The sequence below is a fragment of the Haliotis rubra genome, unplaced genomic scaffold, assembly GCF_003918875.1.
Source record: "Haliotis rubra isolate DU_JTF1 unplaced genomic scaffold, ASM391887v1 Scf1579, whole genome shotgun sequence".
Lineage (NCBI taxonomy): Eukaryota > Metazoa > Mollusca > Gastropoda > Lepetellida > Haliotidae > Haliotis > Haliotis rubra.
This window is the reverse complement of record NW_025765535.1, coordinates 49,787-121,875: the sequence shown is the minus strand read 5'-3', so window position 1 is coordinate 121,875 and position 72,089 is coordinate 49,787. Positions and strand designations below refer to the sequence as shown.

The following is a 72,089-nucleotide window of genomic DNA, read 5'->3' as shown; positions in this document are numbered from 1 at the left end:
CCGAACACGGACATTTGGCGTGAGAGGCCAGCATGCTAACCACTACACCACTGGGTTATAGGTTGCCAACAACTGAAGCTAGATCACCATGCTAGAGACCATTGGGACTTACAGAACTTTTACTACCTGCATGGCCCCTAGCTGGACTTACATCATCCCCTCAGCTGTTGACAATTTAGACATATTCAGCCATTGATTTAAACGAACATATATATACTTTGCTTAAACGTGTGGTGAGATTAAATATACTTTGAAAGTGTGGCCATCATCAGCTGTTTGAGTGAGTGAGTGAGTTAATATTTAACGTCACATCGGCAATATTTCAGCCATATCGTGACGAGAACATTTGATATTGTCAGATGTTTGAGTGTGTCCAAGGAAGTCGAAGAGTCATTATCTGATGCACATACGGACGTGTCCATGAATGACGAAGAGCCATACTCAGGTGCAAGTAGGGTATGTGACCTATGAACTCAAAGTCTCAATATCTGATGCAGATAAGCATGTCTTCGTGGTCGTTAAAGTACCAGCGAAATCACCATGTCAAAGTCCCATCATACGATGCATATAGGTGCGTGTCCATGCATGTCAAAGTGCCATCATCAGATATTTACCTATAAACTTGATATGAATCTACTCATGGCCACATTATGACGGATGGCATCAAAGGTGTTCCATAAAAATAAATCTATAATGTAATTCTGCCGGACACCTGGTGTTTCAATGATTTTCGAAAGTAAGTTCAACACAGTAATGTATTTGAAACTAATTTCAAGTTACCTTGAATAAACACAACATACTGTCAGAAGTAGTGCACATACCATACACAAGTCAGGGTGTGACTGTCCTTAGAGGACCTTCATTCTACACGAAACACACCATCGGCTTCATCTACATGGTCCTCGAGCCTGTGTTTCGGTAGATGACTGTCGTCAATCACAAGAATAGCATGCACCTTTTTCATTATCACCTTTTTGGGGGCATCTTCAACACAGTCTGAATATCTCCGTCAGGATCACACTACTACAAGCTTCCTCTATCCACATCTTCCTCCACACAGATGGTCTATGGCTGAATATCCTGACTGTTTGGGTAGAGGACCATGTCTCCAATAGGAACACATCCCCCACACCAGCCTCCACACACCAGATCAATGATGGCGCCATCCTGTGTCCGGGTAATACTGCGCAAATCGCCCGCGTGTCCATAGCCAGTCCACATGAGCTGTATGTGAAAAGATCTATTAAAATGTATTTTTCATATCAAGTCTTTGTTTTGCTATCATCAAGGAAGCAAGGTGATGATATGGATATAATCATGTGATATTGATACACTATTCATGGTTTTCACTTTGATTTTAAAAATTATACTTTAGTATTGATAATACTAACGAAAATGTATCACTTACTTCAGTGGCGAACTTCATTCCAGTGCCCAGGGTGTCAATGTGAAAGGTTCCTATTCCCTTGCATGCTTTTGTAGATGAGTAACAATCCACTGCCATACCGTACTTGTGTGGCTTCGTTTTGTTTCCGCTGGTGAAGGTAGTGTCCTCTGTCACAACAGCCATTGTCTAAAGCATAGAAATGTTGATTATGTGTTAAGGAGAATTAAATGTCTTTTATCCAAAATGAAAATTTGAACTTAAAATTAAATAATATACAAATCTAATGCCATAAAATACACATTACACCTGCATTTCAGTTCTGCCTGTAGAAATGTAGAGTTAAAGTTAAATTCAAAGGAATTGTGGGTCTCCTACACACACGTGGGTGGGAAACCAGTGTGGGAAAACTGGTAACAAACACATGTGTGAGATCAATTTCCAAGCCGATGTCTGTGACCTGGGGTCAGATTGAACAACGCCGCATTAAACTTTCACTGCAGTATATCACTAAACTACGTTCAAATCAGTCCAATCCAGCATACAATTGTGTTTTCAACCCTCTCTGTGAAAACTTGTTTCCTAAACTGCCAAGCCTGGTTTCACCACTTGGAATCAGAATTCAACCACACATATCTGCAGCTAAAATTGATCTCAATAGCATAGCACCTTACCGACTCCTGTCTTCAATACCCTGGCAGATGGTGAAACCACAGGTCGATCTTACCCTCACTAAATTCAAAAACTCTCAAACAAATCCCTTGGTGTTCCAGCAGGAATACATCCAGTTACGTTCCAAGTATGACACCAATAGATCCATTTTCACAGACGGTTCCAAGGATGAGGGCCAAGTCGCCAGTGCTACAGTCATTGGATCTAAGACTGTCTCCTCTAGGATTCCCGACAACAGTTCCATTTTCACTGCCGAGGCCAAAGCTATCTTTTCAGCTTTGAGCTTATGACCTAAATTCGTTTTCAAACATTCATTATCTTGAATCATTCCAAAATTACTTCAAGTCACCCCATCATCTGGACATTTTCAACTTTACAAGATTCGACATCTTGGTTGCCTTCGTCGGCATAGCAGGTAACACAAATATTAAAACAGCTCTTGACAAGTCACCCCATCCCGTACAGTGACTTCTGGAAACCCACTATCAAAATATACTCGGGACTTCATGCAAAAAACACTCAAGTAGGAAGAAATAAACTGTTCTTGAAACCAACAATTGGCGTTTGGTTGTCAGTCAAGACGTGAAGAGGTAATTTTACGATGTCGTATTGACAGATTTACTCATGACTATCTGCTGAAAACGGATGAATGGACCCCGATGTGTGTCTCTTGCGATGATCACCATAAATTGTGCTGGAATGTGGAATGCGTCTGCAAGGGACACATTATGATGCAACAAACCTAAAGATCTGTTCTCCCGCGTGCCATCTGACAGTATACCTGAGGGATAGTTGAACTGTGAAATGTCACTAACAAATTGCCTGCCTTTGATGCTGTGACTTTTTCTGCTTTTAAATGACAATGTAATGAATATATGTTTTTGAAATAAAACTCATTCCGAGTATGTACTTACAATGTTTATTAATGCAAACTTGTTCTCGTCACTATATGGCTGGAATAATGCCGATGTGACGCAAAACCCAACTCAACTCAACTAAACTCAACTACAGCACCTTTGCTATCTGCATGGACCCTAGTTGGATTTACAACATCCCTTCTGCCGCTGGCGATTGTAGGAAATATAAAGCCAACTTTAAAATAACATAAATACTACGTTTTAAAAATCTGGTAAGTTTAAATTTAGCTTACGAAGTTTAGGGACTTACGTCGGGAAAATGAGAACCTGTGTCTAAGAAGAGTAGTCCCCCATCGATAGTGAACGTAACCTCAGCAATGTCACATTCAAGCCTTCGTTTTACACCTAATTACACACACTCAGTAGTTTTGGCTCGGTCGATGGGAGAACATTGAACGTAGACTGGTACACAAGTACAGATCCCCAATGTGCAGAGATACCCAAACAATCTTCCGATGACGACAACCACCAAACGATAATGATGACGTCACACGCTCAGTTATTTCATGTTTGCAAGAAGTAAAATCATCTACATTTACATGGTAACGTCATCATTTTAGAGTGTTTAATAACATTTCTGTGATCTTATCTAGTTTGCATTGTCATTATCGCCTGGATAACGAGAAGATGGCAGAAACTCTAGTGGAGGGGCACCTTGGCGATGGGTAGTGATTAGGTAGACAAGTGACGTCACTCATTCATAAACGTTGTGTTGTGCATTATTGCGCAACTACGCTTAGAAAATGTGAAATTCGAATCTATTCGACCTTAAAATAGTACGATTTTATGGTGTGTTAGAAACAGATTACTGTACTCGTGTGTGTCAGATATCAATTATCTTATAACTCACTTCCACTCGTTAAATACGTTTTGAAACAACTCGTAAGATAAATGGTATCTAGCAGACACTTGTTTAGTAATCTCTGTTTCACAGCGTTATTTGGTGTATGTTTTGAAATGTAAAAGTCAGATAATTAATTGAAGGATTGAAGTTACAAAATGACATTTTATTAGTAATCACTCTGTTTTTCATCATACCCGTGAAGGTCCGGGTTAGAATATTGATCTTCAGTAACCCATGCTTGTCGTAAGAGGCGACTAACTGGATCAGGTGGTCAGGCTCGTTGACTTGGTTGACACAGGTCATCGGTTCCCAATTGCGCAGATCGATGCTCATGCTGTTGATCACTGGATTGTCTGGTCCAGACTCGGATTATTTACAGACTGCCGCCATATAGCTGGAATATTGTTGAGTGCAGCGTACTAAACTCACTCACTCACTGTTTTTCATCAAATCACCAATGGTAATTCTGAAACGTCGCAGATAAACCTAGAATTGGTTGGGATATTTTGGAAACTACACGAAGATGTAATCACTATTTACGATATTCATGAAACAGATAAGGTCATGATATAGATCCGGCAGATCATAGATGTCGGGCACCACAACAACTGGGTCATGCGTGTTCCCTGGGGACAATATACCTGTTGAATAGTTAAGTTTTAGAAATTTAAACTTCAGCCACGAACTTATGCTGGCCAGATTGTTGTTTGTTTGGAACTTTTTCAGCAGCTCTGGAAAATGTGTAATGTATAATGAAGTTATAAATAAGTACGAATAATGTATAACGGAGATAATGAAAATACTTAAAACAGTACAAAATGATGCAGTCTTGTATGTTACGATTTTGGTGAAACGGGTATAAGGCTACAAAAACCTAGACACACAATCAGAGCATACTATAGATTTCAGATGTGTTTCCCGGCTGCAGCTCCAGGTTGACATAATACATGTAATTGCACATAGATTGTGACAGCGAAAACATTTTTGCTATGTTACTTGCCATTGCCTTTCACAAAACGTGGTACATTTATCATAGAAAACGTAAAAGTAAAACAAGTAGGTTCTCCCTTCACTTTACTTGGCATACTCACATCACAGAAATTGGAATTAAAACAATCAATGCAGGGCTCCAGATAACTTCTGCGGGTGTGGGTGTACTTACACCTCATTTTCACTTACTGATGGTTTAATTCTGATTTTCTGATACACTGTTACTCCACCCATGCCAACTTTTAAATGTGGCAAATCATTTCTGCAGTTATCGTTCCACCTTTTAGAATAGTTTCCAACGTTCTCGTTTGGCAGGGCGACATACTCCAGCTGGCGTGTGTCATTCAACAAGAAGTAAACCTTCATACTCACATCACAGAAATGTAAATTGAAATGTGCACCTACCGATGGTATAATTCTGATCTTCTGATACATTGTTACTCCATCTTGGCCAACACCATCAAATCTCAGATACGGCACTTCACTGTTACAATAAGCGTTCGACCTTTTAGGAAAGTTTCCAATGTTTTCATTTGGCAGTGTGACATACTCCAGCTGGTGTGTGTCATTCATCAGGCAGAACACCTTCACTGACATTCCTCTGAATTGAGGAGCTGAAGGTATGATGTGGTACTCTCCACTTTGAGCCCCTGGGTTGTCCTCCCTGATCTCTGAACATGTCGTAGGATCTGTTAAGCCGTAATAAAAGAAAGCCTTGAAGAAAGGCAGCGTTGGAGGCACCTGAATAATTAAGAATTCTAAATCTAGTGAGAAGGACGTGAGATGGTGTGTGTGTGTGTGTGTTTGTTGTTGTTGTTGTTGTTGTGTGTCTGTCTGTCTCTCTCTCTGTGTGTGTGTGTGTGTGTGTGTGTGTGTGTGTGTGTGTGTTTTGAGGGGTGAAGCTGATTCCAAGAGCACCATGATGACCATACCTCCGTCTATTATAGGCTTGCTTCTATTAGAGATCGGTATTCGCATCGCAAGTACGGTACCCTCATTTCTGGCCAGTGAAGGTCCGGGTTAGAATGATGATCTTCAGTACCCCATGCTTGTCGTAAGTGGCGACGAACGGGATCGGGTGGTCAGGGTGACTTGGTTGACACGTGTCATTGGTTCCCAATTGCGCAGATCGATGCTCATGCTGTTGATCACTGGATTGTCTGGTCCAGACTCGGATTATTTACAGACTGCCGCCATATACCTGGGATATTGCTGAGTGTGGCGTAAACCCAACTCACTCACTCACGTGTCCTGTCAATTCAGTGTTGACTTTTCCTTTTAAATGTATGCCATTTATACAATTCTTCTTTTCAACTGATAACAACACGAAATGAATCAACATAAAACAAGAAGGAAGAATAGATCATCCAGAAGTGCACTGTGGCCATATTTCAATGAAACAGCCTCAGAGATAAATGGGAAGCTTTTCTTCTGTTATGATCTAAAATGTTTTGTAGTTGTTTGTTTTGGGTTTTTTATGTATTTTTATTTCCCAAAGTACATTTGGTGCTGCCATTTTACATTATACAAAACATCATCGTTATCAACATCATGCAAGCATCAACATCATACAAGCATCAACATCATGTATTCAGGGGTCAATGTCTTACAAGGATTTACATATTAAATTTAACTGTAAAATATCTGCTATCTTTACCCAAGGTTTATATGTATACACGTGTTCAGGTATACTGTCAACTGCGTTATATTTAAATAACATCTCTGGTATAATTAGCAAAAAGTGTATGGAAGGAGGACCAGAAAGCACATAATTTTGCTGGGTTTGCATTAGAGAATGCTGTATATTTGGTCGCTTTATAGTAATTGAGTAATGATCTGAAATGTTAATTCAGTTAAGCCTCATTCTTGCAGTACCAGGAGTATAGGAATATAACGCGTGGAGTATGCAATGTTTTCACGTAATAGAATTGATCGAATAACAGTACCTTGTTTGTAGGTGTCAAACAAACCACTGCCTGGGTTGATAACACCACCAGATACCGCCTCTGCTTGTCGTGTGATGCAGAAGCGACTTGTGTCTGAATACTGGAACTGTTGGCATGACACGTTTGAACACAGAATGGCGCAGGTCGTTAGTCCAAAAACATTCTGGATCTGAAGATGTTGGGGGTTATCTAAATCGGCGGGAACTCCACTGCGTATCTTCTTAAAATGAGACTCTTCCAAACTTGATGTTATTGAAATACAGATAACCAACAAAAAGAATCTGTAGAAAGTTATAACTGTCTGCATTTTGAAAGACGTTCCAGGGATATATTCGCGCAAACTTAAGGCGTGCGAGAAAGACTCAGCACAGGTAAATGAATCAATAGCTGTGTGGGCTGTTCCTCTCTGTGCACTCCACCCTCGTAAGAAATAGTGAACTGTGTCAGTATCTTAATGATAGTTTGTTAAACAACTTTTTTATTATTAAGTTATAATTGATAAAATTCATAATTCTCAATGGTAGAAGAATTATAATGCATCATGTCAAATGATATAAAACGATTGTACTTGTACGTTTTGAGTACAGTGAGCAAACACCGTGCGAGAAAGGCTCGGCCTAAATGAATCAATAGCTTTGTCGGCTGTTCCTCTCTCTGCACTCCTCCCTCGTAACAAATAGAGAAGTCTGTCATTAGTTGTTAAACAACTTTTTTATTATTTAATCATAATTCATGACATTTACAATTCTCCATGGTAGAACAATTATAATGCATCATGCCCAATTTGAAAACCATTGTACTTATACTTTTTGAGTAAAGTGACCTAACACCGTCACAAAAAGTTTTCTGCCCGACTACACACTGTCCTCCAGCTCCCCATTGTCTCTGTGCCCTTGGTTTGGTACCTCCTGATCTCTTGGCGCAGATCAATAGAATGCCCGGCTCTTCCACCGGGAGCACAGCCCGCCTGACACTCTGGGTAATGCAGAAGGTTGCAGTGTTGGCGAGCCTTCATATTCTCCGGAAAATTCTTGGTAGGTTCTACTAGGCAACGTTCCATTCGCTGTCTGGACAGTGTGTAGAGGGGGCAAGGGCCCTCAGCTGATGATGAGCCTTACAAGCTTGACTGTGCCTGGATCAGAAGAACCCTCTCTGCTGCATTTTCATCTTAATCTGTAAAACATATCATAAGGACATCTGTAATGCGCTGAATCCCGCACCACAGAGGGTCACGCTCAAAGCGCTACAATCTAATTATTACCCCGGATAACCCCCAGCTGCCTGTGAGGCGCTTGAAGGTTAACAGTAACTTTCACATGACTTATCCCAGGGGGTATCCATTTTCTGCTGGGTGAACAGAGGCAAGTTTGAACAAACCCACTTGCTGAAGATGAGACCACATGTATTTCATGTGCCTCGTTGTGGGGAAGGACTGAATTTTGAGAAACTCTCAGGAGTCAAGTTGTCAAATACGGTCATCCCCTGCGACCCTAAATAGCGTGTATAAACTATTTAATGATTTGAATTATCCCCATAGTTGCTTGTGGTTGATATCACTATTACAATGAGTGAGTGAGTTCAAATTTAGCCACATCGGCAATATTTCAGACATATATCGTGACTAAAAACAAGTATCAATTTTAGAATAAATAGAAGTAATTTTTTTTTTAAAACTGTCAGCGAAGGATAGTAAACCCAACTAGGATAACACAGTGAGTGAGTGAGTGAGTTAAAATTTAAAGTCACTTTGGCAATATTTTAGCCATATCGTGACTAAAACAAGTTATAGATTAACAATAAGTAATGATAGATTATAAAATCCTGTCAACAAAGGACAGTAAAACAACTAGAACATCACAGATATAAATGTAAAACTAGCAATTAAATCTAAAACATTAGGATAACACAGATACAAATTTAAAACTAGTAATTAAATCTAAAGCAGCTGAACTGTAGATGACAATACAAAATAAAAATAGGCCATAGACTGCCAACAACTGAAGGAAGATCACCATAGGGACTTACAGTAGTTGTAGCGTCATGCATGGACCCTAGATGGATTTACACCATCCCTTCAGCTGTTAGCAAGTTTAGACGATCTAGCCATAAATAAATAATAACACATATTCTACGATTGAGGTTTGTGGTAACTGATTGGGACTCTCAGGAGGACAATTATTTTACAATACTCAAACCACTCGGCCTTTTTCTTAACTGAACCGTGAAAATTTTTCACAAAGGTCGACCGCCTGCGCGTCATTTTCTACGAGACTTCTTGCGCAGGCTTTCAATCCCAGTTGTTCCCAATACAATTGTGTCTTTTCAAGTAGACTTCGATATTTTACAATATTATTCTTTCCGTATCAATTATTCAGCCAACAAGTGCTTGCATCCGAGCGAGAAGGGTTGAGTTTTTTGTTTGTGTGTGCATGTGTGTCCTTTTTGAGAAAAAAGAAATGGATTTTTAGTGGTTGTGTCATTATTTGTTATGGGTCCCCGTGGCCTCGGTTACAGTCTCAATAAAAGTGAACAATCGCAGTCGTTGTGTTTGCAAGATGCGATTCATGAGACCAAAAGCTCTTTTTGATCTTTAAATGCAATAATGATAACAAGTAAAGTATAGGAAACATGACAAGCAAGAAAGCTGACGACTCATTTAAACAAATGCTTTTCATGTATAGACATACATGGGTAGGGGGTACGCTTTTTCTGGCGTCGGTGAGTGACAGACCCGTCAATAAAAGCTGTCTCTATGATGACCACTGCTACCACGAGTCGAATGTAGATACGTTTTGAAAGCAATCAGAAACTGTTTATGAAAAGAAATGCGCATGTGTAAACATACACAACTGGAATGTAATTAATAAACAATTGTCGATAGCACACGTGTAAGTTACGTTATGTCAGAAAAATTACCCATAACTAAATACAGTGAGTGAGTGAGTTTAGTTTTATGCCGCACTCAGCAATATGCCAGCTGTATGGCGGCGGTCTGTAAATAATCGAGTCTGGGCCAGACAATCCAGTGATCGACAGCATGAGCATCGATCTGCGCAATTGGGAACCGATGACATGTGTCAACTGTTAGTCGCCTCTTACGACAAGCATAGTCGCCTTTTGTGGCAAGCATGGGTTGCTGAAGACCTATTCTACCCCGGATCTTCATGGGTCACTAAAAACAGAAGCTGTTACAATACCAAACAATGTGTCATTTAGGACATCTACTGATATAGTTTACATAGCAAGCATGTTATGTTAGAACGTAATCATACGTGACAGTGATGACATTTTAACATTACCGCGAAGCGTTATGGGGCCATTGGTTACTTTGAACCAGCATTACGTTCTTTTGTTTAATACAGCATCAACAGAACCACAGAACCCGGATGATCACTTCAGATAAACAAGATGTAATTTACATTTTGTGTTCTACGTTTAATTGACAGTTAGAATGGTTCATGACGTTACATGGGAAACCCCAAAGACACCAAAAATCACGTGTTGGTACTCGTTTGAAAATTTCTGCATGCGACCAGAGCAATGCTCATTCTATGGATTACAATATCGATCATGCCACCTTTTCACCCTAACGTAAATTACTAAAGGTGTTACGTAAATTTCATGCGAATATTTCTTAAGGGATTATTACTTAAGATGATGAAACGATTTCATATTTTGATGAAATTGATGTGTACGTTTTGCCACCTATACAGATTGTTCTTTAACTTACTCTAAATAAGTATAGATCCAAAAGTAAACAAATGTTTTATCCCAATGTCTCATTGTGTGATTGTTGCTTGTAGATATCTCAATGTTGCACGACTGTCTCGGCCATGTTTCCAGAAAAACAATTCACTTCCCTTTTGAATACATATCTGGTGCACAGATTTTTACTGTTTCTGACATCATTGGCGTTTAATAAATATTCAGCCTTTATTTAACCCCCTGGCTGCCGAGTTTTTTTTCAGGCGCACATTTTCATACGCTTTGAAAAGTGAACGTTGTGCGAGAATTGCGCTCGCGTGGTCCTGGATCTACGTACGGCTATAAAATTACACAGAAATATAGAATAGTAAATTTCCTATCCGTTGGTATAAATAAAGGGGCAACTACCTTGGCGGTTTGAGAAATAGACCTTGCTAAATGTTGTCCAAATTTTTGTTATGCGTTAAAAAACAGTAAATTTCTCCGCTTTTTATCGTGCGCCGATAAAAGCACTGTGCTACGAATTTTTTAATGTGGCATCTTTACGGAAAGTGTGAGCGTTATACGCTCAACATTAAAAATGACTCGCAATAAATGTCAAAAATGTTTTTTCTTCTATGACGTCAAACGACAGAGAGGTCATACACGTATAATGATAAGGGGGCATAACTCCGTTATGCGTAACACTAGGTCAATGTAGCTCAGAGCACTTGGCGAGAATTTGTTGTGGATACGGACGCTATATTTTCGTTATTTTATATTCATGGTGAACCAAACTATTCCAATTCAAAGTTCCCCAATGTGGACGGATGCGCTTTGGTAGTTTCACAATTTATAAGAAAAGATGACAACGTATTACATGTGAAAGCACGTGATAGCGATTTGAATGGCCCTATCCGCTATATAAGTTAGTTCTTAGATTCCCATATTCTCCTGTTTGTGTAGATGTAATTTGACTAATTTTGTATCGTTATTACCAGAGTACTAGCCATATCTTCAAATGTAACGAAATTGCTGAAAATAATACAACATTTTAGTTGACGTCATTGCTTGTTTTATGCGTTTTGCGACGTCGGAAAAAGACGACATTGGTATGCTGATTAGTATATATTTCACTTAATTTACATTAATTGTATAAAAGGTCTAGACTCCTATGTCAGAATTTAACACTCTTTAGACAAAACATAAAATAACTGATTTTTCCATTTAAACAGTGTCCTGAATATATCAACAATTAGACGGTTTGACAGCGTATCTTATTGTGAACAACACGCGCACCTGTTTGGCATCAATTTAACGTAAATAAAAATAATATTTCACAACCCCCGAATATTTTGTTTGGTATAAGAATTTTGTTTGTTTATGATTATGAAGCTATTTCTCTTCATACGTATGCAATGAAAGATGCAAACAGATAGCTTTTTATATATGGAACCATATATTAGAATATGGATGTAAGATTTGTCCGAATTAACACATGACATGGTATATATATTTTCAACAATTTTCCTATAAATGTAGTTAGAGTTTGAAATCCTGTCATCACAATATTATTTAATCGAATATGAATTGAATATATTATCGAAAACAATGATAGAGAATTGTTATAGTGACTAATTCAGGACAGCCATCGTCCAAATGTTTAAAAAGTCCAAACCTATGTACTCAAGACATGTGAGACTTTATTGTAATATATAAATGACGCTAAGCTGTATTTTTAATCACTACTGTACATCCTTAACACTACCTCGTTGTAAATTGACTTGTCAGACCATTAATTATTGTATAAGACATTTATAACTTTCATTGGTAATCCCCCTTGGCCGTGTCTGCCATCACATCAACTGGTCAAGGAAGTGCTATTGTTTTTCTGTCTGTCCATTGATGAGTCGTCGCCTTTCCATAGTTGTCAAAATCTGTATATATACTTAGTATGCTCACATCTAGAATGAGGATGAGCAGGAGTACGAGTCCGGTATTCCGACTGTCTATAGGGACGGCCAAGAGCAGGAGAATGCCGCTCGTAGGAAACGCCCTGGGGTTGAGCAGGAACTCCGCTAACCTTATTTTATGTCATGTGTATTTGTTTGTCGTGTACTAAAGACGTTTGAACTCAACTATGCCTTCGTCATCATCAACGCACACTTCATGTTAATTATGAGCTAATTCCCCAGTTGACGCGTACACCACGCGTTGACAGAATCATAAAACGTTTCCAACAAACACGCACCTTGCCGATCACTATGCATCATTCTTTTGTCTATAAAACGACACAAAATTATGCAAAGAACAAGACAATTCCTTTAAATATGTGTGCATATACATTTCATACCATATATAAATCATTGTCATTAATATTATACGTTTTACATATAAGGTTGAATTATATCACCGTTCATTAACCTGTTCATATGAAATTGCAATATTAGTCCAAATAAATTGAATATTGTACATCATAGGAACTAAGGTAGTTGCAGTTATGGCTACGTTTGATCTTCTAACACTTGTGTAAAGGTTTAGAATATGGTGTATTGCAATAAATGTCAGTTTCTTATGTAAATATGATTCAAACAATCAAAAACTTTCAAAGAATAAAACACCGTAAACCCTATATGCACGTATGATATGATATTGAACAAGGCTAAATGTAGATACTGAAGTTAGTTTCATGAAAAAGTATCCGAACTATCCACAAAATATACATCATAATACTGACAGTGTAATCGGAAGGATATGGCGATTGTGTTTACTCTGGTTCAACCGACCTTCACCTCAAAGAAATTGACTAATATGTAGAACAATGTTGACGTATGACATCACTACCGCTGACCAATTTCTTACAAGATGGCGGCTTTGCTGACAAGGGTACACAGGATTTTGCGAGGACCCTTCCATTGATTCAGGGATCGTTTGTACATAAATATGAGATGTAAGTAATCAGAATGATTCTGACTATCTGTGTATTGTTATATGTTTTTATCGTTTTCACTATAAGTAAAAGAAAAGGACAGAAATGCAGATAATTACCGTTGTCGTTCTGCGTGATTTGGCGTCAGTCATGGCGTCACGCTGCACGGAAACTTTGACAATTTCTTATGAATTATCAAATCATTGCATTGTATCTATTTATAATTTCCTATTTCTTGCTACGATACTCTTTCCATGTATATTCCAAAGGTATTGAGCCATTGCAAGCAATGAATAGACAGATGAATGTTGAAAAATTTCAGAAAATGCTACGCAGTGTAAAATCGGAATTTGTCTTTGTTTACATTTCAGACAAACGCAGTCTTTCAAGCACAGCGTTCGTTTTCACACCCAATATGTTTCGTCTCATTTTATCTAAACAGTTATTATTGGTGACACAGACCCCTTTTCAAATTGATTCTGAAACGTATGGGGAATTCAGTGATGCAGTTTTCGAAGCTGAATATGAAACATACGTGATGTAATAGGCGTCTCAATACCGGCCTTCGCGAAACGTGATTTTGTAAACACTATCCAATATGGCGAAAAGCGCTCTACGGTGTTGGTGTTAGTGCATTTTCGAAAACATCCCAACCGATTCTAGATTCATCGGCAACGTTTCAGAATCATAATTAGCGATTTCATGTAAAACTGATATCAGTGATCATAAATTTGTTATTTTTGAAATTCAATACTCACAGTAATTATCCGATTTTCACATTTCAAAACATACAGCAAATAACGCTGTGAATCGCGATTTCATACTGTGTCAAAAATGTCGCCATTTTCGATGAAGCCTATTTTGAAAGGTCATTTTTCAGCACTTGAGCTTTGTCTAAAATAATAGTGGATGGTATCAAGAAACAGGAAATGTCCCGCAGAATTCGAAATATTTTGATTTTTATTCGACTTCAAATTGAGGGTTGAAGGGGAAGGACATTTATTACCCACGTGGTCAACGTATGGGTAGTTGCATACTAATCTCGTACGTCACACGAGTGTCGTATCGCGTTGACCTGTGTCGTAACGACTTGACCTGAGATTCTAACGATTTGATTGGATAACCGATGACCTCTCAATTAGGTCACATTCTGACGTAACTATTTTTTCATTCATAACAAACACGTGAATCCATTCATTCTACAACTTAAATGCAGTGTGGGAATGTGAACATCGCGAACGTTGCCGTGTCGCTGTTTAATTGTGAGTCGAACTGAGACATTATACCCGTCGAAAAACGTAAACGCAATGTTTCCACAAGTGATGTTAGCCGAATGAAGCAACTGGAAACCAAGAAACGGGGTGCTACGGAGTAGTTTACTGAAGGAGGCTGTACGAGGCGATGACAACTGACATGCACCGTGACGTCGGTTACCAAGGCATTGACGTCATGCAAATATTGTACTACAGTACAAAACTCTTCCGCAACCTCTTTATGAAACCGGTTTCGGTTTGAAACCAAAATATTAACAAAAATACGCTATTTTGCCAATTTAATGCATGTAAGACGTGGGTAATAAATAAAATACCACACTCGGTCTCATTACATGCGAATTATACGAAACTCGTGACCTTCCTATGTTATCTGACCTCACTTTCGCTCGGTCAGATACCATAGGAAGGACACTCGTTTCGTATAATTCGTATGTAATGAGACCTCGTGTGGTATTCTCTATATATGTCCCTGTGGCATCCAGGGGGTTGAGGGCGGTGGGGTAGCCTAGTGGTTAAAGCGTTGGCTCGTCACGCCGAAGGCCCGGGTTTGATTCCCCACATGGGCACAATGTGTTAAGCCCATTTCTGGTGTCCCCCGCAGTGATATTGCTGGAATATTGCTAAAAGCGCCGTAAAACTAAACTCAGTCAGTCAGTCCAGGGGGTTGAAGAACGTAAGTTATAACGTAATGTATTAACCACGTGGTCAACGTATGGGTTTTTGCATACTAATCTCGTACGTGTCGTATCGCGTTGACCTGTGTCGTAATGACTTGACCTGAGATTCTAACGATTTGATTGGATAACCGATGACCTCTCAATTAGGTCACATTCTGGCGTAACTATTTTTTCATTCATAACAAACACGTGAATTCATTCAATCTACAACTTAAATGCATTGTGGGAATGTAAACATTGCAAAAAACATAAACGCAATGTTTCCACAAGTGATGTTAGCCGAATGAAGCAACTGGAAACCAAGAATCGAGGTGCTACGGAGTAGTTTACCGTAGGACGCTGTACGAGGCGATGACAACTGACATGCATCGTGACGTCGGTTACCAAGGTAGTGACGTCATTACAGTGTGACGTCATGCAATTATTGTTCTACAGTACAAAACTCTTCCGCAACCTCTTTATGAAACCGGTTTCGGTTTGAAACCAAAAACATAACAAAAATACGCTATTTTGTCAAATTAATGCATGTCAGACGTGGGTAATAAATAAAATACCACACTCGGTCTCATTACATACGAATTATACGAAACGACTGTCCTTCCTATGTTATCTGACAGAGCATATACGAAACTCGTGACCTTCCTATGATATCTGATATTTCGCCTCGGTCAGATACCATAGGAAGGACACTCGTTTCGTATAATTCGTATGTAATGAGACAGAGTGTAATATTCTCTATATACGTCACGCCGTAGAACTGTAAGATGGTTAAGACGTTTAACAGCTTAAGCCAAAATGTATTCATTCACATTTGCGTATTTCTTTATTTGCAGAGTGTATGTAGGCCATCGGCCCATAATGCAAATACAAATATTGTATATTTGCAGCCATATTTGATTGGTGGTGCTTTGCAGCATAATAAATAAACATTGCTACATTTCTGACGACAAAAGTATTGTTTGGGGTCATCAATATATTGCAATTTGACAAAGAGTGTATGTATAAAACTTGGCAGAAATATATTTAGTGCGCAAAGATTTGTATGCAGTACACACTAAAAGGAAATGATACTCGTTTTCTTTATATCCATTATCACACATGTAACATAACCTGTGATATCTAGGCTAGATGTGTATCTACCTGTCTCAATATTTAACTGATGGGAACCACAACGAAGCTGTGCATGAGAAATGTGAAATTTACTAATGTTAATAACACTAAGATATGGTTCCATAGAAAGATTACACAGAGAATATGAAAAAGTGTTAGAACTTGATAACGAGTTATGCCATTTTTGATGTGATATATGTTGAGTCCTGATCATAAATATAGACAGGAAGGAATTTAAGCTACTGATATACTGTCTTTCCCACACATATCCAAATCCCATATTGTAAAGTAATAGCTTAAGTTATGATACCCAATTTGTTTTACCATGGCTAGCATCTAACAATAATAAGTTAAGCACTGGGCAGACGAGATACTGGCATATTCAGCAGTTTATACTAGTGGTGGTCAGATTAATTGAAATAATCAAAGATTGGTCGCAATCACTTAACGACCAAGCAATCAATCATGTTTTCGTATAATTTAACACAAACAATTCTGGAACACTAGTTTGCTTTAACAATAATTTTCACAAGGTTGGTTTTGTCCGTTACATTTCATTAGCACTGCAAGTGAGTGAGTGAGTCTTGATTGAATTTTTCCCAAACCACAGGAAATTTATGTTCCTAACATACTCGTCATCCTTTTAAGATGTGAAATTTGCAAATGCATTTGTGCAATTTGCAAAGAAAAACCCCAAAGAACTAAATCTTTTTTTAGATATTTTGTGCATTAACTAACACAGCAAGGAAGATTTGATAAATGACGCTAACGAATTATTTTCGATGATTGATCGGTTGTCATGAACCAATCATCAATTGTGATATTTAAACCAATTCCCAACACTAGATTATACAAATATTTAATACAACGTTTGTAAGCATAAACATAAACAGGATATCTGCCACACTCATCTCGAACGATGTCATTTGGGGTAGACGTTTTGACACCAAGTAAATATTTACAGGCCAAAGTTTGAACTTTCTCGATTAAACTAGTATCACAATCCAGCCCCCAGACTTCAACCCCATAGAGTAGAATCGGTAAAGCTTTTGAGTAAAAAATCCTGAAAAAGATGTCACCGAGAATAGGTTTAACTTCGAGGGCCTTTTTAGATTGTAGCATGGAATTATCAAACATTTTATTATGCCACGACAAGCTTTGAGAAAAGAGAACACCCAAATACTTATACCGTGGGACACAATCTATTCCCATAACACTCACAAACCACTCTGCATATTTAGAAAGCCTACCTCCATTTCTAATGACAAAGATTTTGAGTTTATCTAGATTAACGGAAAGGTCATACTCAACGCAATACTTTTCCAAAACATTAACACGCTTTTGTAGGCAATAGATAGTATCGGAGAGGAGGACTACGTCGTCAGCGAACAGCAGGAGAAATACTTGAGTTAGTTCTGGATGCATCTGTGTACCAGGATAACAAGAAGACTCAGTTTCAATAGCCAAATCATCTATAAAAATAGAAAATAGAAAGGGGCTAAAAAAACACCCCTGACGCACTCCGATATTACACTGGAACATTTTGGAAAACATGTTATTTGGTTTCACGCAAGATTTGACACAATCATAGATGGATCAGACACAGTTCCACATTTTAGGAGACACGCCCTTCTCATTTAATACAGACCATAATTTTGCCCTATTCACCAAATCAAACGCTTTTGAAAACTCTACCAAAAAGCATATAATTTCGCTTTTTTAGATAGAATCCTCTTAATAATAGTTTCCAGAATGAAAATGTTACCTATAGTCGAGTAACCAACTCTGAACCCTGCCTGCGACTCTGACATCTTGCAATAAGCATCAGTCCAAAACCTGAGCCTATTATTAATAACTGACACATATAGTTAACTAGAGAAAATGAGAACTGTAACCCTCTGTAATTGGGTGAGTGAGTGAGGTTAGTTTTACACCGCACTCAGCGATATTCCAGCTATATGGCGGCGGTTGTGCAAATAATCGAGTCTGAACCAGACAATCCTGTGATCAACAACATGCATCGACCTACGCAACTGGTACGATGACGTGTGTGTCAACCACGTCAGCGATGTTGATGTACATAGTTTGTATGACATGCTGTATTGAAACAGATGATGTACACAAGAAATATAATTATGAATTACAGATGATGTGTAATCATCTGTTTCTATACATTTCATAAAAGCAATGTGCATCAACCCCATCCATTATATAAACATTAACCTGGCTTCCTATCATTTGTATAAGCTTTCATTCTAACCTGGTATGTCACCTAACTGGCTTCCAATCACTTGCGCAATCTCCTATACAAGCGTTGTACATCAACCTCATTTATTGTACAAACAACTCATCCCCAATCTGGCACCCGTGAAGAGCCACCTCCTCGTGGTGGGTGCTGGGTAACGCTAAGCGCTCTTCAACCCCCGTGTGGACCCGGGGGTATATTTGGTCCACCAACCCGTTTGCCGTGGGTTGCGCCCCTCTGTCGGTGGAGGACGGGAGTCTGGTGGTTGAGGGCACTGAGGGCCTGGAACCGTGTTCCTTTTGCCCAACACACCACTTCGCCCCTTACTTCACCTAGAACTGGCCCGGTTCTATCAATCGGCTGGTCACGCCATGCTCTGTGCATAGTGAATAATTTTGCACATTTAATTCTAGTGGGGTCTTGGCCATTTTGATTTTCTATTTATAAATTATTGATCTATTTATAAATTATTGATCTATTTAATTGCCTAGAGTCCTATGCCAGAAGGCGGTGGCTCATGGGCAAATCTGGCATTATTGACCTCCGGGTTCTCTTTGTCTTCACGTAAATGTCTAGGGCGGAACCAGCCTTACTTTTGTTCTGTTTGACTATTGTAGCTACCTGTGTCTCTTTTGCTGGTGGATAGCATCCCTGTAACTCTAGTGTTTGTAGTCGGCTTCCACTTCAGCACTGTCCTTGTTGACACTCCATGGTGGGTGGGGCGCGGGGATGTTTAACGATTTTTCTTATCATGGCAAACGTACTCAACACTGGTTCTAGGTAAAAAAATAAAAGAAGACATTTAGATACAGATACCATTTCTCCTTCTGAAAGTATCTCTCAAAGTAACATCGACTCATGGCCACGGTTTCTGGTCGTTAAATGGCGTTGATGGAGCACCTCTCAAGATTAACCCTTTTGTTGTGTCCAAGGTTGTTGAAGGGATTTGTGGAAATGTCAAGAATGTAACGCGTCTCAGAAATGGATCCCTGCTTATCGAATGTTCACGGCGTCAACAGTCAATTAATCTTCTCAAAGCAGATCATTTTGGAACTACTGAAATCGCTGTCTCTGTGCACAAATATTTAAATTCGAAGAGGGGGTGTCATCCGAGATCGTGCAAGGTGTCTTTCTGGCATGTCCGAGGATGAGATAGTATCAGAACTCAAATCTCAAGGAGTCACTTCTGTAAAAAGATTCACCAGAAAAGATCAGGATAGAGTTATAACAACGACCACTTATCTTCTTACGTTTGCACTTCCCAAAGTACCATCATCAATCATGGCTGGTTATCAACATCGGAGTGGATGTATATATACCAAATCCACTCCGATGTTATAATTGTCAGAAGTTTGGGCATGGGGCCAGGTCGTGTAATACGTCCCCAACTTGCTCCCGTTGCGGTAAAGATCATGACGGTGCTACCTGCACAGATGACATTAGGTGTGCTAACTGCAACGGTGAGCACTTCTCTTCATCAAAATCTTGTCCATTCTACCAGAAACAATCACAAATACTCAAACCCGAGTATCCAATAATATTTCCTTTTCTGAAGCAGTTACATTACTGACTCCGCAAACTCTTACTAGGGCAGGACACAAACCTGATATTCCTTCAAAAACCATTTGTTTTTGATATCTGAGAGAGGTATACACAATCTATACATGAAATGAAAGCTTGTGATCTGAGCATTAAGAAAAAAAATGATGTGGTGAAATTTATGTGGACATTTTCTTATGAAAACGTTTTTATGTCACACCAATAAAGTCTGTAGAGAAACTCTGCCGTAAAATGAGTCATCAAGAAAACAGTACTACCAGTACTTCCTGCAGTCTGCTGAGACCACTTCCTGTCCTAGCAGTGTTGACATTTGGAACTTGAAAGCTTGTTAAATCTTTTTCCAAAGATTTTCATTCGAAGCATTGACAAGTCTTCAGATTTCTTCAATATCATTATTGAGGTAAGTTGTTTTCTAATTGTGTACATTTCCACAGAACCTTATGTTTCAATGATAGAAATTACAGAAGATTACCAGTGGGTTAGTTATGCACTAATCTTGTTTGATGATAAAATTTTGAAATGCATTTCAAATAGGTAATTTGTTATTTTACCTGATATTCTAAGGTATTTTCATGGCATTTTGCATGTTTAAAGTCAACTGTTTCATTGACAGATTTCAAGATAACTAACTCTAAAGTTTTAACTGATGAAACTCCTTGAGAGGCCATTTTAAGGAGGAAAATATTCGTCAAATCCTATTCTGAGAATCTTATGCTTTATCTTTCTATTATTGGTCCAATTATATTTCAGATATTATAAAATTATGATTTTATTAGGCTTTTGATGATTCTTTTCAAAGAAGTTTTGAAAAAATGTACAGATAACATTCTGAAACCCTGAGAGGGCCACCCTGTATAAAATGCCTTGTCAGTGTAAGCAATATTTCCCTACAACTTAATATTACCCGATTGTGACCCTCAACTAAAAAAACACACCAATTATAGCAATAAATATGTTTTGAAGTGATTTTTAAAGAAGATATGTTGATTATAAAAATGTAGAAATGAAATAATTTCTTTCTTAACGTATATAATTTCCCCAAACATAATTTTGTTATATATGTAATTTTTTTTCCACCAAAATATAAACACTACCTTATAATTTGACAGGACAGTTTCTTCAAAAAATATTTATTAGATTGAATTATATTTATAAACATTGATATAATTCAATATGTGCATGCTGTCCAACATTATTTTCACTAAAATACCTTTTAATTTATATTTGAATGTTTTTGGTAAAATATAACAAGAAAATTGATTGCAAAGGTTTTCTTCAAAACTGCGCATTAGATTTCTTTATTTGTTAAACTTTTACCTTTAATAGTTTCACATACATTCTTTTATTTATTATCTTGATGTTTTAAAATACAATGTACATATTTTTTAAAAAATTGCTATCATTTTCATGTAGCATCATAATGAAAGCTTGTATTTTTTAAAAAGACATTTCCCTTTTTGAAATAGTTTTTCTCTTGTTTTTATTGATACATTACGAATGTAAACAAATTTAATGATTAAACTTAAACTTATACAGATACATAAGTGCCCAATTCTGTCAAGATAGGTCAAGTCCAAAATTGAACACTTCAACGTACCTTTTAGGTATGTATGTATTTCACAGTAGTTTCGCATACAGTCACATATATTCAGGGATGAGATCCTAACTTTTCTTTATAATGAATATTAAACATAACAAAAAGCTCTTATTTTGTTGTGTCAAAATGAAATTTTGTGTTTAAGAAGGGCATTTCTTTTCATGAAATGTTTTCCTCCCTGAAACAATGATATATTTTAAATCTTTGAAGATTTCAAGTTTAAATTTTTTTCATTCAGGTATATTTCTGAAAAACTTAAGCAATGGAGCCAAAGCCAGTGCAGTTTGGACAAGTCCAAAAAAGATCACTCTCTCATGAGCCTTTTAGATATATATATATCTATATATAGTATCACAGAAGTTACACCTACATTGACTTATTTATTGATAAAATTCTAACTTTATTTGTAAGACATATTTACTTTAAATGTTGCTCTTAACCCAAATCATAATGACCTTTCATGTTTAAGAAAGGAATTCTCTTTATGAGTGAGTTTAGTTTTGCTCCGCTTTTAGCAACATTTCAGCACTATCACGGCGGGGGACACCTGAAATGGACTTCACACATTGTACCCATGTGGGGAATCAAACCAATGTCTTCAGCGTGATGAGCGAACGTCTTAACCACTGTACTACCCCACCACCCACTCTCTTTATGAAATATGTTCTACTGTTAATAAATGTAAGAAGATTTGATTATGAAACTTTCCTTATTTCAGGTTAACTTCAAAGAGAAATGGACTTAAAGGACCAAGTCCAAAGAGTAAACATTCATCTGCCGAGTACTGCATCATAATTAGTGCTCGAACAAATTTATCACCTGGAGAATTACAATCACTGCCCAATTGAGCCAAGACGATGTTTTTACCAGACTTGTGCAGTTGTTTGGAAATGATCTTTGTGGTCAGGATTTGCTTTATCATAGATGTTTCTTAGTGAAGATGGGACTGTTCGACTTGTGCATTTGCGCGCAGAAATGGTCTTTAGAAGACCATTATGTCTGACAGATTGTCGTGATGATGTCACAATGGCCAAGATTCTCGCACATCCCATAGGATCAGTTCCTACATTACTTTTCAATGAAGATGGATCAAGGAGGAAGACATCCAATGCCGATTTGACAGACAAATTAGAAGAAATTGTACAGAATGTTGACACTTTACGAGACTTTGACAAAAAGACACTGTCCACATTCGCCATACAATGGCAATATTGATAAGTATGAAACCTGCCATTCCCTCCGCGTTGGATAGTGTTGCTGACAGTTATATGCAAAATATGAAGCAGTGTTTCACCAGGGCTGATACTGTCATAGATATGTTCGACCAGTATGACAATCGCAGCTCCACTAAGTCTGCAGAACGTTCACGAAGGGCTGACCTCAACACCGGCAAGAAGCATCAAGTGTCATCAGGCAGACAGATTCCACAGAGGAACAAGTTTCTTGGTGTATCTGAGAACATGTCACAGTTAACAACGTTTTGTGTACCAAAGTCCAAGTTGCTACAGTGTCAACAGAACCACAAGGAGGATTGTATCTCTCAGGAAGATATGAAGATGGAATGGTGACCAAATTGATCCCCCCCCCCCCCACCCGTGATGCTTGCATTGATAAACTTGAAAGTTCTCAAGAAGAGGTTGATACATGCATGCTCTTCCACGCCATGTACTGCAATGGTGAGTTTGAAGAGAGGCATACCCAAGGAAGTATCATCATCAAGTCCCCTGATACAGATGTTCTCATACTATATATCTGCTATTGTCCACAAATGGAGCATGTCCGTGAAAACTGGAGTGTCTTCTGAAGTCAAGGACAAGCACCGGTTCAATCATGTCCATAACATCTGCCATCTTCTTGGATCATCAATGTCATTGCTTTGCCAGGAATCCATGCCTTTACTGGCTGAGATACATCATCAGCATTATTTTCATGTTGGCAAGAAGACAAAGATGAAAGACAAAGATCTGTTTTCAAGTCATCAAGTCTTATCTTCAGGAAACCTTGATGCAGCAGTGGAGGTCTGCAGGCAATCTAACGTCAGCCTTGTATGACCCCAGGAAGAAGGTTAAACCACGTCACTCTTTGAATGACATGAGATTTCAACAGACATTGAGCTTGCCAAACTTCCCTCATGCGAAGACAGCTTTCGACAGCACGTTAAGCGTGTGATGCCGCAAACTAGCATCTGGACAAGTTCTCATTGTGGTAAACCAGAGTTTGGTAACCTTGAAGATTTTGCCTGGACTAGGGTGAATGGATTGCTCAACCCCACATTGTCTGAACATCAAACTGCTTCGGAAGTTCTTGACTGCCTTGTTTGCACTCTGCTGCAAGTCCCCATGCTCCTCGGTATGGTGCATTTCTAGACAGAGCAATCTGTATTGAACTGTGTCCTTGCAAGCGTGGACAGAATTGCACTAACACCATGAATGATCTTGGTGAAGATAACCAGTGACAATGAAGAAGAATGACCTGTGTAATAATCATATTCCTTTTCCAAGTTGTTAGTTATTACAATAACCTTTAACACAAGACATACTATTGCTTTACAAAAAGAACAGCAAGTGAATCTAGTTTGAAGGATTGTTGGTTCCTAACACATTACACTTATATTTCAGTATCTTTAACAATGTTCTATTTTAGAGATATTAATGTATCTTTACCTGTAATGATGATAGTAATGAGTGATTAAAAGGTAATTTTGAAATTATACCAATTACATTTATTATTCTTCTACTGTATCATACCTGACAAAAAGGAGGACCGAAAATTACATTTTTTACCCAAATTTTCAATCATGCAATGAATTTTATGTCTAAATATTGCAATCACTATTATTTTTCTATTGTACAGAGGGCAACCTTTCATTTGATGGTGAATTTGTTTGAATGGGGTAGATATTTGGAAAATTATGATTTTTAGTGTTTTTGACCCAAAATCCGGTTTTACCAGAAAGTGTCCACGCGAATATTTCCACATCATGTCTAATATTATTCTATAGGTCTTCAGCTTTAATTTGATATATAGATCATGTATACCTCTCAATTTGATCAAATCACCCCCCAAAAATGGGTTTGTTTCCTGCCCTATACTACTCTATCTACAATCTCGTACCTTTATCTTCAAAGTGCGCTGTTGACAGAGCATGTCAGACTGACATCTGCTGGGTCACGGACAAACAATCACTGTCTTCAATTGCTAAACACGGCAATAAATCTTCAACGTTTGCGTCACAGACAGATTCATATTGAACGTCAGACTGCACCTGAACCAGTGCATGAATCTGAAACTGAGACAGCAAAGTTATCACAAAAAACTGTAAAACTGACAAGCAAAGAAAGGAAACAATTAAAGTCAAGGACCCTCAAACATGTAGAGGTACCTTCCCGATTAACATCCCCTGTGGTGGTTCATAACAACTTTGAACCTTTAGACATGGAAGTCAATTCATCTCCACTAACTCAACGGAGAGGATCTTCCTCAGGATCACGATCTCCAGTTCAGCCTCCATGAGCTGTTCTTTCAATATTCTTCAGTGGAACTGTAGAGGCCATAGAAACAATTTCAATGATTTGCAACTTTTAATTCAAGACTTCAAGCAATCAGCATCATGTTTGCAAGAAACCTATCTAAAGCCACGGATAAATTTGATATTAGACAATATGATTCCTACAACAGTTTCTCACCTCCAGGTGATATAGCTACTGGAGGATCTTCTATTTTAGTGAATCGTGGAACTATCCACAGTCTTGTTCCTCTCAATAGCCCTCTTCATGCAGTTGCGGTCCGTGTTGCTCTGCATATTGTTGTTACCGTGTGTTCATTGTATATCCCGCCATCATCGTCTCTGCAGCAATCTGATCTTCAGCTGCTCTATGACCAACTCCCAAAACCATGTCTTGTCATGGGAGACTTAAATGGTCATATCCATTACACTTTGGGGTAGTAATAACACCGATGCAAAAGGAAAGATTCTTGAGGATTTCTTCACAAATACTGATTTATGTATTTTCAATGATAATTCTAAGTAAACACATATCTTCATCCTGCAGCTGGCTCATACTCCTCTCTAGATTTATCCGTTGCGGATTCCAGCTTATACAATGAATTTGAATGGTCAGTCCACGATGATCTTTGTGGAAGTGACCATTTTCCCACTATACTTTCAGCCATAAACCCCAGTGATGCTGTACCATCGTCTAGGTAGAACTTTAACAAGGCAGTTGGTCTTTATTCGAGACCTTACACACAAACAGATTAAAACCCGAATTCTTTCTAAATGTGTCTGATCCTATTCAGATGTTTCTGATGAATGAAATTTGATTGCTGATGATTGTATTCCCAAGTCCTCTATGATTCCACACATTCGTAAGCCATGGCTTACTATTGACTGCAAACAAGCTAGAAGAGCTAGGAAAAAGGCAGAAAATATTTCCGTCGGCACCCAACAGGCCATAACTTAAACCAATTCAAAATTTCCAACGCTCGTCGTACATCTAAACAAAACAAACGACAGTCATTGCGAAATTATGTTTCTAAAACTAACTCACAAACACCTATTTCTAAGGTATGGAATATGGTGAAAAAGATAAAAGGTAAAGGTTCCAAATGTAGTGTGCACCATTTTAAGGAGGGTGATTCTTTTTTAACAGAAAAAATCTGATATTGCTAACAAATTAGGTGAAACGTTAACTAAACATTCCTCTTCATCCAATTATTCAACAACTTTTCAGAAATTTAAAAACAAGCAAGAAAAAAAGAAAAGAAAATTTAATTCAGATAATGGGGAGGATTATAATGAAACCTTTTCCATTCATGAGCTCCATACTGCCCTTGGGCAAGCTCATGACACTGCTTCAGGACCCGATAATATTCATTATCAGCTCCTTAATCATCTACCTGAATCATGTTTAGAAACATTATCTTTGACAGTATATGGACTTCTTGTAATTTTCCACCATCATGGTGCAATGCCATAATCATTCCTACTCCTAAACCTGGCCCGAATCATACGATCTAACTAATTACAGACCAATTTCTTTAATCAGCTGTGTTTGTAAGTCAGTGGAACGTACGGTTAATAATCGTCTAGTTTGGAACCTGGAAACCAACAACCTCACCACTGACATTCAATGTGGTTTCAGGAAAAGTCGTAGTGCCATCGATCATTTGATACGATTAGAGTCTTTCATCAAAAATTCCGTGGTAAATAAACATGTTGTATCGATTTCTTTCGATCTTGAAAAGGCATATGATACGACATGGAAGTATGGCATTTTGAAAGATCTCCATGATTTTAGTTTGAGCGGTTGTTTACCCCTTTTTATATAACAGTTTTTAGAAGACAGATAATTTCAAGTCCGAGTGGGTTCAACCCTGTCTGATTATTACAGTCAGGATCAGGCTGTCCCACATCGCAGTATTGTGTCTGTCACATTGTTCAGTGATAGGATCAACAGTTTATCAAAGGTTTTAAATAATTCAATCGATGGATCTCTTTTTGTGGATGATTTTAATATTTCTTGTCGTTGTAAAAATAAGCATACTATTAAACGGCAACTGCAGTTGTGTTTAAATAAAATAAATAAATGGTGTCTTGAAAACGGTTTTAAATTTTCTAAATCCAAAACTAATTGTATACATTTGTGTAGAAAACATAAACCGTATATAGACCCTGAACTGTTTCTAAATGGCACACCCATTAAAGTTTTAAAGGAGGACAAGTTCTTGGGTATTATTTTTGACTCACACCTAACGTTTTGTTTCTGCTACATATAAAATCCCCTTAAAACTAAATGCCTGAAGGCACTTGACTTGCTGAAAGTCGTTTCCAATTCTAAGTGGGGAGGGGATCAAGCTACCTTCATACATCTTTATCGATCATTGGTCCGTTAAAAACTTGATTATGGCTCCATCGTATATGGTGGAGCCTGCAAAAGCAACCTAGACCTTTTACATTCTGTTCACCACCAAGGTCTTAGACTTTGTCTTGGCTCCTTTCGAACTTCACCTGTCGACAGCCTCTACGTCGAGGCTGATGAGCCATCGCTGAACCAACGCCGTATAAAATTAACTTTACAGTATATAACAAAACTATATTCCAACGAGTCAAACCCTGCACATAACTGTGTCTTCAATCCTGTATGAGGATTTGTATAACAAGAAGCCTTCTTTTGTTCCCCCTCTTGGTAATAGAGTGAAACCTTTCATTTCTGCTGCTGGCATTGTGCTGGAAATTATAGCTCCTTCCCGTCTTCTTTCTTCTCCTCCTTGGCAATTGGTGAGGCCACTAGTTGACCCAACACTAACAGCATTCACAAAATCAGAAACTAATTAATTACAATATAAATAAGTGAGTGAGTGAGTAAATATTTAACGTCACATCGGCAATATTTCAGCCATATTGTGACGAGAACATTTGATGTTGAAATGAAATATATGTATATTATAAAAAACTTGTCGACGAAGGACAGTAAAACAACTAGAATATCACAATTACAACTAAAACTAGTATGGAGAGTTCAAACTGATAGTACTAATTGGACAATACAGTATAAAAAACCGGCTATATAGATCGCCAACAACTGAAGGTAGATCACCATACTAGGAACCATGGGGACTTACATTACTTTTGCTACCTACATGGATCCTAGTTGGATTTACACCATCCCTTCAGCCATTGGCGACAAAAGAGAAAGCTAGCCTTAAATTAAAAGCACACATATTCTACGATTAAAAACGTGGTAAGCCTAAATATACTCTAAATGTGTTGGGACTTACGTACCCCCTCAGGGGGACAATAATTGTACAATACTTCAACCCCCTTTGAGGGTACAGCCACTAACAATCTTAGTTGATAATCTAAACTACCAATTATAAAACCTTATCTATTTACAAAACATATATCAAAATTCATTTAACAGATCTATCTCCTTTAAAAAAATCAATGATTAAATGATAGTTAACATTACTAAAAAGGTCCTTTATTGTTTTGACATTAAAATATCTACCCTTATGATGGAGAATTCAACACAGTCAAGCAGGACATGCTTGACCGTGGTTCTCTCATCACAAGGGATACAAAACGGAGGATCCTCACCTTGCAATAGGTACCCATGAGTGTATCTAGTGTGGCCAATACGACATCGTCGCATGATGACCTCTTCAAATCTGGACTGACAACCCAAGTACGTGTAACCAATGTAGGGTTTTATGGCATGTACTTTATTAATACCTACTTGGGTGTCCCACTTCTTTTGCATCAGATCGCGGATGTATGTTCTAATGCTGGCTTTATAATCAGAGTATGGGATAACAAGTGGTGTCACAGATTTGTTGAGGGCTGCCTTAGCAGCAATGTCAGCCATCGTGTTCCCAGAGATGCCAACGTGGCTGGGTAACCAACAAAAGACGATGTCGCATTGGCCAGTAGCAAGCTCATTATGCAATTCAATAATTTCTAATAAAAGTGGATGTTTGCAAGAAAGATTTTTAATAGCCTGAAGACACGAAAGAGAATCTGAAAAGATGATATATTGTTTATATTTACGGTGTTTATTAATATATTTAAGAGCTGTTAGTATCGCGTTTGCTACTGCTGTGAAAATTGAACTGTCATTGGGTAGTCTGAAGATATTGTTTTGGACTCCAATGACAGTGGCACAAGCAACCGCGCCACCATCCTCGGATCCATCTGTATATAAGGATTTATAGGTTTTATATTTATTTCTTAATTGACTAAATTCTTGTTTATACTGTAAATCATTAGTTTCGGATTTTTTAAATGTGGTTAATATTGTTAAGTGAACGTTTGGCCTCACCAATTGCCAAGGAGGAGAAGAAAGAAGACGAGAAGGAAATATATTCTCCAGCTCAATGCCGGCAGCAGAAAGGAATGGTTTAATTCTGTGCCCAAGAGGCGGAACAAGAGAAGGCTTTTTGTTATACAAATCCTCATAAAGAGGAGTGAAGATGCAGTGAAACGCAGGATTAGACTCGTTAGAATATATAGTGAGTGAGTGAGTGAGTTAGTATTTAACGTCACATCGGCAATATTTCAGCCATATCGTGACGAGAAATGTTTTATATAAATAATAAATTAAAGTTGCTAAAGTATCAGTCAGCGAAGGACTGTAAAATAACTAGAGTATCACAGATGGAGTCTAAAACTAGCATGAATATGTAAAACTATTTTATTTACAAAGACAATACAATATAAAAACGGGCAAAAGATCGCCAACAACTGAAGGTAGATCACCATACTAGGAACCATGGGGACTTACATTTCTTTTGCTACCTGCATGGACCCTAGTTGGATTTACACCATCCCTTCAGCCATTGGCGACAGAAGAGAAATCGAGCCATAAATTAAAAGCACACACTTATTCTACGATTAAAAACCAGGTACACTTAAATTGACTAAATGTTTTGGGACTTACATACCCTCTCAGGAGGACAATAATTTTACAATACTTCAACCCCCTTTGAGGATACAGCCACTAACAATCTCAGTTGCTAATCTAAACTACCAATAATAAAATATATATCTATTTACAAATCACTCAACAAATCTAATTTTTTTAAAAATGCATTAATTAAATGAGAACTGACATTATTAAAAAGATCCTTCAGAGTTTTGGATTTGAAATATATATCCCTTGTGATGGAATATTCAATGCAGTCAAGCAAGACATGCTTGACTGTGATTCTTTCATCACAAGGGATGCAAAACGGAGGATCTTCGCCTTTAAGCAAATATTCATGGGTATATCTAGTATGGCCAATGCGACATCGCCGCATAATGACCTCTTCAAATCTGGACTGACAACCCAAGTAAGTGTAACCAATGTAGGGTTTTATTGCATGTAATTTATTAATACCTACTTGGGTGTCCCACTTCTTTTGCATTAGATCGCGGATGTATGTTCTAATGCTGGCTTTATAATCAGAGTATGGGATAACAAGTGGTGTCACAGATTTGTTGAGGGCTGCCTTAGCAGCAATGTCAGCCATCGTGTTCCCAGAGATGCCAACGTGGCTGGGTAACCAACAAAAGACGATGTCGCATTGGCCAGTAGCAAGCTCATTATGCAATTCAATAATTTCTAATAAAAGTGGATGTTTGCAAGAAAGATTTTTTAATAGCCTGAAGACACGAAAGAGAATCTGAAAAGATGATATATTGTTTATATTTACGGTGTTTATTAATATATTTAAGAGCTGTTAGTATCGCGTTTGCTACTGCTGTGAAAATTGAACTGTCATTGGGTAGTCTGGAAGATATTGTTTTGGACCCAATGACAGTGGCACAAGCAACCGCGCCACCATCCTCGGATCCATCTGTATATAAGGATTTATAGGTTTTATATTTATTTCTTAATTGACTAAATTCTTGTTTATACTGTAAATCATTAGTTTCGGATTTTTTTAAATGTGGTTAATATTGTTAAGTGAACGTTTGACCTCACCAATTGCCAAGGAGGAGAAGAAAGAAGACGAGAAGGAGATATATTCTCCAGCTCAATGCCGGCAGCAGAAAGGAATGGTTTAATTCTGTGCCCAAGAGGCGGAACAAGAGAAGGCTTTTTGTTATACAAATCCTCATAAAGAGGAGTGAAGATGCAGTGAAACGCAGGATTAGACTCGTTAGAATATAGCTTCGTAATATACTGTAATGATAATTTTATACGGCGTTGGGTAAGAGAAGGCTCATCTGCCTCGACGTAGAGACTGTCAACAGGAGATGTTCTGAAGGACCCAAGACAAAGTCTCAGACCTTGATGGTGGACTGAATCTAAGAGTTTTAGGTTGCTTTTGCAGGCTCCACCATAAACGATGGAGCCATAATCAAGCTTCGAGCGGACAAGTGATCTGTAAAGGTGTAGGAGCGTAGCTTGATCCCCTCCCCACCTTGAATTAGACACGACTTTCAATAAATCAAGTGCCTTCAGGCATTTAGTTTTGAGAGATTTGATATGCGGAAGAAAAGTTAAATGGGAGTCGAAAATGAGACCTAAGAACTTGGCCTCTTTACAACCTTGATGGGAGTGCCATTTAAAAACAGTTCTGGTCTTTATGTGGTTTATATTTACGGCAGAAGTGTATGCAATTAGTTTTGATTTAGAAAATTTAAAGCCGTTTTCAAGACACCATTTATGTATTTTATTTAAACACAACTGTAGTTGCCGTTCAATGGTATGCATATTCTTACCGCGACAAGAAATATTAAAATCGTCCACAAAAAGTGATCCATCAATGGAATCATTTAAAACCTTGGATAAACTGTTGATCTTAATGCTAAACAATGTGACAGACAAAATACTGCCTTGTGGGACACCCTGATCCTGATTATAATGGTCAGACAGGGTAGAACCCACTCTGACTTGAAATTGCCTGTCTTTTAAAAACTGTGATATAAAAAGAGGTAAACGACCCCTTCAACCAAAATCATGTAAATCCTTTAAAATGCCATGCTTCCAGGTGGTATCGTACGCTTTCTCCAGATCAAAGAATATCGATACTGCATGTTGTTTATTGACTATAGCATTTTTGATAAAGGATTCTAATCGTACCAAAATTGATCAATGGTACTACGATTTTTCCTGAAACCACATTGAATATTAGTTATTAGGTTGTTGGTTTCAAGATACCATGTTAATCGATTATTTACTATTCGTTCCATGGTTTTACAGACACAACTCGTTAAAGAGATTGGTCTGTAATTAGACGGATCAGTATGATCCCGGCCAGGCTTTGGTATAGGGACTACAATGGCATTAAGCCACGAAGGTGGGAAATTCCCTGAAGTCCATATTGTGTCAAAAATATTTAGAAGAGTTTCCAAACATGATTCCGGTAAATGCTTCAAGAGCTGATAGTGTATATTGATAATGAATGTTATCAGCCCCTGTTGCTGTATCATGAGCTTGCTCAAGGGCAGTACGTAACTCATGGATTGAAAATAATTCATTGTAGTCTTCTCCATTGTCTGATGTAAAATGTATTCTTTTCTTCTCCTGTTGTTTCTGAAACTCAGGGACATAATTGGATGAAGACGAATGTTTGGCGAGAGTTACACCAAGCTTATTGGCAATGTCAGCCTTATCAGTTAACAAATTATCACCGTCCTTTAAATGATGAACGGTAGATTTGGAACCTTTGCCCTTTATTCTTTGTATCATGTTCTACACCTTTGACATCGGTGTTCGAGAATTTATTTTGGAAACATAGTTTCGCCAAGACTGACGCTTATTCTGTTTAAAACTGCGTCGCGCCTTGGCATTTAACATTTTAAATTTATCTAAATGATGGACAGTAGGATGTCGGCGAAAATATTTTTCTGCTTTCTTCCTACACTTTCTGGCCTGTTTACATTCGTTATTGAACCATGGTTTACGAATATGCGGAACCGCAGAGGACTGAGGAATTGTTCTGTCAGCAATGCCATTAAGGACATCAGAAAACGACTGAATAGGATCTTCACTGTTCTTAAAACGATCATGAGTTAATTGTTCAGCACACAGAGTCTCATATAATGACCAGTCAGCCCTGGCAAAGTTCCTTCTCGATAAAAGTGGATCATCACCAGGGTTCATCACCAGGGTTGACTGTTTTGAGAATGGTGGGGAAGTGATCACTCCCACACAGATCATCATTGACCATCCATTCGAATTCATTATACAAGGTTGAATCGGTGAGTGATAAATCCAGGGAAGAATATGTTCCCGTAGCTGGATGCAGATAAGTGGCTGAGTCGTCGTTGAAAATACATAAATTGTTATCGGAAATGAATTCTTCAAGGATTTTACCTTTGGTATTAATATGAGCATTTCCCCAAAGCGGGTTGTGTCCATTTAGATCGCCCATGATGAGACATGGCTGCGGAAGTTGATCAAATAGATTTTGAAGATCGGACTTTTGAATATTGGAAGAAGGAGGAATGTACAAGCTGCACAATGTCAGAGCAATGTGTAGGGTCAGACGAACAGCAACAACTTGAAGATCTGTATTTAGAGTGACAGGGATATGAATGACACTCTGATGTACCAAAATAGAAGCGCCTCCAGTAGCTTTATCGCCTGGAGGGGAAAAAGAATGATAATCATTATACCGTCTTAAGTTAAAGTTACCAGTATTTTTAAGATAGGTCTCCTGGAGACACAATGCTGACGGTTGAAGATCTTGTATAAGTAATTGTATTTCATTGAAGTTATTCTTCAGTCCTCTGCAATTCCACTGAAGTAGATTGGTCAAGTGATTCATGGTGGCTTAATTTGAGTGAGTCCACGTGAATGTGAGGAGGAACTATTCCCCCGCCTGTCCTGTGAGGACAGAGTAACCTCCATATCTAGAGGTGCAAATGTTTTCTGTGTTAAAAACCTCATGAGATGAAGAGACAATAGGTTGTTTGTCTCTATTTAATCTCTTTCCTTTCTTCTGTTTTGAAGTTTCAGTGACTGGTTTAGAAACAGACGTTTCAGCTTGATGCTCATTGTGATTTTCTGTTTGAGAAGCAGACGTAGAGTGTGTGACTTTCGGAATACTCTGAAGGGCTGAAGCAGAAGGAATAGGTTTAGGTGATGTAACCCATGACAAGTCAGTCTGACAGGACACGGAGGAGGTTGCTACAGAGCGGGTGACTGCAGCAGAGTAGGTCAGATTTGATGGAGTCTGAGTTGGTGGAGTCAACAGTTTCTTTGCCTCAAGGTATGAAATATTGTTTTGGCATTTGATTTTCAATATCTGTGATTCCCGTTGATACACGGGACAGGACATTGATGAGGCAGAATGAGGACCATTACAGTTGGCGCACTTATATTCTTGCTCACAGTCAGAACCATCATGTCGATCACCACAACGATGGCAGACTGAGGAGTTGCGACAGGATTGCGAGCCATGCCCGAAATGTTGACATTTAAAACAACGGAGTGGATTTGGGACATACACATCCACCCCGATGTTGAAATAACCAGCTTTGATAGACTTTGGTAGAGATGATCGGTCAAAAGTCAGTAGATACGTGTTAGTTTTCACAATAATGCCTTCTTTCTTAATTGTGAAACGTTTCACTGCAGATACACCTTGATCTGCCAACTCTGAAGCAATGTCCTCCTCTGACATATCAGCGAGACAACGTGCTCTGTCTCGGATAATGCCACGACAAGAGTTTAGCGTCCTGTGCGCAGATACAGCAACCTCTATGTTTGCAAATGTCTTGATCGACAACAGATTGACAGATTGCTGCTCCCGTGCACACTCGACAAGAAGCGAGCCACTACGGAGACGGGTAACATTTGTAACTTCTCCACAAATTCCGGAGATGGCCTTTGAAATTGCAAAGGGATTAAGTTTAAGTGGAAGAAAGTCCGAAGCCTCAATAACAAGAAATCTAGCCCATGAGTCACTGTTAGAAGACACATGTCCAGTAGAGAGATCTAATTCTTCTAAGCGTCTCTTTTTTTCATTTCTAGTAGAACCAGATAGTGGAAGTGCCATGATGAAAGGAAAATATTCAGCACCCTGCTCCCCACCCACCACGGAGTGTCAACAAGGACAGTGCCAAATAGCACCGGATATCCAAGATGCCGACACCAGGGATACAGGGTGTTATACTCCAGAGAAAACAACACAAATAGCTGCATTTGTCTACCAATTACATGCCCGACTGGTTCGGCCCAAGACAAGAAATTAGAGACATGCATCATTTGGCGGTCATTATCACCAGATTGGCCCATGAGCCACCGCCTTCTGGCATAGGACTCTAGGCAAATGTATATAATACTATAATTCGGGAAATGCAACATTCGATATCAACATTATGTAAATGTACATTAACATAAATTTGAATGTTGTCCATGCACAGGGCATGGCGTGACCAGCCGATTGGTAGAACCGGGCCAGTTCTACCACCCGTCTAGGTGAAGTCAGGGCCAAAGTGGTGTGTTGGGCAAAAGGAACACGGTTCCAGGAACCTATTGCCCTCAACCACCAGAATCCCGTCCTCCACCGACACAGGGGCGCAACCCACGGCAAACGGGTTGGTGGACCAAAATATCCCCCCTGGGTCCACAACGGGGGGTTGAAGGGCGCTTAGCGTGACCCAGCACCCACCACGAGGAGGTGGCCCTTCATGGGTGCCACAATATAAATAAGAATTTAATCAATTAAAAAGTAAATACAATACATATAAATCCTTATTCACTGATGGATCCAAGGATGGTGGTGCAGTGGCTTGTGCCACTGTCATTGGGTCCAAAAGAATATCTTCCCGATTACCCAATGACAGTTCAATTTCACAGCAGAAGCAACACAATTCTAACAGCTCTTAAATATATAAATACACGCACTAAATATACACAATATATCATATTTTCAGATTCTCTTTCTTGCCTTCAGGCTATAAAAATCTTTCGTGTAAACATCCACTTTTAATCGAAATAATTGAGTTATATAATGATCTTGCCACTGGCCAATACGACATAGTTCTTTGTTGGTTACAAAGCCACGTAATCTATACCTTGTTTTAGTCACGATATGGCTTAAATATGGCCCGTATGACTTAAAATCTTAACTCACCCATCCCCAATCTACTGTAATAACGAGTCATGTATATATTCTCTCTATTTGTTTCTCATGCATGACAACATTTGAATGTGTGTCGAAACGTCGCCCTTCACAGATTTGTATATCCATAAAAATTGTCATCATTCTTCATCAACTCAACTTCTAAAATGCCCATGAAAGAAGTTTGAAATTGAGTGATCAGTGGCAGTGTTCAGACTTCCAGATAGACTTCAACAGCGCTCTGATATGGCCAAACACCTTTCAGCTATCACAAGTCTACTGTCCCCATAGGCAAACTTTCAGTTTGTTTCCATCAGAGATGTGCTACCCATTGACAGACAAGAAAATCACTGAAAACAAATGGCCTCACATTCAAGTCTGTACTCGACTCACACTCACCTGATGGCGATATTCAAAATTTGAACTTTGTGTGGAAGGAGCCAGTAGACATTTCTGAGAATAAATCTGAAACAAAGACTGCCAAATACGAAAACTTGTGTCACATTACCATGCAAGAGCCATGCGCCGACTTTCTGCAGAAAACATCAGTTTGGTTGCCAACATGAAACCAGTATATGTGAAGGAAATCTAGTGGTTAAAGCGTTGGCTTGGTCAAAGACCCGGGTTCGATTCCCCACTTGGGTACAATGTGTGACACCCATTTCTGTCGTCCCCCGCCGTGATATTGCCGGAATATTGCTAACAGCGACGTAAAACCATACTCACTCACTCTTCTGACAATTGATAGTCGTGCAAAACTTATGATTGAGCTAAAAGATTCAAAACTGTTAGATCACTTGTGAGATCATAATCCAGGTCGTCGTTATTTGATGAAGTCGGGAACGATTTGAGCAATGTTGTAGAGACAGCTGTTTATAAACGAAGACATGAATTGGTCACCTACCTGGCAAAGGCTATGTCCGTCTCACATTTGCTGAATGAAGTAAAGAAAGACTTCCTACACTGTAAAAACAAGTGTTATTGAATTAACACTATTATTAACACTATCTTGGTAACAGTAAATTAACATGTTAAAGTGTTAATACTGTTTAACACTAGTGTTAATTTAAAAACATGTTAAAGTGTTTACAAGATTAACACATTAACATGTTTATTTGATAACGCTTGCTGGTAACACTTTTTTCACACATTAACATGTTTATAAGGATGTAAGTGTTAATAATTTAACACATTTGTAAAGTAACAAAGAAATGTGATCCACAAATTACTTCGTTGAGAAAGTTGGGCTGAAATGTATATCCAAGTATTAACTTTCATCAATGGTTAACTCTAGAATAATTCCTGTTGTCTTCAGATATTGTGACATGCAGTTCCGCTATTGTTGAAAACCCTGAAACTTGATTAATCTCCTTGATATTACACTGAATGTGATAATTTCCCAAATAAAAAAAGACATGGTGACAAAAGATTTATCTTCACATTCATTATGGTGTAATCAATATGAAAGCAAAAAGGACTTAGTACAGTTTCAGGGTTCGATATAATACAACTAATAGTAATCAACTAAATAAATTACAGCAGCAAAGACAATTTCAATTGAATTTATTCATCAGATAAAAAATCAAATCCTCATCAAAATTGAGCAAACTGTTACATTCAATGCACATAGGCAGATAGAGGAGTCCACAGAATCCTTCACAATACTGCATATTTATTTAGGGCACATGCAAAAATAACCGGTAATACTGTTAATCCTTTAGTCTTAAGGAACAGAATGGTGAACGTTTGACAGAATTTTAACAGAACATGGATAATGGCATGTATTTTGAGGATAACCATTCCTTCTACGGTTGGGACGGTATCAAAATGGTATGCATATATACATTAATTAATGCAAAGATACTGATACATTGCAATACATATTGCAACTATCAGACAATGAACAATATAAGGGCAACACTGTCAACACATATAAACAATATTGCTGTTTGTAACCTAAAGTAGCTGCACAGTGTACGCATCACCTTCAGAAATATACAATGGTGCTTTCATTTTTTTGAGAATATGGGATCAAAATTGGCACTAGTCCTATAGCCCAGTCAAATTGTCAAATAATACAGGTAGCCCAAGAACTAGTGAAACTACTGCTTTGTTTAAAGCCATCGTTATACATTACAAGGTAGACAGTGCCAAATAAAGTTGAGTTTTTAAACTCTGATAAAGCTTGAAATTAAACTATTCTCTTTCTCCAAGAATTAGAGCATAAACATGTTCAATCTTTATGGTCATATGAGGAAACATGTTCCAAGGCAGATCATCAGTAATTCTTCAAAACTGCATTTTTAGAATAGTATCAAAAAACAGTATTTTCCCCCCACTCATGAAAATAAAATAAAATGTGAAAAATAAATTTTAGAGGTTTTTGACTATTTTATGCATTAAACAGGTATAAAAGTAAACAATAGAAGCAACATAGTTCTACATTCAAATAATATCACTAAATTAATGGTCCACTAATGATGGTTATCAAAATCACCTTGGTGAAGAAATAAAAAAATGAGTACCAAACATATTTGTTGGCACAACAATAGGATAATCAGTACTTTGTCATAGGCAAAGTACTTCCCTGAATTATCAGGTATTGTCTAAGGTAGGCAAAGCAATGAAGCGTGCTATTCCTTAGACAATGAGGGATTATGGGGGACATCTCCTAATCTTAGGTGAGCGAAATTCAGAAATTCCTAAAGTGAGCGAGAGTTCAAATCGGACAATTGTAATCTTGTCCTGAGAGAACCAAAGTTTACTTTTTGATTGCAGGGTAATATAATGGATTAAACTTAAAACAACTCCCTATGGGGTATATATAAGATCATTACATATTTGATCACCATGTCACAATGGAACAATGTTCAAGATAATGTTTATTGAGAACAGACGAGGTGGTCGAAATTTAGTTCAATTTGGCACAATAAATGAAATTCAATTCTTTTGAACAGGAAGAACACTTCTGTTTGGCCTAACAGAATGAACAATAGGTAGTATGAATGGTCTTTGAAAAATTTTTGGCTTTCATAATTTGTATAATAATCTTCTCTTTAGAATATCAGCAGTTTTAATAAATTTGAAATTGACAATATCATTGTAATGAAAACTAAAGGAAGAATCAGTCTGTTTCCTTTTACAAAGGTCTTCTTGGAATGTTCCCTGGTATAACTGACTTTTTTACCTTTTGTTTTAACATATTATTAGAGAAATATCTACTACCGACAAGATTTTTTGAAAGTTCAAAGCTTGATTCGGAAACATTCTAATATCTCAGTGTTTATCTTTGGATCTTGTCAGTTCATCACTGAACTTTATCCAATTGGATGTCCTTGATCCAGTAAATATGTCAGATACAACCCAGTGCTGTAGCAGACCAAGAACCTGGCAATATGCAGGGGGGGGTACTCCAAATCAAAAACATAGTAGCTCCCAAGGAGACTGATCACTGCATCAAACAATGACTGTGTTTGAAGGAAAATCTTTACATTGTCTCCTACAATGAATTGGCATAGGATGTGTTTTGAGCTGTCAAGGAAGACCACAAGATGAGGAGCCTCTTCCACTTGGCAGTGCAGATGTTTTTGAGGAACTGTTTCCACACTCTTCACATCCTGTTAACATAAAATAACATTTGTTAGGGCTGAATATTGTCAGTTTACAATTTAATCTCACAACAGCATTAAGTAAATGAAACATCTGTTCATAAATATACTGCTATTTGCAAATATAAAATATCTTAAATATATCTTTATCATAAAGGTATCACCTGTCCTTGCAGTCTAATGCATTTCCATTTGTCATAAAGCTGATCACAAGCACTTACTTCAGGACTGAAGTAAACCAGTTTTCAAGTGTAACAATACTTACAGTAGTACATCATTTTTAAATAATCTTACATTGACTATGGTAATGCAGGTCTTTGACTTCAAACCCTTGCCCTTTTGCTTGGAAACAAGCTTCTCCAAATCCCGGAACAGTTGGATGCTTTTTTCAGCATCAGTGCCCTGAAAATTTGAAACAATAATTATTGAAATAAAACTTTCCAATTACATGTTAACCCAGTTTGAAACAATAACCATATCAAATCAATATTAATTAACATATTAAGGTATCATAGAGGGTTAGTGAAATTAGTCAAGTATTTTGATGGTTCATCATATCTAATTAGAAACATGATATTAAATAATATAACCCATATGACAAGCAACTTGTAACAAGAAATTGAAAAAAATATACATCTGGACTTTTTTGGAGCCATTAATACATGCCTCAGGTGCAGTTTTCTTAGATGCGACAGTCTGCATTATCCATTCCATATTCCTGGCAATTTCTTCCCTCGCTTCCTCTGGATCATCACTGCGTTGGAAAAAGAATTCATACACCAACAGAAACAGTATGTTAGAATGTATTTAATGATTAAGAGGCACAAAGACATGCAACAGGGCTTGCCTGCTTGTTCAATATAAGATTAACACTAGAACAACAATGACCATAAATCAACTAATGTGATAACACTGTTCAAGTACTTTTGTATACCTGTAATGTCCGTATACAATAAATAGGGTTTAAGGACACATGAAGATTTCCAAGGCAGTACTTTAGGGAAACTAAATTTGAAACAAAAATTTGCTGTTTAATAAGTTTCAATGATTTATACTTACAAAGCATACTTCCTCAAAACAAGGGAACTTTTGTAAAATGGGCTCAATCTTCCCGGTCTTCAAGGTGGTTTGCCACTCTTTGCGGAATTGTCTTGTCTGTTTTAGTAGAGTTCGCAGATGAGTAATTGATTGCTTTCCTTCCCATTCCTTCTTTATTTCATCAAGATGGGATGCAAAATCTTTCTCTGATGTCACACCTGATGATTTATTAGCCATCTTGAACAACTTCTGAGGTTGTGCATCTTCAGAATCCTTAGGCGCAGGTCTCGTTGATTTGGCATTGTTTTGAAATCTATTGGTGCGGCATCGCTGACTCAATTTTGACACAAAAAAGCTCTGAAAAGACACAATAGGCGAGTTTGTAAAAACATTCGATTAGAAGGAAGGAGTGTGTTTCTTGGTTATAGAAAACAGATAATATCGACTTTACCTTTATACGAATTCACAAATTGGGGGGTATTGAGTCTCATGCATTTATTTAAGAAAAGAACATTCAGACAAGAGTGCTTTTAAATCACAAACTCTTACTGAAATCTAACAGAAGTGTACCTAATTCTAAATCATATGCAGTTCAACCAAAAACATTATCTGAAAATAATAACTCTGTGATAAAACAAAAAGAATCACACAATATCAAGTTCTGTCAAGAGCCATAAATGTTGAAATTGGTAAAAGTCGAATACTTGGGATATGTGAACTATCAGTATGTATGCACTTTGACACTACATCACTGAATAAGAGATAAAAACAGAAACCAACTCAAACTTACCCAAGGTGTCTTGTCATGTGCATAGGCCAATGAAGGATATTTTGCCACCATCCTCCTGCCGATTGATTGATAGTATGGTGAAGATGACATCGATGGATAAACAGTTGTGTAAAACGTTTCACACTGCTTCAATACAGAGTTAAAAATCTGGCTGCTCCTTTCACCTGCTTGAAGGGCTGCAATCGTAGTAGGTGCAAGATCAGGAAGGGGGATCCTGTCTGGTGTTGGCAGCGCAGACAGTAGACTGTGGCTTGAGAGATCTGCTGAAACAAAATGAAAGTATCATGTTAGTTAATGTGGAAGTAAGTGGGAACCTGAAGACCACATTTAGGTTAGGTCAGAACCATAGTGGAAATGTAATGATGTTCAAATGTATTTATTTCTCTCATCTTATTGTTGGTAGATCATAATTCCAGAAAGTCATACAGGTTAATTTCTCGGTTCCTGTCAAGAATATTGAATTACATTTTCCCAGTGAACAATATACCCGATTTAAATCTACAATGATACATAAAATATTAGAGTTGAAATACTCGCCTGAAATTCCAAGTAGGATAAGTTCATAACATTGTTTTGTTTACCTGACTGGGAGTTGCTTGTTCCCGTCACTGCCGGTACTTGTGTCTTCACTTCTGGATCCTGAATGCCATCTCTCTGATCACAGGTTGAAGCAGCAACAGGACCAACAAGTTCCCTTATGCTAGCTTTGGTCCAACTTTCTTCAACTGTCAGGACAATGAGTGTTTTTGACATGACTTCTCGGAGTACCTCATCATCATCTATTTCTGTTCCATCATCTTCAAGGACAAACTTCTCCACAACAACTTCCAGCTTAACAGAAACTGAAAAGTCAAAACACATTCAAACAAACCAATACAATGAATGAACAAGGCCATATTAATATTCAACACCAGAAACCATTGACAAAATGAAAACTATTACTATAACTATCAGATAGTTTGTATAGTTCAGTTAACTGATGTTGAACAAATATTTAGAAAAAATAAATATTTAGGAATTTTAGCAATTAAATTTATCTACTAGGAATTGTGTTCATCAAAATGCATGATCATAGTTTGAACTTTCACATAATATATAAAACATTTTCATAAAAAGTAGCATCACCACAGTAATGCCATTAAAATGTAAAAGTGTTAGGGATTATTGACCTTTTTCCTTCAATTCATTTATGGTGACAGTCTCAGGTACCACAACACACTTCTTCTTCAGTCTGAGAATCCCATACTCTCAGCAAAGGCATTGTCTATCAACAGTATTTTGAAATATATTCATTACACCAACTCACACAGCCATGTAGTAACCATGCATAAAATAAAATACTCAACTCGTTACTGGCAATATCAATGAATAATGCACCAAAATTCAGAATTAAATGAACTGACACATTGCCTTCTAACAATGTCAAAAAATTTTATAGAACATCTAATCATAACATCCCAAAAAGAACTGTCTTAAAATATTTGCCCTAAACATTTACAGAAAGTGTCGGGTGACTGCCCTCTTGTAACGCCAACACCAGCACTTTAATTCTAAACATGCAGATATTTGTTATCAAAACCAGTGAAGACAGTGACACAAACCAACTGTGGTTTGGTTTATGCACTTGACTTATAAAGCCCAGAGAATTAATCTACATGCATGGAAAGATATGCAAATTTGTTAATCACACAAATTTTACCATTCAGTAAATATGTCTCAAGTGGAAATTTGATGAATAGGTCATGATAGCCAATAACACTAAATTCTTCTTCAAAATCTAACACGTAAGATAATGTATGGCTATCAACATAGATGATGTGTGTGTTTTGTGTCAGAAAATACTTCTTTTGATCATGGACCACGATACTGACTACATATGCAAATTTGGGAAAATGATCTTTATCATATGATGTGATCAAAATATAACCTTCCTGGAACAAACACCCATGAATAGTAACGTGTTTGGTGATAAAAACTGACGTCACTGCTGGAAAGATTGCGGACACACATCTTCTGTGTGCAGTTATCATTTCATCCAAATTTACTTCTAAACCTTCTTTTACTTCATCCCCAGAGTAAAGAAAATTTTGAGTAAATGTTCCTCTACTTGTCACCATTTGTCTGCACAACCATTTCTGATGAAATTTTGCCATACTTAATGGTAAATTCTTGAAGCATCGCCACTTTTTGTTCTTAAAGAAAGCATGTTTTGCTTCAAACCGCATACACCATTGCCATCTCCCTGGACCAAATAATTCAATTTGTTTTGGAATATGGCACATGAAATGCATCTTGGGTTTTATTTTGGTCTTAGGATAAGCTTTCATGAAATTTTCATGGTGACTTTCTATTAAATCACGCAAGTCCTGAGCTGTCTCTTTGGAAACATGTGGGTTGAGTGTAATTTGTGTTATCTGAATGAGTTTCAAAAGTGTAACTCCACTTTCAAATTACCAGCTGGAAGTTTGGAACCTAAAATCACTGGCAAAATATTTATCAATGTTAGCATGGCTGCTGCAGTTTGCTTTATGCATATATCAACAAGGTAGTGTCTTCTCTCAATGGGCTCTGGTTTGCTATTCATTGCAGAATGAGAATATGGAAACGACAGAATCTTTCCATTCAGCCATGCCAGTTTAAAATACTTTGCTGTTTCAATGCAGTAAGTCAGAAACAGAGCAAGTTCAAAAGGGAAGACACCCTCAAGCAGAACATGCATTGGATCATGCACAAGACATGAAATGATATCAAAATCATGAAGCTCTGAGAGGCAGCTTTTGGCATTTATTCCCCACATTTTGCTCCAATAAGACCTTGCTTCTTTTGATAACTCACTGCTCCCCAGTACCTCACAACATTCTGTGTATTGAGCCACTGTTCTTTCTGGGAAGGATTCGTCTCTGAAATTTCTTGTGATGTCGATGTCAGAGACTAAACAAGTTCGACACTTTTTATAGGCAAACCCCACCCCTTCTTTGAACCCCCCAAGGCAGTTTGATGCTGGAGTGTCAGCCGGCGCCATTACAAGAGCCCCTTCTATATTGAAGTCCCGTCCACTAATTGAAATGTTTAATCCACCTGAAGACATGACATTTACAATTTCAATGAAGTTTTCCAACAACTTGGCAAGGCCATGGCGTCTTAGGCAGTCTGATTTGGCAATGGCCAAGAGAAATATTGTTGGCAACCTTGATCTATATTCCGGTGGTATATTAGCAAATGTAACATAGAAAATAGAAATTTTATGTTTTTTGACATGGGTACCCAGTGGGTTCACTATTTCTACATCATCATTGTACAAAATGATTTGCAATGCTTGTTTGTTCTGAACAAAAAGAGGATGACTCCGGACATAATTACCATCACAAATATCATGCATGAAATCTCCTTCAGTCTCATGATGATGTTCAAACCAGTACAAGAATTCAGGAAGGTAATGTAATCTCTTGACTAGTTCATCAAAAGGCACTACATAACCAAACTCTTGCACTCTTTTCACAACACCCTTCGAGTTCTTCAAACGGTGTCCCAGCAACACGGAATGTGGAAGTATCATTTTAAATTCTGATTCGTAAAACAGAACTCGATTGTGCTCAGAGACAAATTTTTCAAGAGAAGTTTCAACATGTACTTCAGACAAAAGAGCTTCAATGTCTTGATAACCTTTAAGCACAATTTGATCTTTTAGTTTTTTTTTATAAAGATCCAGGTGGTGTTGTATGAATTCAGATGTATGCTCTGCTACTGTGTTCACACCAGACTGAGACAAACCAAGATCTGTTTCTAAAGATAGAAGATAAGAGGCACCAATATGACTGGGATGAAGATCTGCTTCAGGCAACATGTTCTCGTTGTTGCAGCATTCATTTCCATTATTTTCCTGTTCAGTATCATTTGAAATCAAGTCTTGTAGATATACATCCCTGTGTTTTTTGCTCACATGAACTTTATAGCTATTCCACTTCTTTGTACTAAAACAACACTGTCCAACCTGACAAACTATCATAAACCGTGGATCATCCTTATGAACACGAGCTATGTGACTACAAAAGCTACCATGATGCTGAGTGGTGTACACACACATTGTGCACACATACTCCATTAGGAAAATAAAAGAGAATGAAATATGAAAGACAGATAAGCAAATATTTTTTGCATGGACCATTTAGCTTTTTCTTCCAATCAAATTTTAGACAAGTGAAAATGATAGACATGCCTTGCAGATATACTAAAATGACTGTCACAGTTGATGCGACCTGCAAAATTTAATACATTTATATCAGTTGCAGTATACTTTAAACAATGCACATTATAACTAAACTTTTGGACACATAAAGAAACTGTACTGTACAATTTCTTATCATGTAGTACCAACCACCAAGGTTATTTTTTTGAAAAGGAAAAAGGACTTTACATAGTTTATGTCTTGTGAATGTCTATTATGAATACTAAGTAACTCAAGCCATTCTCTCTATTTTTCATAAAAAAAATTTAAAGTAAAGATAATGTCCAGAGTGACCCATTTTCAAATTTGAACAAAAAGTACTAGTAACCCAACGCCAGACTAGTGTTCTTAAATTAAATTTAAATTGCTTTTATGTTTCAGTTCTTCGTCTTGAAAATGAGGTGAAAATCAAGCTCGTTTATAAGGTTTTATCTGTGTAAAGCTTGTCAGAAATAAGTGATAAAAAATGTTTCCCATGGGCATCATTCACATACGCTGCACGTAAAGAATTTGGCAATAAAACAACTGGATGACTGGATGTGCTGAAAAAAGACTTACAAAAATACTTAGTGACTTGATAACTTTAGCAAGATAGAAAAAAATTGTTAGTTTTAGCACTGATTCAGATGTTTTAGATAAACGTACACCACCCACTTGACTATGTGGTTGCCCAGTCTAGGTTATGACTCACTGTTTACACACGATCTTAGACTGCCAGCATCAATACAACATGTAAAAATTAATATGTGAACATTATCTTTGCAATATCATCAATGTAGGTACTTTATTTTCGCAAATCGCTTACCTGGGGAGAAAAATGACGACGTCAGCTTGTTCAGTCTTCTAAAAATGGCGAGGGTCGTGGAGTGGAATGTGTAAACCCCGTAGAAGACGTATGACGGCACTTTTAGAAGATGACGGCACTGTTGCCATAGAGTTACCTCCCTTGGTTCATTTGTCACAATGTCATATGTCACATACAAACTTAATGTCCTGTCTGAATAAGTGATACCTATTTTTCATGGAAATAATGAAAATGATATTAATATATCCCGTGTGTGGGTTACTACTTTTCCCTACTTTTTAGCGAACTGGCACGCCACATTCTAAAAATAGCTTATTGCGTCATCAAAACGTTTACGTCTTTAGGCTACGATCGCGCGAGTTGACGATATTCGCATTGAAATCACTGCGTTTTGAACATGCTGACATCCACTTGAAGATATCTAAAGAATGTCTAGTTATCATGTAATATAAGGCCGGTAGAGATGCAGCGATTGCCTCGATCACCATTCATTGGCGCCAAAATTCATCGAGGCACGCTTGCGTTGACAGATTAACACTATAATGTTAATCAAGAAGAGAGATATATTAACACTGGTGTAAATAAATGAACACTGATGTTAATAATATTACGTAAGTCGTACTTGTATGCAAATAATATTACGTGTATGTGTAAAACAAGGAGTACGACATCTTATTTCATTTAGCCCAATGTTATTTCAATTAGATTAGTTAGAGGGGCAATAACTTTTAAACCAACTTTCCAGCTGTACAGCAAATAAACCAAAATGTCTGAGGTAAGATTAGTTAATTTTTAATATTTCGAACACATTACCATATCTAATATGATACACATTTTCATTAACAACAAGATCTATCGGACTCATCACTGTGCATTGACATTGTTTGAAGACGTGCATAGGCTACCACACATTAACGCCTGTGTTATATGATTAACATCAAGGCGTTGGCAAATCAACACCTGAGGTTTCCGTATAAACGGAGGTGTTAAATATTTAACATATTAACGCGTTAATGCCTAACACTATTTTTTACAGTGTACTGATACGCAAGTCCCATCTAAACAGTAGCTTCGTCTGCAGTTGTGGCCCAAAAACCCAACGAACAAGGCTTCTGAAAGAATTTCCTGAGGAGTTTAGGGATCGTGTCACGCTGTTCTGTGTAGACGACAAGCACAAAGTGAAAGTTGAAGAGTCAGGATGTCCTGTTTCTGATGTAGATAGAGGACGGTAGGTGTTGGTTGGATTAAATGAAACATTTCAAGTGGGAGATCATGACTTTACCAAGTTGTCACTCACACCTAGTGTGTGTCTTGAAGTGGATGTGTGTGGATCATTCTACAGGGGCACTGTACATGTGGGCCTGAAGGACAGTATGTTTCAGCCACCCTCTCTGCTACGCCTTGAACTGGAACAAAAGTCTGGTGAAGAACCAAAAGAGATCTTGCTTGTGTACTCAGATGGTGGGCCTGACCACCGAGGTAACTACCTGTCTGGTCGGCTATCTTTCCCTTTTCCTAGAAAAAACTATGATGCTGCTATTGCAGTTCGCACTCAACCTAAGGGATCGGGTGGTCAGTCTCGCTGGCTTTGTTGACACATGTCATCGGTTCCCAAAAGCTCATTCTGTTGATCACTGGATTGTCTAGTCCAGACTCGATTATATACAGACCGCCGCCATATGGCTGGAATATTGCTGAGTGCGGCGTAAAACTAAACTCACTCACTCGCACTCCACTTTGACATTGATGGATGAGTCCACGTGAACGAATAATGCTGAATCTCCCTCTGAAGCGGTGGTGGTCCGATTAATTGAAATAATCGAAGATTGGTCGCAGTGACTAAACAACCAAGCAATCGATCACATTTTTTCATAATCGAACATAAACGATTTTGGAACTACTGTTTTAGTCTTTGCAATACTTGAAAGACAATGGAACATATCGTTGAAGTTGTCAGAGCATGAAAACGTGTTTAATTCTTAGAAAACTCACTTCACTGACTGAAAAGTCATGACTGAATATTTCTTGAAGACTCCGGGGAAGTCTATGTTCATGATATATTAGTCATCACTTTAAAGCAGGAAGTTGCATCATGTTATACATATCTGCAATAACAACCTGGATAGGAAATCTGAAAAAAGACGCTAACCAATATTTTTCGATGATTGTTCGTTGGTAATGAAACAATCATCAATTGTGATATTTCAACCAATTGCCAACACTACTCTGCAGTCAGCTGGTGTAATGAGAAGGGCCAGTCTACAAGTCTGACAGCAGGAGACAGGATCGCACACGAGCCTCCAGAATTGTTGCGAGAATCCTCCTCTTGCCTTGGCAACATGGCATGAGGTTAATTTGACGCCAGTCTGAAGAATGAACAGTTGTAACTCGTTGCAAATTCACAATTCCGTTTACTTGGTAATTGAAAAAGACTACACAAAGCATTTGCAAACATGCACGAAACTGTCACATGATCCAATGAAGGATTTCACATTGATGTGGATGTACTTTTAAATGTCTCAACACCTTGACTGGAGTTCTTTAGAATATCTTTGTATGCTTAATAACAGGCAGAGAGAATTTACTCAATTTTTAAGACCTCAGTGCCCTTATTTTCGAAACGTTCGTAGCCCTAAGAATTCGTAACTTTGATCATACATAACCAATGTATGAAAAACGGGCCTAAGAAGGTCATAGTGCTACGTTTCATGAATAGCTAGCCTAGCCCATACACACACAGGAATTTGGGTATAGATTATGCATATATAATGCAGAATTAATTGCGTAGCTTTGGAACTTTACTGAGATATTTTCCGATTTATTTAACAGTCTTTTTGTTTTTCATAGACTTCAGGTTTATGAACTTGTCGATGGATAGCTGTTGTCGTTCTTGGCTGCACGGATCATAAACCATCATTACATGATATGCATCCTCAATGAGAGATATATTATTAGAATAGTAGTAGGTGCACAGTCTTTCTTCACGTGGGTTATTGGAGGGTCGTACACTTTTTGGCTAGCCTAAAGCAATTGCTGCATCTTAATCTTTCAGTGGCTATTTTATAGTGTAAAATACCATTAATAACTTAATTCAAATAATGTACCCTTCAAAGCGTGAATTCTTTAACCTAAAATACCTTCGAACATAGAAGAATACGCCCAAATTAAAACATTGTACAAACTTGTAAATGACTTCTCTTATTAAAATATCTCGTCACGATATGGCTGCAATATTGCCGATAAATATTAACCCACTCACTCACCAAATAATGCCTTTGAAAATTGTCATTCTCATGCCTATTCATAGCGTATTCAAATGATACTAAGAGACCATTTACTTCAAATGGAAATATACACTGAGAAAATACACAATGTACTTGTCTTAGAAAGAGAACTGTACATGAACCGCAAAATTGTGATAAGAGAATGACAATTACTTTCAGAAATGTCACAGGCTTAAAACAAAACAGAGTTATCTCACTTATACAATTATACACACACTATACCATTGAAGAGTTATGTCCCTTACATCAGTGTGCCAAGCAATGCACCAAAGTTCAAATCCTGGTACTTTTAAAATAATACATACAATGTGAAATTAATGATTGAGTCGGGCAAGGATTTACATGGATTCCTGTATTTGAAGGTCCCTGGGACTCATACTCTTAAATTTCAGGGGTCCTGGACAACAAAATGGGGGTCCCAGACACTTAAATATTACCATTGCTACTGTTATTGTATTGTGTATCATGATCATCACATAGTTACAGTAATTAAATTGCAAATAATACCATAACCCACCTATAAGCAAACTCCGTGATAACGTATTGTAAAGTATTTAGACTTTTTCTGAGTCCCTGTGGACGCGCAAATATATTTTGTAGCGTCCATTGTCATATTTTATGCGTACCCAGCAAACATGACATAACTGGGCCAATAACGGCTCCCTTCGCCACTTGTAACTTCAGTAACGGCATTAAGTATTAACCTAAATGGCCCGTTATGTATTTTACAGTACTGTCTTAACTGTATCGTTTTAATACTGGCCCAGTCGCAACATCACATTGTTTAAAGGCATTGTCTTACGTTACTGGGCCAGTATGCTGCATACAGTATAGGACAAAGTTATTGGTCCGGTACTGGCACAGTAATGAAATACGGTACGGGGCCACTAAAGGGCCACAACGTAAATGGTGCATTGTGGGTAAATTGAATTGCATTGTGGGTTAAAAATGTGCCCGTCATTTTGTCGTCTGCTGGAGGTGAGGGGTTGAGGTGTCAGGAAAACATTTGGCCAATTATGTAGGTATTCTTTGAAAACAACATATAAATCATATGTAACTTTAAGCCTACTATAAAGGTGTACTGGAAAAGGTCTATTACCACTTTGGGTCCATTCAGTTTTGCTCCAAACAAAACTGTTTTTCCTTCCACATTCAAAATCTGCGTGCAGTTCCTTTACCACAATCTAACTACAGTAATGTCGTACTTGACAAAACGAAGGAAAATAGAATCTAAGCTAAGAGAAAACATACAGATTATTCAACAAGGGGTTTTACAGACAGAAACAGACACAAGGGAACATATTTCACCTTATATACAACAAAGAACATATTCTCCACCTGGTACATGTACAGACTATTATTCAACTAACTACACAGATTTAAATTGTAGTAGTAGTGTTATAAACACAGATGGTGCTGGATTTTCTTTCACCTACCAGTCTGGAAATGATCAACATGCAAATGGAAGTGATGATGATACTGATTGTGAAGGTGGTTGTGAAGATGAGCTTGATTGTGATGATGATGTTGATGGGCAATTGTTTGAAATTCTTTCACACTGGGCAGTGAAATACAACATTTATCATACTGCTCTCGGGCATTTACTGTCCGCGCTTAAGCAATTTCACCCATTGCTTCCAAAAGACCCCAGAACCTTGTTACAAACAGGAAAAGTAGATGGTATTAAGAATATTGCAGGTGGGGCCAACACTATCATATTGGTGTGAAATCCAACATTCTTTTGAAGTTGTCATCGGATACTCACTCACAAATGTTAGATACCATTCTAATACAAATAAATGTTGATGGTCTTCCCTTGTTTAAGAGTACAAATGATCAGTTTTGGCCAATTTTAGGCCTGATTCAAGACAAGGGTCAATCGGATCCATTCATCATTGGCTTGTTTTCAGGAAATCATAAGCCATCTAACCCTGAAACATTTCTGAGTGACTTTGTCAGTGAAATGGTGGGGTTGCAATCTGATGGTTTGGTGTACAATGGAAAGATATATAAAGTGAACATAGCATCATTTGTTTGTGATGCACCGGCTCGAGCTTTCATTAAAAGGGTTAAATCTCATTCTGGTTATTCAGGATGTGAAAAGTGTACACAGAGTGGTACCTATCAAGGGAAAATGGTGTTCTTAGAAACTGATGCACCCTTAAGAACAGATGTAGCCTTTCATGAGATGGTAGATGAAGATCATCATACAGGCCCAAATCCTATGAGGCAGTTGTCTATTGGCATGGTGACGCAATTCACACTTGACTACATGCATATGGTATGTCGTGGTGTCATGAAACGCTTGCTTTGGATTTGGAGAAAAGGACCCCTTCACTGTCGTCTAGGCTCCCAAACGAAAACCTTAATATCAGAGGCCTTGATGTGCCTTACTTGTTACATGCCACATGAGTTTGCACGAAAACCAAGGGCACTTTCTGAAGTTGATAGATGGAAAGCAACCGAGTTTTGGCTTTTTTTGCTTTATACTGGACCTTTAGTATTGAGGGGCAAGATACAAAATGAGATGTACAAAAACTTCATGCTTCTGTCAACTGCAATCGGTATTCTTGTGAATCCTATATTTTGCAATGTGTACGCAGATTACGCACAAGAACTTCTTGTCTCTTTTGTTCACCATTTCTGTCAGCTTTATGGTACAGATCAGGTAGTTTACAACGTCCATGGCTTAGTGCATCTCGCTGAGGATGTAAGACGTCATGGCCCACTTGATGCATTTTCTGCATTTCCCTTTGAAAATTTTCTCCAATACCTGAAAAGGTTGGTTAAAAAACCCAATTTTGTCCTTGAGCAAGTGGTGCTCCTTTTCGCATGTTTAGCAAATTGAATACAGAGGGGTTTTGCTTCCAATTAGTCACATTAGTGACATGTTTTATAGATGAATCCTAGCACTGTATCAATTGTTCAACTCGTGCCAGTTAACAGTCTGCTGTTATAAAATTTTAAATGTAACCGAGATTCCTTTGGGGGAACAATGGTCATAGTTCGTGTACATTTGCACTGTCTATTTACATCATGATACATGAAATTTTGAGTGCATCCTCTGGGGGAGGCGCGTCGCCTCGCTCACAGTGCCCACTTAACAGCTGGGTGGCCATGGACTGGAGCAATGTAGATTTAGTCTCCTTGGTCAAGGCTGACACAGGTCTAGTGTTGTTTCATACAAAAGGGTCCAGAATGTAAAAGTGCTATGGTACCAGTACACAAAATCTCTTACGGGGCCAGTACAAGACCAGTACACTGCCAGTACAACGCCAGTGTGTTGCTATTTGTACTGGGCCATTTCCGCGCCAATGTGCAAAACGTTACTGGTCCGGTACTGAGATCCGTTATCAAGCCTGTATCGTGGTCTTTATAATACCAGTACGGGCCCAGTAATGTCATGTTAGCTGGGTATATGACGCCGGAATTCGCGTCCTGTAAATCCCAATGGCATGGAAAATTCATTTCTCAATACAACTTGCCTACTCACCCTGGTGGTGCCATAATCCTCCTCTGGATTTCCTCATGAAAAAATCTTAAGTCTAAATTATGAAATTGCTTAGCTAAGATTTTAGATAAGACTGGATCATGAAACTGTCGGAGCAAAATCTCAGCTAAGACTAAGACTAAGACAGCTGCCATGGCAATTTTAGAATCATCTAGTCATGTTCGGTCACACTTCATTAATTGAGCAGAAGTTTACTAGAAAGTTTACACTAGTTTACACCTGCTCAGACATTCCAAACAAGTCAATTGAAGCTTTTATCCCTGTCGCGGGAATTTTAGTGGTTTTACGGTATGGGCAGAAGTTACGTATTAGTAGTTTGTTTGTCAACTCAAACAGGTGCTGGAATATCTTCTGACTGAGTCACTCAGCTGTCAGTATGGCGGAGCAAAGCTCAGACACCGAAGAGAAGATCCAACTGGACCCCTCAAGAGGAGACGATACTCATCGAAGAGGTGACCAAGAGGGAGAGTCTCTTCGGAAAACTGGACGGGGTCAGTCGGACAAGAACAACATCACAACAAGAAAAAAATCAGTACATGGGAAGACGTTGCAGCGATTGTGAACTCGTAAGTTGAGATTAAATTTGCTTGGATAAAGATATAGATTCTATCACAAATTTATAGCTAAAATACATGGAATTCTCATGAAACGGCCCTCCTGTTATCAGAAATTTGCGGGCCGCTGCAAAAGATATTGGACCGCTCAGCCTTAACAACGGGCCACTATCAGTTCTGTTGTCAAGTGACGTCATAGAGGGTGCGTAGGTTCATTCGACTTTGGCTTTGGACTGGCAGATATTCAGGGGCAAACAAGTCAAAGCACCCCGAATTTCCGCCTTAAATAGCGGTAATATTGGCTTTCTTGCTGGTGCTAGCCTTAACAATTGCACTATTAACGTTGTTGTTAAACCAAAACCGAACACTGAAAACTGACGTTGTGTCTGGCATAGTTTGACATGGTGCAGGCTATGGCCAAGGTCGAATATCGTCACGTTCCGTGTGACGTCACTTGAATTGTTCGACGACGTAATCGTATTCGGTCAGTCAACCCCGTCAGAAGTTGGTTGTGAGTAAACTTGCACTCGAATTCCTTCATTGTTTCCTTTTTCTTTTCAACACAAATTCACTGGAAAAAAAATGCATGTTTCCAAGCTTGGAAATGTCTTGGAAAGATGATGTTTCCAAGACATTTCCAATCTTGGAAAGATGATGTTTCCAAGACATATCCAAAATGGATACATGAGATATCCATACGTTTCCAATTATTGGATATGTGCACAAGGGGAGATAACTGGTGGGTGATGGTAAATGTACGCCGAAAGACCTGACCCTCGTTACTTGATGAGCGAATCAAGGCCGTAGATTAACCAATTAACAACTTTATAGTCATTAAAATCAGGCTGTTTGTAGCCTTTATGACTATACTGGTTGGACCACTGAATAATATCACGCTACAAAATGAACTTGAACAGCAACATTTTCAGGTTATCATTTGCGCCTCTAAACATTGAATGAAATAATTACTCTTTATGATGAAATGGATCAGAGAACATTATAATGGCATAAATGAGGCTTTAATGACTCATGTAATGGTGAAATTAAAAATTATATAATCACTATGACATTGTTAGTTTACTCATGGCCAGACACATCAACCTGGTACCGGTAGATTTATATGTATTACGTAAACATTCAGTATTTCTTAGTACCTGAGATAAGATTACACAAATTTTCAGTGAGACGTTTAATCTCAGATCATTTTGTTAGGTAGCATTCACTAAAGTAAAACTTCAATAGATCGGTCATTGGCACACTGAAGCAGATTTCACTTATACTGCATTAAACAGTATGGGGATACATAAGGCATCATACCACGTATGTGATAACAATACCTGATTATTGCATACATTTCGATGTACATCTTTCAGCATAAACAAGTTGGTTCAACTTGGTTGTATGTTGATTAATTTCCAATTTTTATATGTCCACAAGGGGAGATAACCGATGGGTGATGGTAAATGTACGCCCAACGACCTTATCAAGGCCGTTAAGATTCACCAATTAACAAGGCCTGCTGTCTTGTTAATTAGCAAGTGAACAGTTAAAACAGCCTCTGGAAGGATAACCCAGTTCCCAGTTTATATGCCTCTTACAACTTCAACTTCTTTATTCTCATAAAACCACCATCGGTGGTACAAGAGCATTTAACTATACAATATTTACAAATGTGTATACATATGGACATGCGTCATGATGATGAGTTATTTATGTAACAATTTATACAAATGAGAGATAAAAAGTGATAGACAGTTGCTAAGTTTAAATATGACCTTGCTAATAGTTGCTTAGCTTGCTTAGCTTTGATTTTCTGTAAGAATTAAGTGACGTGCATTTAAAAAAGATAATGAAATTCGTCACCAACTAAGTTGCAATTACATAGTCTACATAATCTTTCTTCTCTCGGTATGTTCTGCCAGTTTCGATTGTAAGATTTAAATTTGAGGTTCTAAACTTCAAAATAGGGTCATGTATAGATTTTGGAAATAGAAGGTATTTTTCAAAAGACAGTGGGTTTTTTAAATATTGAATATAGAAACCCCTTAGGGCTGGAACGTTTATCTTCTTGCCATCTTAGGATAACTTGATCTGTTAAAATTCGCTTTGCTTTCTAAACGAGGGACATCTTGCATTTGGTTTTGTGATAAGGTTTTAGTTTCTATGTATGTGTGAACGAGGAACCTGGCATTTTTTACCGACTGAACTTAAAGGTCACATGCAACAAAAAAAAAAAAATCGAACATAATTAAAACACAGTTTTCACTTATTCATGATATATACAACGCATTGCTGCTTAAGAAAAACAAATAAACAAATTATAAGCCCATAATCGCAAATCAAAGTGCAATATTTTATACTTCGGTTTACTTCTCTCGAAACGAAGCAGTCAGTGATAGCCGGGATACCGAACCCAGTCTGAGCCAGTGTGCGTGCACTCAACTGTAACGGAGATGATTTTATTGGCTCATTTACCTGTGTTTATGGCCCGATACGCGTTAAGTTCAAATTGCATGTGGTCAGTGATTGAAGATGTGTATTGCATATTGTCATTAGCAGACAGGCAGGCAGGCAGACATATAGGTGTTATTGAAACAGACATTGAGTTTTGTTTGCAATCAATATGTTATTTTATGTAACGAGTACATTATTTACTTCTTTGTGTAGGCCTACATATAATCAGGATATATGCATCTTATTTCAAGCTCCATGAACCTATTCACTGCGCATGCGTTATGAGAGCAGCGCAGCTGTTGAAACCAATTTTCCCCAGTTTCGGGGAAATTCAGTGAATCGTTTGAACTCCGATTTCGCGGGCTTTTTTAATCGCGTTTTTAACAACTTTATAAGTTGAATTTGCATTTTTTATGATTTGTTTCGGTAACTCCATACCAAAAGGTATCAGAATCTGCAAAGTTGTATTTTACGTTGCATGTGACCTTTAACATTGTTCCATGGTCAATATCGCAATATTGGCGCAATGGTAGTATACAGGAGTTTGTTTCAAGTTTTGATAGCCCCATTATTATGCAAATAAAATTATCAAAAAATGAATAAATAATGTCATGCTCCTCTCAGAGGGAGGGAACATAGTTTATATAATGATTCTTATATTTCCTTGTCAAAACAGAATTCACAAATCACAGATATTTTGTGTGGGTTTGTGCGCATAATTTAATATATCATCCAACTTGATAGTAATTAAACAGCAGGCCGGTGGTAACCATAATGACTATATTGTTGGACCATTTGAAGAATGGATTGGAATAGTAACACTTCCATGTTATCATTTGAGCTTCAAAACATTGGATGAAAGAAAAACTATTTAGGATGAAATAGATCAGATCATTATAATGGCATTATATATACATTAAAGCGTCATTTATGCTATTATAATGATCTGATCTATTTCATCCTATATAATATATATATTATAGAAGATATATTATACTATATATTATACACCAGCCACCAGACACGTCAACTTAATTAATTATTGCTGGAACATTGTTAAAAGCGACGTAAACTTTCTCCACTTATCTAAAACATTCCATACTCAGTGTTGACCCATGACAGATCATTAATCATTCTTGGGATGTTGGTTTTGGACGGTGGTCCACGGACACGCCTTTGCCTTTGGGATGGCCCCTTGACCTTGCAACTGTTGAAAAGTTTCATCAGCAAGCCTCTTTGCTGACATCAGTTCTCGTGACTCGACCTTCGGTCGCACAATAAAATATCTGAAGCCACCTTCGTCAATATCACTTTCTTCCGATGACATGAGTTGAACATTCTTCAAAGCCTCTTCATACTTGGTCTTTTTGTGGCTGGGAGGTCAGCTTTTCGAATACCCTTCACTCTGTTACGACTCTTCTGAAGAAAACAAACCAATATGCTCATACTTATATTTCCATATAGGTAAAGTGAGTGTAAAACCAACGTGATAATTGAATTAATGGCTATTCTGATAATCTTATGGTCAGTAATATCGATAGTTGCATGTTTAGTGGATTTGAACACAGTTAATAGTTAATATTTATTGGCCATGTTCAGCCTCTAACAAAAACTCAATGTTTAACAATACATAATCCCTTGTTAATTGATAAGTGAGTCATTTCAGTTAAGATTCACTAATTGACAAGGCCTAATCCCTTGTTGAGTGATGAGTGAGTCATGTCAGTTAAGGTTCATCAATTAACATGTTAATTGATGAGTGAGTCAAGTCAGTTAGGACACCTTGTTGTGTTTTTATTTTTACTTACTGTAGATTTTCTAGAGTATTTTCTCATGTCATCATTCCGCTTTGTTCGGCTGCCACATTTCTGTCTTGAGGCCCTTTCCTTCTTTGTCTGTAGACATCTTTTCATAGCAACTGAACAAAAAAATGCAATACAGTGGCAGAAAACGCATGAATATTACATATCTAACGAAGTCATCACAAAATACAATGGTTAAAAAAATCGCCCATGAACATAACAGGTTTTGTACTACGCAACAAAAATCACTTTCGGAAAGTCAAGAAATGAGAATTATCATTACATTATAGTGGGTCTTGCTTATTTATGGCTGTGCAGTGACGCATGTAAATGCATCATTAACTGATTAAGAACTGTATAGCAAAACTGCAATACCTTGAAATTCAGGGCGCGGAATAGCAGGGAGTGCTGTCTTAGCAAAGTTCCAAGCATAGTCCACAACTTCCTTTTGTTCTGCTCTGCTTCCAACCTGAATTTAAAGTTCTAAATTTATTGTCTTGTGGAAGACAAAGTTATCACTCAAGAGTCAAGATTGTCGTAATTCTACCTGAAGTTGCATTTGTTGAACGGTTTAATGCATTGAAACTCTTGAATTTAGTGTATATATATATATATATATATATATATAGTATATTCATACTTGTATTGTGGATTTAGAGCCATCCCTCCAGCAGTCTCTGCATTCTGAAGTGCCTGCCTCACAGTTGCCTGTAAAAGATTTATGGGAAAAAATACAACATTCCGATAAATATGACTTGCGTGTCAGCGGCACGATATGGCTGCAATATTGCCGATGTGACAGTAAATATTAACTCACTCAAGTGTGTCAGAACACTGAATCGTCTAAAAATCATTACCAAAAGTTACTGAAATGGCAGCAGAAACACCTTTGCATGGTTAGTTGCTTTCTGTTTGTTTCCAGTCACTGGTTCTTGACTATCCCTTCCTCTCTGCAGTCTCTCCAGTTGTTTTTGCATATCTGCAATCTGCAAATGAAATTACTGAAAATGACATACTTTCTTGCAGAGTAACTCTTTGTTTTGACAACTAGTACATTTTCCAAAACTGCCCCCCACGTTCACACCTTGATTACTTCTTTAAGTGGCATTTAGAAGCTGGTATGATGAGGATCAAGAACTTTTATGGATATGACAACTTCTTTGTTGCAGTGGATGCGACGTTTCGGTGTAGATTCTAACACCGTTATCAAGCAAATGATGCACAATGTATGCACAAGGAGAATTATATACATGACGGGTATGTGTTTATACAGTAGAGGAGGTTAATGTGCAGTGTGTTGACATGGGGCTTGTTGTGATAGGAGATGATTGAAGCCAGTGGAGAAAGGTGGGTTATTCTTGATTAGGCTTGATTAGTTGATCGTAAGCCGTAGGGATGTAATAACCTTGATCTCTGTTGATTAGTTAATTATTTAAGTAATAGACAGGTGGCCTCTCCGGGAAGCTTCTTTCAAGTGGAACATACACTCAGATAATGTACAAGTGTATAACCGCAAAAGAAAAACAAATAACTATAACTCGGTGATTTAGCGCTACACCATACCTGTCGATCTCTCATTGCGACATCTCGTCTCAGGGCACCAATAGCAATCCACATTTTGTCCTCCATCAGCTTCATCTTCCATTATCTGTAGAATATCTTCCGTGTGTTGCTTCTCTGAAACTGTACAATTCAAAGTTATTTGCTGAAGAACTGCCTTGTCGTCCTGATGTCATATACTACCCATCAAAAGTTTAGACTCAAATAAAGCACTCACTGTATGATATGAATATATGGTTACATCAAAGATGAATTTCTCCAACAACTTTTGGGAACCAACTGCAAACCTTATGCAGATGAATTGCACGAGGATCATGCATCAAATAACTGAAAATCGTGTGCAAATATCGTGCATGAGAACAGCTGCGTTTTGGTGCAAAGTTTTGTTAAAATTCACATGCATCCAAAAAATCAAACATACCGAACCCAGTCAGAGCGGGTGTGATTGCACTCATGTGTAACGGGGTCGTTTTATTGGTTCATTAGCTGATGCACTCATTCGGTTTTGTTTATGGCGTAATAAGCCCGATAGGTGTTAAGTTCAAATTGCATGTTGTCAGTGACATTGAAATTGTGTGTTGCATATTGTCGTGAGCAGACAGGCAGGCAGATTGAGTTTTGTTTGCTTACCACAATCAACATGTTTTTTTGTTTATGCAACGAGGATATTATTTACTTGTTTGTATATATATAATCCTGATATGCATCGTGTTTCAAGCTCCGCGAACCTGCTCACTGCGCATGCGTTGTGAGCGCAGCTGTTGAAAGCACTTGTTCCCCCAGCGCTAGTGGAAATTTAGTGAATCGTTTGAACTCCGACTTAGCTGGCTTTTTTCATCGCATTTTTTTCCAACTTTATGAGTTGAATTTGCATTTTTGATGACTTGTTTCAGTAATTCCAAAGGTATCAGAATCTGCAAAGTTGTATTTTACGTTGCATGTGACCTTTAAGAATTTCACGGAGTTTCTTCGTTTCTTGAAATCTTGACAATAACCTTTTCGGCATTACAAATTTGTTTTACGATACTTCAGTTCATGTGTAAACTGTACCTTCTAAAACGTGGAATATTTTGCAAACTCTATATCAGGACAGTTGACTGAAGTAAGTCGCTATTTTGTTATAGCCAAGCACTTCCCGTAAAATGATAAGATAAAGTATATTGTTATATTAGTAACTAATTTGTATAATCCTGCTATATATAAACGCTACTTACAGCATCTCTTGTCAAGGTTAAACTGATGATCGTCTTCAGTTTCGCAGTCTGTAATTAGAAACATTAGCCTGTGACACACGTAAACATCAAATGCATAACCATCAAAGAAGCCACGTTATATTACAATTACTGGAACTACATTCAGAGGGAACACCCATTGAAACATCGGAGAGAAAGTACCTGATAACAGGAATGAAGCTGCTGCATTTGCACAGGCCGTTGCCGTAGGAGTAGACGTGAACGGCACCGCTGCTCGCTGTTGTCTGATTTTCATTCTTGTCGCTCGCGGACGTGATTGGTGACCGGATTTCTGAAAATTCAGTTGCATTCTTATACAACATTTTGAACCATGATAATGAAATAAACAATGGATATTGGTCATACCTTCACAAGTTTTCTTTCATCGACTCAGATAGAAAAAGTGAACACGTTTGCTGTTGTCTGGACAGAGAAGTCAGAATATATGTTTCCCTTCTTTCAGGACATTAAGATTATCATTAGTTGAGATAGAATGAGGTTTGATTTCACTGACAGTAAGTACAGTAAGTAATACATGGTAGAAGTAGCATTTGACCATGTTAAGAATATGCAGTTGTGACACCGTAATTACCTGGTTGCCTTTGGCAGAGTCTGTCGTACTAGTTTGGTCTGTGTCTATTTGGTATTCACTCCCTGGAACACAAACATAGCATACAAGATAATGTACTGTCTCCGATTCAAAATAGGGATAGGACATATTTTGAAATATCAATTCGACATACAGATCTTTGGTTTACCGTTCTGGCCACTGTACAGTCCCACAGAAAAATAGCCGGTGTTAATTAGGGAGTATATTCAACCTGCTATCCTGACAAGCCCCAGGAGAACTTTTATGACATCCATTAAAGGTTTGAACAGCCAATTAGTCGGTCTGTTACTTTGTTTTCAAATTGTGATTCAATATACTAAATAGTCATTATTTGGTATGGTAGTCTTGAGTGTAACATTTCTCAACAACTGTACTGTTGAAGGAGCACATTGCATCATCAGGATTGCCTTACTGATATCGTGTGTAATCAATAATATACTTACCTGAGCTGATAGCGTCTTCTAAAGAGATATCGCTGACAGACATTCTGGACGGCTTCGTAGATGCAAAATCTCAAATTTACGATAGCACAAAATTCAGTATATTGATGTGCGATAATGGACTGCATTTTCCTATCGGGTGTTCATATATATATTCAGAACTATGAGTTCATCCACTTACATATGAGTTGCTCCTCCCATCTGCAGCTTCTCCAACTTTCTGCTGGTTTCATCTGGCTTGAATAACCTGTTACTGTATTTCGAAACAGTCCGGATGTCACTAATTAAAACCCTCTTCTCATGATTCTTAAATTTATTAGCATACACACCTTGTGAACGCATCTCAAATCTTAACGAATGTCCCTACTGTATTTGTTGGAAGAAATACAATGGGCAGTGCATACAACAATTTGTGGAGCAAGTAAAGAAATATATGTCATACAAATGGTATCGTTGTTTGCCAGTCAGGCACGTTGTTTATTTTAAGGGGTATGTCATGGATTATGAGGCTTGGTCCACTGGGCTTGTTTGATTGTTTATACCAATATCGCACGGCCTTCACAACTGAGGGAATGTTTTTTGTTTAGTAATTATATTGCAGTTCTCCATACAACTCCAAACATCTCCATGTATTCAGGGGGTGGGGCTTTTTTGTTTCGTTTTTATTATTATTCATAAAAATGAATTTGAACAATTTTACACTTTATATGAACACCGGTCCCACACAATTTGTAATACATAATTCAATTGAAGCATGTGGCGTCATATGAACTATCATATGAATGGCATATCAAATACAACAACCATTAAATAAACGTAAATACAGAGTTTCACTTTTGGATGTCCGACATGCCATATCTGACTTCCAACTTCTAATAACAAGCCACAGGGACATTGATTATTGTGACATACACAGTTATGTATGTTATGTTTTATGTATTATTAGTAATTTATCGATTTATGCATGTTTAACATAAAAGGACAAATGAGAGTCCACTTGTGACATTGTTGGCTTGGACATTTCCTCTTTCACCCGGTGTCCTCTCACTAAGTCAGATTCTGTAAAAACTGGTCTCATAGTTTGTTTCAACAAAAAGCTCAATTAGTGAGATTCGTGAAATTTCTATTAAAGTTATATGTATCATTTGCTTGCTTATGTTATGCTTATCTTCCAAATGTATGCCTGTCTGTGGAATCATCTGTGACTTTGTGTCCTGGTTTCTATGGAAATTAATTTGATATAAAATGAAACATGTAACATGATTCTTGTAAATGGTCACATTAATTTAGTTACACTGTGATTTATTAAAAGGAAATTCATTTGAGTATTTGTCAAACCTCGCATCTTTGACAACACAACAAATCTACTGTTAAAGTGCATGAGATTTCGTGAATACACCCGTTGCATAACACTGTTAATGAACACAAATCTTTGCGACAGGTGTTAATTGAGAATGTACACTATTTCCCCTGTTTGTAAAAGCACCGTAATGAGATTGGGGTTATTACCTTCAAAGTCTTATGATAAAAAAGGCTAGTGTGTGTTTTAACAGGCATGATTGGAGTTGAAATTTGATGTTTCATGACATAATATATTTGGTGTTGCCACCATGAACTCATTAAGCCAGAGAGTCGCTTCACTGCTCAACACCTGGAGCCCCTCACTGATTGCCTGGCTCGCTGTGGTGAGACTAATTAGTGTTCTACACACCTAGGGGATTAAACAGGAAACTGTCTAGTCATTCAAACAAGTCTTGATTGTTCAACTGTGTCGTAAAGGTATATGTTGAAAGATAGCAGGTGTGCTGTCATATATTGCAACGTTATATGTAATTTTATTGCAAGTTTCTCCTGTAGACCTTTGGCGAATCGAACATTTATGTGTAATTAACATTTGTGTGTATTTCTTGTATGTAAGACACGAGACATACATAAACAAACTGTCTCTCTCTCATACCTTTGCGTGAGGTTTAATTTTACAAAACATCTATTAATATTGCATATATCTCAAGGACAGTACCAATATGAATATGAAGTAAGATGGAACAGATTCATACTTTGTCACTTTGTTTCATCACTGCAACCATATATTACCATGCATATACATTTTCCTTTGTCTTGACTTGATACGGTGTCCTCTCACTTAGCCAGATTCTGTAAAAACTGGTCTCTCACAAAGCCAGAGTGGGGGGTTTGGCTGACTGGAGTTAGAGTTCTGATAACACTTCGTCCATATGAGTTATAGTTTGTTTTAACAAAATGCTCAGTTAGTGATATTTGTGGTTCATGAAATGTGTTTAAGGGAGATACATGTACACTGATATGTATTATTGATGCTCAGTATGGTATTACCCAGATGATGTCATGTACTTTTGTAATCGTGTTAATCGCATAAATGTTATTTTGTCTGAGACACATAAATATATATGTTAAACCAAATTTTGATTTTACAATTATTACAAAACGCACACTCGCATATTTCTTTAATCTTGTCACACTGTAGATATAATATAGACTATAGCCCTTGAACAAAAGCTCACGCTTCGGTGGCTAGTGCTAATTACCTGGCTCGCATCTCTCACCTAGCCATAGTGCAATGTTGTTTTAACAAGACCTTTTAGGTGGGACTCTGGCTAAGTCAGAGTGGACGCTTGATACAAAGCGTCATGTGATGGGATTGGATCACGTTCCTGAAAGACTCCTTACTATCTCAATTGCTCATTACAGTGGTTGATCATTTGTTATGTATGACCAATCGTTTTTATGATATACCTGTCACATAGGAAGGACAGGTGACAGGTGATGGGACGTGGCCTAAATTTCTGAAGGGAACATTTGGTGACTCAGCAGAATGAACAGAGATTGGTTATATCGTTAACCAATGGGTAGGTTGTGTTTCGGCTGTTTCGAATGTTTGAACTGTCGTGTATAGTTTGTGTATTGTAAACATACAGTCAGTTATTATAATGATGTATGAAACATACAACAAAACAGGAATGGGTGGACTCTTTGGCAAGTCAGATCTCAGATATCGAACAAAGGTTTGTTAGTATCTTTAGATAAGTAAACCAATTATCGATTGAAATAATTAAACCATTGAGCAGAGATATTATTTATTATTATGTATTATATATATGTGATATGTATATATTCTGTGTAAAACAACTTTTACTCGAATATTCAATTGCTAACGGCTGAAGGGATAGTGTAAATCCAGCAAGGCCATGCAGGAAGCAAATGAACTGTAAGTCCTCATGGTCCCAAGTATGGTGTTATATCTACAGTTGTTGGCAATCTATAGCCGGTTTCTATATTGTATTATCATATATGGGTAAAATATTCTAGACTGAACTGCACACGCCCTACCCCCAAACCGAGAAGCATCGTGATTTAGGTTATTTCTATAATTAGCACAATATAATAGGCTAATAGGTATTTTACATACAATAATTACACATAATAATAAACCTATATCTTTAAAACAATAATAATGATAATGTTGAAGTTTGTTGCCATTTGCACAAACATATATCTTAGATATATGAACTAAACCTGGTGATAAGTCTTACACTCGAGTACTAGTGTGACAGACAAGCCCATGCACAAAAACATTCTTGAAATGTGTCCTCACCGTCAATAGTCATATTTACATTTTGCATGTGACCGGTCATCAATTTCAGCCTTCCTGGCATGTACCACACAGTCTCTGACCATAAACCCAAATTAGCCCACAGTCTTAAAACAACATTTCATGGTTAGTTGACTGTTTTTTACGCAATGATACACCACTAAAAATGTCCACCTCTTGTGGCAGGTGCTAATTAGAGGGTACCAATTAAATGTATATTCTACCACACAATAAGCCCATTATTCCCTGACAAAGGTTCACTTTCATGACATGTAATAAACCTTGTCCTGGCAGACAGAGGGCTTATAATTAATCCATGATGTAAAGTAGGTCTATGTAATTCGTGTTTATACAAATTGGGAAAAATATTTCCGCTTTTGTGGATAACAAGTAAAATATACATTTAAAACGGTATTTTGGAAAATTGTACCTTTACTTGGGGCAAATATAACAGACAATATACATTTTTGACACTGACAATAAGAAAGATGAAGATGAGTGAAGTTATACTAATATAAAGGATTGGTTCCTAGTTGAAGGACGAGTAGAAAACACCTATTTTAAACATGATCACAACTTTCAAAAGAAGTATCTCTTCACGTGTCAGATGCAGTTACATTAATATAAAGCACAAATAGATAGCTCAAAAGATGGCATATTCATGCAATCGCCATGAATAAATTTTGTCAAATGCAAAATGCATTATGTAGATCAACAGTAAGAACTATAACAGAACAAAATATGTATGATATCGTTAAACGTACACGCTCATGGGGATCCTTTGAAGGAGGAACTGAACGAAGCAGCAGTAAAATCCTTCCTATATATCCAAAAGATTTCCAAGGCTTTGGGATAGCTCATATTTCCAATTTTGGAAATGTTTGGATATATGATATTTCCAAATTGGAAATGTTTGGATATGACCATTTTTTTTCTAGTGAATTCCATGTATTTTAGCAATAATAACAGCCTTCGGTCTTTTCAACTGCCCTCCTTCGTCTGGCAGTTAATGGAAGACCTAAGGCTTCTGCAAATGATAATGCCCTCAAAATAGCATTACCCTTATAATAATATGCAATGTTTCAACCTAACGGAAAAGGAAACAAAATGTTTCAACTGATAGATTTTAAATATCAGACTACTGGGGCGATATACTATAGAAGTTCTTTTGTTTTTTTTCTTAGTCGTATTCAATAGAAGTTTGAGACTTAAGTTTTGTTTTTTATAGCACTAGGCTCCGTCCGTCCATACATCCGTACGTACGAATTGGAATATTTTAAGATCCGTTTACTAAATTCATTTCATATTTGGTACCTAGGTTCATCACCGTATACGAAAGGTCCCAGTCATGTTTGGTGACCTTGACCTTTATTCCAAGGTCACCAGGGGACATGGTCGTGTTACTCTTGTCACCGAGATATCTCAAAAACCGTGTACTACAGTTTCATATTCAAAACGAAGCTTTATCTAGGGAAGGCGCAGGGCCCGGTCGATTTTGGTGACCTTCACATAATTTTCAAGGTCATGGCGACTCTTTGAAGATTTCAGCATGTTAACCTGAATTCACTGGATTTTCTTCATAGACTTTCAAGACTTCCCCTGAATGTTTTTCAATAAGCAATTTCTTTAGTACCACTTTAGCATATTTCATACACTATAAGACATTCATGTCAAGGTCAAAGTCAGTCTTGAAAATATCTGTGTGTTTGAACAACTAAAGAGCAAAATATCAAGAGAGGTTGACTGATAATGTTTTTGTTGACATTTAACTTCATCGTAAACTTTCATTACTTTTTTAAGTTTGATTTGATAATTTGCGGTGGGCGATTATGTCACCTTAGTGATAATGCTTGTTTACTTAGTTCCTAAGCCTGCATCCATGCTTAAAGGAGACAATTGTAATAATTTGCTGGGTGAAAGATAAAGTCATCAGAAACATGTAGAGCGGTGTCGGGTATTACTGAACAGGCGGCTATTACCGAACAAAATTCCATTTCCGCATTGTTTTCTCAAGTTGCCGATCGTGAGAGCGCATTTGATGCGCATGCCTTGAAAGAGAAACTTCCTCTTCCGGAAGAACGATCGTGTGCTCTTTAAATATACTTCAAAGGACGCAGAGAAGAAAATTGACTAAAAGACGAGCAACAGGATTTACATCCTTAAACGTGGTGCGTATATCGGCGATGAGAGGGCTAAGCCAACACGTCTTATTCAGAACTGGGATACCCCATTCTGAATATAGCACCATATCTATTTTAGTACATTACGCAGTTCCAAACCATAATGTAAGGCTTTGTTAGCCATATATAGACTGTACCGTCCGATCAACACTAACCCTTCACTGTGTAGCCCTGTCGTCCTTTACCGAACAAGCGTCATTGGCCTCAACAATTTTTGCTATGAGAATGACCATTTGTGTCGCTTATTTGTGGATAATAAAACAAACAGTACTAATTCATCCATATGGTATATGAACCGTCAAAACAAACACAAAACAAGATAATTATGCCTGTCTCCATTCACTATTTGTAGGTGTTAGAATTTACCTTGTCCTTTCAAAGCAATATATCGACAACTATACAATACATTCACATCCTGATGTAAACACGGGTAGTGCCTACATGTTCGATCGTGCTATAAATAAATAATCGCTAACTTTGGAAACGTGTCGTGTCCTCCTGAAAATAACGATGATTGTTTCATCAACTGATCAAGGAATGTGTGTTATTGTCCAAGCAATCGCGTTCTCCCAAGCCATATATTAATAACTGAGACTATAACTCCAAACATTAGTCCGGGGAACAACTTACTTTTACATCAGGAACGTGTTTGTTGAGGCATGTCGATAAATGATTGAAATGTTCGACCGTGACCTTACAGGAATGTCAAGGGCGGTTAATTTCCCGACTTCGTTGAGAGTGGTTTCCCTTAGACTGTGCTCCACTACTGACTGACGGGCACCTTGCACGTTATTTGCTTTTATTTATATCGGTTCCAGGCATTATCGACCGATACTTAAAGTAAAAGCTAACATCAAATGGTATTTAAGACTTTCAAATGACTTAAACTTCAGCAGTATTTAATTATATTCACCCTTGTCTATTTTGAAATACGTAATTCCATTACTTTTCGTGACCAGTTAATTCTTCCACAAAATACGTCAACATATATAAAAACCCATACACATTAATCATGTATTTAAAGTAAGGCTTCCAGTATTTTTTTTCGGCATTCACATCTTCCGTATGCCTCATTTTTGTATTCGTGAAACAATAGAATGTTCACCGAAGCAGAGGGAATTAATGCCCTGATGTGATCGAGTCTCTTTGCACACAAAACAGTTAAGTTTTCTCAATAATATACATTCACTGAAATAATGTTTCAATGAGAAAGCGACCAGACATATATAAAATCAATCAAAATTAAGATTATTAAATAGAGATAAGTGATGTATATTTGAAAATTTCACATGAAACACGTAAAACATCCCCGATGACCTCATACAGATACACACCGGAACACATTTGTAATGCGAATGTACAGACACTGTTCAAGAACACCTGTTTTATTCCTGGCAGTTATATGATTTACAAGTGAAAATAAGAACTGCATTTTGAACAAAACATCAATCAAGTGATACTGTTAATATTTAATACAACACTCTTTTTCATCAGTAATGACAGTAATTACTTTTCATAAAGTAAGAACACACTTTCAATGCTATGAATGAACAATATTTCATATGTAGATAAAATACAAGTTTATAATTGGTATGCCGTGACATGTATGTCTGTTTACTGTCCTGCAATCTGCCTGTCCATCATTCTAGATTTATGTCAAAATTGCAGACGATGAACCGTCAAGCCCAGTAAAGTGAGTGAGTGAGTTAATATTTATCGTCACATCGGCAATATTTCAGCCATATCGCCCAGTAAAGAAAAAGTATCTCCAATCAACTTTTGATCATGCAGTTTCTCTCGTCAGACGGGTTGTTGTCTCTTTCAAAGGCATCAAGAACGTACAGCATTTCTAAAACCACCATGTTTGATACATTGCACAATAAATACGATGGAACAAAATGTGGTCACAAAACCGTTTTATCGGAAACAGAGGAAAGCCGACTGGGTGCTGGACATGTCAAGAATCGGGTACGGTCGCACCAGGGAAGAACTTTTGACAACTGTAAAAAACATTCTGGATGTGGATAATTGTGTCAATCCGTTTAAATACAATAAACCAGGAAAGGATTGGTTTTATGGCTTCTTAAAGCGATATCCCAGCATTTCAATCAGGACACCACTTGAATTGGGGAAGGAGCGAGCTATGGTAACACCAGCGAAAATAGTCGGCTGGCATCAAAATTTCCTTGATTATGTAAACAATCATGTACAAGACCCCATTGTCATACTTGACCCGTCTCGAATATATAACGCAGATGAATCGGGGTTTCCTCTCTGCCCGAGGAGTGGGAAAGTATTATCTGTGAGGGGTGCACCTATTGTCTATCAGTTTGGTTCAAGTGACAAGACCCAAATCACTGTCATGGCTTATATGAGTGCCAGTGGGCATTATATTCCCCATGTTGGTATTCCCAGGCAAGCGTCCGCCATATTGCCAAAGAACAAGCGCTACGGTAATACAAATCGTGTTATTTCTGTCGTTTTTGTAAATGGTACGATGATGTATTCCGTTGTCATCGAATCTTCGAACAATGGAAAGAGCCACCATTTCTTCCGTTTTCCAAGTAAAGAGATAGATTTAGGCAGAAGAAATGCTCCGATCATTCCGAGTTGGACCCATAGGAAAGAGACATGCACATATGGGATATGAACATCCCAAAGGCAAAGCTAGGCTGTAGAAGGAAGAAGTACCCACGAGATTCATTTATACGCCATCATTCCCTGTTACAACTTACTGTAAGTGGTGTTTTTAACATAAATTAAATCAAGTCCGATTGCCAGTCGAATTGCCCCCGCTACAAATTTCCCCAGGGGGTGTTAGTAAAAATGACCCAATTTATTTAAAATGATAAAATATAGGCCATAAATGTGTAGTTTTTGTCAACTTTGATATTATGTTCTCCATATTAAAGTATATACATAGTTATGAGTTTACGAATGGAACATTTATCAGAAATATTACTTCCTAATAACTTTTATATGAAGAGCACAATATCAAAGTTGACAAACACTATGCATTTACGGCATATATTTAATCATTTTAAATACATTTGACCGAATTAGAATGAATGACCAAATTTGCCGGGGCATTTTGCAGCTGGGGTAGTTCGACTGGTACCCATGAAATATATATTATCAAAATCAGAAAGATTTCACATGAGCTTTAAAACGTTTCGCTATAACGTTCTTTTCGGTTTGGACCCCTAAATATTACAGTCTACCCGAAACATTGCCGAATACAACGGCAAATCATGAAGTACTTGTTGCTTTCATTGTTTTCCAATATGTCCAATTGCGCACGTCGGCATCTGACTCACTATTTGTCAGTAGGGTGTGCCGTGAAAGTTGTTCTGTATTCACATTGGCTGACAAGATGTCATTCTAAAGCTATGACCGAGTACTAAAACTATTTACGTAAGCAAAACCTAGGGAAACATACATTGTCCTGATTAATATTTTATATTTCACCAGTTTTCGAAGAATAACAGATCTGCGTCGCGAATATTATCTCTGCTCGACCAGGCTGGGATCTTGCATGGAGACTTGAAACGTTATTATGAGAACTAGGTTCCCTAATATTTTTCAACAAAATAATTCCAGTGTAATTTTTGTGGCAGATAATTTCTATTTTCCCCCGTCTGAAGCATAATTATTTTTTTTTAAAGCCCAGATACCCTACAGTCACCCATTTGTCACAAAAGGAACTGCAATCACATTTTTCAAAAAATTCTTAGGGACTCGTCATATATATATAGGGGTCGGTTTGCTGGTATCACATTTTGCTGACAAAAGTATTCTTGTTAAATGACATGGTCTATTTTTAAATTTATTTTGACCTCAAGCGGTGCCTCCGTTTTCGCTTGATTCTTCTTCTTCTTCTTCATCTTCACTGAAAGATGGTCGCAAGGTGTAAAATCGGATCGTATTGATACGGTCTCTCATCCATTTCAGAAATGACGTCAGGAACATCTTTTACT

General features: G+C 37.7%; 2 protein-coding genes and 1 long non-coding RNA gene across 3 annotated transcripts; all 3 read right to left on the bottom strand.

Moving 5' to 3' along the window:
- Positions 1 to 132: 132 nt before the first annotated feature.
- Positions 133 to 7,234, bottom strand: LOC124271135 (A disintegrin and metalloproteinase with thrombospondin motifs 9-like). Its single transcript, XM_046706201.1, has 4 exons — positions 6,754 to 7,234; positions 5,213 to 5,496; positions 1,409 to 1,573; positions 133 to 1,224 (listed from the first exon to the last, which is right to left on the bottom strand). The coding sequence occupies exons 1-4, from the start codon at positions 7,058 to 7,060 to the stop codon at positions 1,066 to 1,068; spliced, it is 915 nt and encodes a 304-aa protein (XP_046562157.1). The 5' UTR covers positions 7,061 to 7,234; the 3' UTR covers positions 133 to 1,065.
- A 10,749-nt stretch (positions 7,235 to 17,983) lies between these two features.
- LOC124271134 lies at positions 17,984 to 38,391 on the bottom strand. The gene is made up of 3 exons (XR_006896954.1): positions 38,236 to 38,391; positions 22,243 to 22,249; positions 17,984 to 18,087 (listed from the first exon to the last, which is right to left on the bottom strand). It is a non-coding gene; the product is annotated as an uncharacterized LOC124271134 (long non-coding RNA).
- A 21,007-nt stretch (positions 38,392 to 59,398) lies between these two features.
- LOC124271137 lies at positions 59,399 to 62,466 on the bottom strand. Its single transcript, XM_046706204.1, has 6 exons — positions 62,308 to 62,466; positions 61,847 to 61,908; positions 61,417 to 61,546; positions 61,237 to 61,284; positions 60,026 to 60,145; positions 59,399 to 59,448 (listed from the first exon to the last, which is right to left on the bottom strand). Exons 1-6 carry the CDS (start codon positions 62,348 to 62,350, stop codon positions 59,399 to 59,401), a joined length of 453 nt encoding a protein of 150 aa, XP_046562160.1. The 5' UTR covers positions 62,351 to 62,466.
- Positions 62,467 to 72,089: the final 9,623 nt, after the last annotated feature.

Excerpts from the sequence above, each read along its gene's own strand:
- LOC124271137 (XM_046706204.1), bottom strand. The coding sequence starts at position 62,350 with ATGTCTGTCAGCGATATCTCTTTAGAAGACGCTATCAGCTCAG. Across the intron at positions 61,285-61,416 it reads AGCTTCATTCCTGTTATCAG|ACTGCGAAACTGAAGACGAT; the intron begins GTACTTTCTCTC and ends TTCTAATTACAG. Across the intron at positions 60,146-61,236 it reads TAACCTTGACAAGAGATGCT|TTTCAGAGAAGCAACACACG; the intron begins GTAAGTAGCGTT and ends TGAATTGTACAG.
- LOC124271135 (XM_046706201.1), bottom strand. The coding sequence starts at position 7,060 with ATGCAGACAGTTATAACTTTCTACAGATTCTTTTTGTTGGTTATCTGT. Across the intron at positions 5,497-6,753 it reads GTTTGACACCTACAAACAAG|ATCCTACGACATGTTCAGAG; the intron begins GTACTGTTATTC and ends ACGGCTTAACAG. Across the intron at positions 1,574-5,212 it reads AGATCAGAATTATACCATCG|ACAATGGCTGTTGTGACAGA; the intron begins GTAGGTGCACAT and ends TCTATGCTTTAG.